This window comes from Pezoporus occidentalis, unplaced genomic scaffold (genome assembly GCF_034315485.1).
Source record: "Pezoporus occidentalis ecotype Australia unplaced genomic scaffold, CSIRO_AGI_Poc_V1 ctg100, whole genome shotgun sequence".
NCBI lineage: Eukaryota > Metazoa > Chordata > Aves > Psittaciformes > Psittacidae > Pezoporus > Pezoporus occidentalis.
Window position 1 is genome coordinate 1,349,875 of NW_026912780.1, and position 72,089 is coordinate 1,421,963.

At 40.5% G+C, this 72,089-nt stretch overlaps 1 long non-coding RNA gene across 1 annotated transcript; it reads left to right on the forward strand.

The window, feature by feature from the left end:
• The first annotated feature begins 11,622 nt into the window (after nt 1-11,622).
• On the forward strand, nt 11,623-23,213 carry LOC134160206 (uncharacterized). Its single transcript, XR_009963480.1, has 3 exons — nt 11,623-11,771; nt 21,763-21,806; nt 22,796-23,213. It is a non-coding gene; the product is annotated as an uncharacterized LOC134160206 (long non-coding RNA).
• Nucleotides 23,214-72,089: the final 48,876 nt, after the last annotated feature.

Below are 72,089 nucleotides of genomic sequence, written 5' to 3' on the forward strand. Positions count from 1 at the left end.
GCCTGGGATTGCTCTGACCCAGTTGCAGGACCTTGCACTTGTCATGGTTAAACTTCATGAGGTTGGCATCAGCCCACCTCACAAGTGCGTCAAGGTCCCTCTGGATGGCATTCATTCCCTCCAGGGTATCAACCGAACCACACAGGTTGGTGTCATCGGCAAACTTGCTGAGGGCGCACTCAATCCCACTGTCCATGTCACCAACAAAGATGCTGAACAAGATTGGTCCCGACACCGAATGAATGTTGCAGTGATGTTCAGATCTTTTTATCCTCAGCCATTAGGCCTTTGAAATATACTGGAAGGTGAGAAGTAGGCAAAATAAAACCGAAGTTCCTGTGTTTTCTTCCAACCTCCCTGTTTTCATACTTTTCACTCAAAAAGGTAATCCTCATTTTCACTCTCTGGTCTTTCTTTCACAGATACAGTTTGGAGGGGCGGGGGGGCGGGGGGGCAGAATATAAATAAAAAATCCCAGCTTGGTAAAGTTCTGCTTAAACCCATGTAGCTGCCTTAGCTAATGATCTTAGTCTGTGATGCATTAAATCCTGAGAACATAAAAGTTGTGTTATATACTGCTATGTTTTTTCTAGATGTTATAGGAAGGCAAAACTCAGCTCACATCAATTTATGTCCCACTTAGAAGGGCTAAATATTTTCAGCATCACCTTTCTTGGTGATCTCTGCCAGATGGGCTCTAACAGAGCCAACAGTGCTTTCAAACGACTGCTGTCTGTGCCACACTCCCATAGGCAGGAGCTCATCTAACTCAAATGGAGATGTCTAAGAATTAGATTTCTAAATCACAGTTAATGACTCTCTGCTCCTTTTATAATCAGCAGAGAGAAAAAGGAACTTTTGCAGAGAAACGCGTCTGACTTAAACGCATATTTTGAAGTGAGATTAGTAACAGGTTGTTTTACAGGTGGCTATTTCTGTCCAGTGAAAGCTGATGGACCACAGTGTTCCTCCAATGATGTGCAGCAGGGGCTGGTGTAGGTCTTCTTTACCTTACCTCTCTTTCACTGCTGCAAAACTAAATTAGGACTTAAATAAAGATACACAAATTTTCTGTACAAGACAGAAGCTTGGTAGGGTGCATTTGATTCAGCATAATTATAACACTATCTAACCTTAAGCAGGCTTTCAAGAAACTTTAAAAGTAGTTTGGTTTTTGATTTTTGTTGTAGTTGTTAAGCACTACCACAAAAGGAAAAACATGGTATTATATGCAAATTATTGATGTGCAACTATCCAGGGAAGACAAAAACTCTTCTTACATATATATTGGTCTTTCCCACTATGTTTTTTGTTTTATTTTGTTGATACGTGCTGTTATCTTACTGGTATTTAAATGTGTTTGTTTGCGAAATGTCCTTGGCGGATATGAGTAGGCAGAGGTCTACTGGCTTTAGCGTTGCATTGGCAGGCCAGTATTTGTCCATTTGTTTCTACCTGGCTTAGCAACAAATTCTGTAAATTTTTAGAAAGAAAACAGTACTGTAGTATAAGGATAGGTCAAAATGAAATGTTAACAGTCTGTTGCAAGGAGAAATGGGACCACTTTGCTGTTTAACCACATGCCTCATTACAAAACATATCTTTACAGACTTTGTGCTAGTAATTAAAAACGTCTGTTTCAGCATTTGATGCGTTTTAGGCAAAGTTTCAAGTCATGCAGTCTTCAGCAGAAATGAATGTCCCCCACAATTAAAACACTCTTTGGATTCTGAGGAAAAGTGGAGAACATTTAATTAGACATGCCTTCATATTGTCTTGTGAATAAAAGAAAACAACCCTCTAATACTGGAAGATACTGCTTTAGAATTCGATGTGATTGATGTATCTCCTATATATTCATGCTAGACAGCTATGTAGGAACTACTAAGCACTAAACACCAGGAACAGACCATGGGCACAGATTTGTCATAAGAGTGCGTGGATATGCTTCTGAGACAAATGTGTTAATAATTTAGAGCTTCCAGCCTGTTGGAGCTTGGCTCCTGAGGTCTTTCCTGAGGATGGAATCCCATCTCTGGGAGATGTTTGTGTTATCTCAAGTTGCTTCTTGTCTCCTTACTTATATGTTTTGATTTTTTTTTTTCCCCTATTCTTTTCTCTTTGATTTCCAAGCAGCTTTGTTTCACACAACAACTGACATTTCTATTTTTCAAAGCCTATTTTGAAGGCATGGCTGGGCCTGCCACATCTCAGAGTAAGGAGACTGCTAATATTTTAGCAATGGATAGCTACACGCAAGTTGCAAACAAGGCAGTGCTTCCCAAACTGTGGTCAATAGACCACAGGAGGAAAAAGATGCAGTGTGCAGATTATAGCTAGTGATCCTATAGACCATATGATTTAAATCTTTCTGTATAGCTTGAAACAAAGCATGATGAGGATTGGGGAGGAATCTCAGGGCTGAAAAAGTTCAAAGAAAAGGAAAAGAGAATTAGTTATGAACTAGAATATTCATTTGCAGTGCATCACTAATGTCTTCCTCAAAATTAATTCTGTGCACTCTGTGCCTCTGTGGTACTTCCTGGGTAAACAATGTTATTTTAATCAGTATATGTGCAATAAACCATTGCTAACAGGAGCTTATATCTAAGTTGACTAGTATAGAATTAACACAACTGCAAACTTATTTGAAAGGAACACTGTGTGTATGCACATTCAACTGTGTAATTAAGGGTTTGATACCTTACATATGCATCTTTGAACTTTTATCTTGATTTGTGGGCCTGTTACTACCAGACTCTCTTCAGATTAAAGTATTTCAAAATTAGATGAAACTACGTTCCTCATGTTACCTTGCTTCCAGTATAATGATGATACCTTTTTGTTGAAGCCACAGACAATATACAACTCCTTGCTCAAATAGGAAGTGCTTTTCTGCTTAACTGTGCACTTTAGACATATTAATATTCCTTGCACGTTTGATCCTGTTTGGAAGTAAATAAAAAGTTTAAACTGCACTGGACATTTCCTCTTGGAAAAGTCAAAGCAAGTTCAGTTTATATATAAAAAATTTACATTTAATATTGTACATTACCATATTTTGACTTAGCTGAAATGGAAATTCTGCCCCATTATTGCAGGTCTGGATCATGACAGGATTTTTTCTAATATTTCATAATAATGCTAACCTGAGTTTTATATGTCTATACCAAGAATGTTCCATCAGATTACCTATCACTCAACTGAAGTATGCTTTCCCAGGGCATATTCCTATCAGCCTTCTTGCAGTCGAATTTGCATTTCCTAGAGGCCCAGTGAAGAGGCACAGTTTAATTTGAAGATATCCATAAGCTCCATAAGGAGTTCTCTTGAAAGCCATATTCTCTCTGAAAAGTCCTTTCCCCTTCAGAAGCTGTTTGAGTTAAATAATATTTAAAAGATGTTTTTAAACCTTATGTGGCATTTGCAGCCATGGCTGGAAGACGCTGCTCAGGTATTCAGTGTAGCTCCAGCAGCTGCTTGATATTCATCAGTTGTGAAACTGCAACTTCTGACTCAGAGAGGCAGGATGGGGTTAAACTTTGGGCTGAGAATACAAGATGAGTCCTTACTCTGAGAGTAAGGCATGATCTGAAGACAGAATCCAATCTCTTCCTGCTCTCAAGGAGCCGGGGGGGGGGGGGGGAATATTTACCTAGACAACAAACTATCCGTAGCCAAAGAAGCTTCTGCCTCCTCGCTTCTTTGCTTCTTGTTCCCTGCTTGAGGTACCAAGGATTATTCCACCATCTTTTGAATTGGACTCACGTTTAGTATCTGCCTGTGCAGCTCCATGATGTGCAGGCAATCCTGTGGATGTTGTCTATGGCTGCAAGCCAGCCTCAAATCCTTTAGCAGTTGCAATGGTCCACAGTGAAGTTGTTGCTTCATTGATGATTGCACCCTATTGTTATGGTGAAGCAATGCTGGAATTTCCCTTGTTAGAACTACATCCACTAAAATGTATCTATTTGCCTCCTGAAGCAACAAGAGCGAAATAAAAAATAGCATAATACAAGAGTTTTGTAGTAGATAATGAGTATTTTAATAACAACGGGAGGCAGAATGAAAGAGCCTAATTACAGTATGTGCAGGAAATGCATATTTTAACATGTTGTAGGAAGATGTGTGGGCAGGGAGCTATTTCAGCTGAGCCTTTGCATTGTGATGTTTCCCCAGTCAGAGGTCTCATGTTAGCTACTGAACAACCGAAATCAAACACAGGAAATAATCAAGGACACTTAAAAGCTTAAAAGTAGAAAATAATACCTTGGCTACATATGATCCCAGACTATAGCTCATTTACTGAACTGGTTTGATGTATCTGGGGCAAACATGGTTTGAACACAGTCAAGTCTAGCAGTTATATTTCTTTTTGGATTCATAGGTTAGGCCAAAGAAAGAGGAAAGTGTGAGAGTGGACCTTTTGGGCTGAATTTTGCCTTCATGTGTCTCATCTTCATAGCTCTCAACTATTTCAAAGAAAACTGGCACTCCTCTTTCAAAGAAAAGTCAACAAGCAAGCCATGGCACTTCATCAGCCACCCAAAACCATTTCATAGTTGCAATGAAGTTACAGGTAGGCGCAAGAAGTTACAAGATAGGCGCAATGAAGTTACAAGATAGGCGCAAGAACTGACCAAGGACAAGAATTAGGTGCATGGGTAACATGTTCTGGAAAATTGGATGAGTAACTAATGTTTGTCCAGGCAGACCTCACTGGTGTAAACAGTACTTGCTCAGGATATGTGTACAGGCATCACTGCCCTCAGTGGCACTTCAGGGATCAGACTTCCGCAGTGAAAGTGCTTTTAGCTGCTTCTTGGCAAGAACCCTGCAAAGCCAACAAGCTAGGGTGCAGGGATCAACAAGGGAGGCGAAGTATATGCATGGCCATTAAAAACTGTCTACAACTGGCTTCCCACACGGAGTCTTCTGTGCAAGGACATCTCAGGAGAAGCTGGAGAACTGGATTTGTCATGCTAGCAGGTGATACAGTAAACCTCTCTGAGACTGGAATCTCACATCAGATAGAGAACCGACCTCTCTTGTTTTCCTGTACACATGGAGAAAAGATGAATTGTTGGTGCTGTGAAACTGTTTCACAGCTCTTAGCTTTCTGTCTTTACAGTTATAAAATTTCACAATATAACTAGATTCCTGAGGTCACGATGCAAAAATAAAAGCCACTTAAACAGAAGTAGACAAGAACTAAGCAAGACAGCCACTGAAACAGAATCTTGTTTCTTAAAGTATTTGGCTTTAAAAAAAGAAAACCCAAAACAGGGATTGACTTTGATTTATGCTGTACTACTTCATGTATGTATAACTTCTTTGTTTACGTATTCATGGGTTTTTTCCCTAGAAAAATCAGCATCAAAGTCATGCCCCAAGGACATGTAGAAAATTTAAAACCAACGCAGACAAGAATAAACAATATCCATGTGTATCTGTCAGTCACTTGCAGGATGCTCAGGAGATGGTGTCTGTAAATATTCTCTCAGAAGAGTAGGATTTATCCAAAAAGTAGCTAAAGAATATTGTCCATAAGTGCATGTAGCAAATGGGTATGCTCTAGCCCTTCCTGGTGTGAGCTTGGCTGTTCTTGGGAACTGATGCTCTTGCCTCTGAGGCATTCCTCTGAAAATGCTCCTGGGAAAGAAGAAACAGCAGCTACAATGAGTCCATTTCGGCTGGAGCTAATGCGTTGATCTGTCCTGGCATTTCTGGAGGAAGGGCAGCCTTTGGAAGCCCTCACTGCAATGGGGCCCTGCCACTGGCACGGAGGAGCCCAAGGCCTGGCACCCCTCCAAGGCTGTGTTATTCAAAATCAGTGCTAATGCTTTTTTCCAGGTAGTGCTTTCACGTGAGTCAGGACAGGGGAGATAATTTCATGCTTATGTCTTTGGATCAAAATATCACCTTAACACAGGTCTGCACAAAACTGTGCCTTACCAAAATGCTGAGCGTGCAATAGCCCAATAAGGTTATTTGCACAGATCAAAGTCTCTGCATCAGACCCATAGAATTTATTTTGGATGACTGTATGAGAAGTTTACTGAAAAAGTCTCTTGTATCTGTACATAATGGAGTTCAACCTACATTTACTGCGATTTTTAGTCTTGAAACATTTAACTGTCTTCAGAGGTAATTATTCTTAAGTAAGTAATAAATAATCTGCAACTCACTGACCAAGAAATGAGTGCTGTTTTGTAGGGAAATTCTTAAAGAGCTCCTGTAGTTACAAAGAAGAGGTTGTATTGCCCTAAAAGAGAGGTAGCATACAGGTATGGCCTGTAAATTTGCCATGTAAAACCACACTCAGTCACTTTTCAAATACAGATCAGACTGTTACTGTTCTGCTATTGTTAGGCTTAATTCTGCACTTCACTAGGTCAGCTTTATGACACTGTAAATGCACTGAATTAATAGTGGTATAGTGGTGGTACCTCAGCATGACATCAGAATAAAGGAGTAGAGAGTCACAGGGATTTAAGACTGGTTTTACCAGATTAGACCAAAAGTCCACCCATAACATAGTCCCATCTGTGACAGTTTCCAGTAGCAGGATATAACACATAGGGAAGTGATAAAATATCTCAAACCTCAACATTTTATTTGATACAATCATTTCCCAAAATTATTTCCTAAGACAGCCTTATAGGTTATTAACTTCTAATGCTTCCAAATTCAAGTGAGATGTGACAAAGTAGTTCTAGGCATACCAGTGATACACATGGTACTGGGAGGTGGTCCATAGGCCTTTCATGCAGGCCCCAAAGAGCTGACAGCTCTTACATATGATTGCCAACAACAAGTGCTGCAGGATGCATTTAGTTCAGGGACTTCACAGGCTCTCTTAAGGTCTCCAATGAGATAGACACACTTCTGGACACTTGTGACACGTGTAGACACTCATCTATTCACATGCCAAATCAGGTCCCAAGAATCTACAAAGTGCTCCAGAGTCCTTCAATTTCACTCTCAGCATCCACATAGGCACGTTTCAGAGGCTGGTGGCTATACCAAAGTACAGCAGAAGATGCTCATCTGTGGCTTCACATACATTCTATTCCACCAAGCTGGTTGCTGACTTCTCTAGAGCAAAAGCAGCAGCTGGATCCCCAGCCTAGGGGTTACCCCAGCAGAGTCATAATCTGTATTTCAAATAACTCTCTGTGGAACATTGAAAGTTTTATAGACACTTAGGGTCTATCAACTTTATGACTTCCAGCTGAAAGTCCCATATGAAAGGTATCTTTTCTCTCCAGACAGCTTTCTGTTGAGTCCTTGATATTAAATAATTGATAACCAAATAAGGATGGACAGGATCCTAAAACAAGCCTGCACATCAGTTTATTGCAAGTACTCTATTTGATCAAGTGCGGAAAGAGGCACCAGCAAGAGTGTGAGGAAAGCAGACAATGAGGCTACAATGCAAATTTCCAGAGCAGAGTGTCATAAATCATTCAGTTTTATCAGATGTCTACAAGAAGAAACACTTGGATAGCTGACTTGGACATGGGTGTCTGCAAAGCTGCTTTGTACCATGAGTAATAGTAATGCATATCAAGTACTACTTCTGCTATACAAGTGCATGCTTGCTTGCTCTGGAAAGGTGACTAAAACCACCAAACATTTTTTCCCTATGACCTAAGCTGGACAAGGGAACAGGTTTTTGGATTTGGAAGAGTGATGAGTTTTCTACACACTTTTTTCCTTCCCCCAGTGCAAAAGGAAGACAAACCTCATCAGATCAAAGAAGCAAGCTTCATAGTGGATGTGATATCAAGAGAAAAAATCTTGCATCCCATGCAAAGAACAGAAGCAATTCTGTGTTAGTGTTAAATCTAGTGATAGAAAAACTTTGGCTCACTAGAGAAATTAAGAACAGAGTCCAGTGATTGAAGGGAGTAAGTATTCCACCTTTACCTCCAAAGCCCAAGAGACAAGTAACACTTGGCTGCACATAAAGGAGCCTGTTGTAGAAGAAATGAAGAGTGAGAAATGAAGAGTGAGAAAATGAAGAGTGAGAAAATTGTGGTCTTCTTAAAGACTGCAGTGGTCTTCTTAGATGTGCAGCTAAACAGACTTCAGCATTTAACATCTCAATTTGCATCATTATTGAAATCATATAAAAAAAGACAAGCCTGGAGAAAAATACTGTGACAAAACATTGGTGATGGGGAAATGAGAACTGAAGAATGTGTGATAACCTCTTTCAGCAGTACACCATTAAAGGAGCAAATTCATGCTTCCCTGGCCAAAAGATGTCAGTGGAATAGGCAGAAAGAGGTATGCCTAAGTTTCCTAAGAGATATCCCATGTTATCAGAGATAGAGCACCCCAAGAACTCAGCCAGATCATGCGTGATACAAGAGGAAAAGAATGAGAGCAGTCAAGACCGAGACAAGATTATTATACATCTTGTAACCAATACTACAGTGACTTCTTATAAAAAAAAAACAAAACTTACTTTTCCCCACAATTGTGAAAAAATGAAAGACAAAATACATGCAGCCAATTGTATATCTAAGTGCTGGTTATAAATAAAAAAATCCCAAAAATATGTAAATCCTATAGTATGAATGATTGGTGTGGTTAAACTGTTTAACTCCCTTGACAAATATAACTTAACCTATCAGCACTTTCAGTTCCCACTTCTGTAATCCTCGCAGAAGTCCAGATTCACAGAGTCTAAATTCCATTTTTGTTTTATTGGCTGGTTTTCAGCCTTTGAAGCTGCTTGGATAAGTAGGAAGGAGAGCTTATGTGGGATGGTAGGGCATGTGAATCTGAAGCTCTTACTTTTTTTAGTCTAAAAACTCAGTGAACATCTTGGAATTTTTGGCCTAATATAGTGTTAAAATATGAAAGTGATGCTTCAGGCTTTGCCTACCTTTACTTGATTGACTGTTTAGAAATTGAACTAATAAAATGTGTAGAATAAATATTACTGACACAGTACAACCCAATATTATCAGTACAGTATATTTATGTTAGTTAAGCCATTTGAAAACCTGCCACACATTCACCAAAATCATCTGCCATGCTGCATCTTGACTGCTTAAATTATAGCCCTTGACACAACAAATATTGTGGGAGCTATCAGAAGAGTTTTTGATATATTTAATAACCTGTGGGCTCAGGCTACACTTGTTCTTGATGAGTGGACCTGGTAGCAGGGACTGGGTCTGTTCCAAGCCTGAGGCTGGTCAGGGGTACAGGCAGAGGTAGGTGATGGGAAGTCTCCAGGCACAAGCCCCGGGGGCTGAGGCTACAAATGTGGTTCCTGCAGAGGAGAATGAGTGGCAGCATCCCTGCACAGTCACATGCTGCAGAGAAACGTCAGCCCTCTGCATGCCAGAAGGAGGTCCTACAGTCCATGATACTTGTTTTCAGTGTACATAGTACAGAACAGATTATTTGGGTCTTGACTTTAACCTTGCTTTGCAGAGCCAGCCGAGTTTGGCTGCCGGCTTTCCCCTCTGTCCCGCTAGGAAAGGCAGGACCTTTATAAGACAAGTCAGCCCCTCTCAGATCTCTGTTTCCTGCACTGACACAGAGCCTTGGTTTCTGTGATGAGAACTTGCAGGCTTCAGGACAGGTTGTATTAGCACTTTTACAGAATTGGCACTTTATAACCATACAATGCATGGGGCCTTGTTTTGTTTCTCCAGTGTTTCATTTATTCATGCTTGAAGAACAACACACAGGTATCTGACAGTGTATAGGATGTAAGATCTGTATACGCATGTCAGTAGGTACATTTGAGAATAAGATTTGTTAATAGTATTTTTAACAGAATGTTCTGGAGAAGACTTTTTTTAACTCTGTGCATTTGTTTAAGGATTTCAGATATTTTTTTTCAACATGTATTTTTGTTCTAAGTGCACCCTGCATGAGGTTTTACCTGGTCTAACTGTACAAGCGCTAGGGAAACGTTTTATTCCTGGTCACTCTCTAAAGGAGATGCATGGCTGTTAAGCTCCACATCCTCTTCCAGCCCCATCAGGAAGATAGGGTGTTGTTTTCCCTAGCACTAACAAGCCCTGCCTCCCACTGCTAACACTGATTTGTCTGGAAGAGAAGAGAGGGCACTCCCTGTGATAACCTGGTGTTAGGCCCTCTGTTCAACAGCTGTGCTAAATGAACCTATACTTGATTACGTATTAAAACCCATCAGTCTTGCACAGGGTTTCCAAACCCTCCACAACCTCCTCAGCAGGCATAATGGCAATCACCGTGTTTAAAGGTCATAGTTAGGAGCTTAATTTAAAGCTCTTATAATAATGCAATTTAATTCTGGAAAATGCCATCATATAGCTCTCTGAGGACTCCTGTCAGACAGAAGACACTGCTTGCACACAGCTTCGATTTATTTTTTCCTTTGAATAATATCTATGTTAACTTTTTAACTTACCAATGTTTCCACATCCTAGGTGGTAGGCAGACTTTCATAGCAGCAGTAAATTTCAAATTTAAAGCATCAGTTGCATTTTAATTTCTACAGTGGAAAAAAAGTTGGGTTTTTGGTTTTTTTTTTCAAAAGCAGATAATGCACATGCTGTGTAGCTAAAAATTTAAAGCAGTTTATCACAACGTTTTGTCTTGCTTTAAAAAGTACTTTCATGTCAAATGAAGCATAAACCCTGTTCTGGGTTTGCATGGCAAGGTTTTGGTAGTGGAGGGTCTACAGGGGTGGCTCCTGTGAGAATATGCCAAAAGCTTCCTGTATGTCCAACAAAGCCAATGCAGCCAGCTACAAGATGGACTCATTACTGGCCAAGGCCAAGCGCATCAGTGACATGGTAGCACCTCTGGTATAACATAATTAAGAAGAGGGAGAAAAACCTCTTTCAACAACCTGCAGCAGGAGAGAGGAGTGAGAATCTGTGAGAGAACCAGTCCTGCAGACACCCAGGTCAGTGCAGGAGGTGCTCCAGGCACCAGAGTAGAGATTCCCCTGCAGCCCATGGTGAGGCAGCTGTGCCCCTGCAGCCCATGGAGGTCCATGGTGAAGCAAATCTCCACCTGCAGCACATGGAGTACCCTACACCAGAGCAGAGAGATGCCCAAAGGAAGCTGTTACCCCACGGGGGACCCACACTGGAGCAGCCTGTTCCTGAAGGATGCATCCCATGGAAGGGACCCACACTGGAGCATTTTATGAAGAGCTCACATTGGAGGAGTTCATGGAGGACTGTCTGCTGCGGGAGGAACCCCATGCTGGAGCAGGGGAAGAGTGTGAGGAGTCCTCCCCTAAGAAGGAAGGAGCAGCAGAGACAACGTGTGGTGAACTGACCAAGGCACCAAATCCCCATCCCCATGTGCTTCTACAGGAGGAAGAACTAGAGAATTTGGGAGTGAAGTTGAGCTTGGGAACAAAGGGTTGGGGGAGAGTGGTTTAAGATTTGTTTTTATATTGCTGGGTGATCTCTCCTTCTCTGTCTCTCAACCCACAGGCCTTTCGTTCTATTTCCTCCCCCCTGTGCAACTGAGGGCAGTGACAGAGTGGCTTTGATGGGCACCTGGCACCCAGCCAGGATCCACCCACCACAAACCCCTAATAAATAGATTTGCAACACGTGGTTTGTTTTGATAATAGTGGCAGCAGCTAAATAAAGCTGAAGAGGTAGTTTAGCGGTGTAAGCACCACGTTTGAAACACCTAGACTCTCTGGAACCGATGGCTTAAATCTCAGCAGGGTTGACTCAGCCCTTCAGCTCCTCAGGCAGACACCGAGTTTCATGTGTCTACCATGCAGAAAGGTGAGATTTGTGAACAAAAGCCCTTGGTATTATGCACAAGACTTGCATCACTTGTTCTGTTTTTAGTGCCACTGGTGTTAACTGCTTTTCTCCTTACGGGTACGAGGCTTTCTCGGTGCTGGCGGCTGCTGGGCTCTGCTCTACAGCAGTCTGCAGGCTGGCAGGGAGGTACAAAGACAGCTTCAGTCATCATGCAAGACTGGAAACTCTGGACAACAAAACCCAAAACTGATCCTTGACCCAAACTTACCCTACATAAAACCAGATTATTAAGTGGGGCACAGTGATGTACATCCTTGGTGGGGCTCCCAGAGCCAGGGGAGTGCAGGACCAATGATGCTGCATCACTGTCTCAGTGCATCTGCATGGCTTCTGCACACTTGTTGCCCATCCAGGGGACTGTCTCCTTCTCCCACAGCAATCACAGACCTGGCTGTATACATCTGAGCAGAGCTGAAAGTAGGCTAAGAAACTACTGTGAAACACTGGATGCATCAAAGCCCAGTGTGTAGGGTTAATCAGAGCTACTCCTCATGCCTTTGAGATGCTAACAGGTACCTATGGCTCATGCTGTCATTTGTCCTAAATCAGAATGCTGTCACAGGTGATGGAAAGCTCAGGTACAAATTTCTCAAAGCTTTGAGGGAAAACTAGTAGAGTTTGGTGAGGCATATACCATTTTATCATGTGGAGGGCTTGAATTTTTCCAGAAAGAATTTACTTCTGTATTCCATGACATGGAAAAGGGAACAAAAACATCAGTAAATACATTCACAGCTAATTAATCACAGTGAGAAACGTAGGGTATAAAAATGCCGAATTTCTAAAAAGATTGTTCTAGCTCTGATGTGACATGCCATTAAATCTGTTTTCATTGCATTAATATACTCTGGAGCAAGAGCCAGGTGGCTTTTCATGGGCCTTCAGAAACCTGCCCATTGCAGCAGAGCGACGTGGCAAGTTACAGCACAGCATGGGGGAGAAACGAACAAGCAGCTCTGGTGCAGAACTGCCGGGCCACCCGACAGCTTCAGCAGAGTTATTTGAAGGTAGATCATTGCATAAAGTTTGGAGTAGACAAATTGCTCTGGAGGGCTTCGGAGGACTGTGGTGGGCCTGATTCAATACCCTGCAATGGCTCTCTGTTGTGTCCTGTAGTGTTATCCTATTGGCTTAAAAACAGTGTATCAGAGCAGAGTCAGATTCCGTATTATGCTCATCAAAAAGTAAATAGCGTTAAAGATACCCTTATTTTATTGTGATAGAACCTACATGGACAATTCAACTATTTCCTTTTTCTTCATACAATATTTATTATACTGACCCAACGTCCAGTGAAATCTGCATGTCTTCCCATTGACTCCGTGGACTTTGGATCATACCCCTAAAGCCTAGAGAAGTACATGAATAATAACAGAGAACCACGCACATCAAAAACCATCTTTCAAGTAAGTATGTGTTCCCATTTAAATCCCTGAACTCAAATTACAGGGTTTTTAAAGAGCAGTTTTCTTAAAAGCCAGGAACAAGGTATTTATATTAGCTACACTGAAATGAAAAGGGGAACTTACAGAAGAAAGCTACACTGTTCATCTGCTATTTAAAATCAAAATTACTGCTATATTAAAAGTTAATATCTGTGTTAAACTGATTTAAGTAAAAAATACATCTCTCAGCATTAAAAAGACATCTTTAAATAGAAGGTATAATGATCATAACAAAAAACAAAAAAGAAAAAAAAACAAAAAAGAAGGAAATGGAGAGCTTTCTTTAGCTGTGCTCAACTGAGAAGGTGTGGTACAGAGAATAGGAAATCATTTGGTTCTCACTGATTATAGCTCTTTGTATCAAAATACTCGAGGCTGAAATTAGTGCAATCCACAAGAGCAGGTGTTTTGAATTTTAATCTAAGATATAATTAGAGTCTGTAAAAAACACTGTGATGCAGTAATTGAAAGGGCTAATCATGGGATGCTTTATTTTTAAAAAAATATTTAAAAATAGATCTACCAGACATAAAAAAATTCATATTCCACAAATCTTTATTTTGACTACATATAAAGCTGCAATCCATTATGGCTTTGATTTGAAAGATTTAAACAATTCAGTTGTATCTTTAAAAGTGATATGTAATTATCAAGTTCTTTATCTTGCATTTCATGTTGTTTATATAAACATTGTTAAAATCTTTAATGCTTGCACAATCACTCTGTGGGAATAATAGACAAGGACAAACATTTGTTTAACACCACATGGATTATAAAATTATATATGGATTGAGCTAATACTTTTCCTTTTATGTTTGCTTATTGTTTGTAAATGATATTTCTTTAAACTTCAGCTATCTGACCTCTTATTCTAGCGCTTCTAGTGAGACAGTGTCAAAATCAGAAGCTCTTTCTGTTCGTAAATATCACGATACAGCGATATGGCTTTACCTTGTCACTGTTTTAGAGTCAAGGCTGCTAACCGAAGGAACTGATGCTGGTTAAAAAGTCATTTGATGGCTACCATCTTCATAGCTGTTACATCTGATTTTGAGCTAGAATGGCAATGCAATCAAGCAAGACAGGAATGAATCAATTAGATAGTGATCACAGTGAAATGAGTGAGTGCTTAACTTTTCAGTGCACAAACTGAGACTGTCTTAAAGAATTTGCATCGAGTTGATCATGCTTGTCCTGAAAATTTCTGCAAGCTGGTGCACTGCAATTCAAATTAAGCCAGCTGAAATAAGGCATCTGAAAGGACTAGTTACTAAAAAAATGCCAGCTGATATAACTGTGATGCACTGTTCTCTCTTTACCCTGGAAGCCAAGAAAATTAATGTGGAGCACAACTCCCTGTGGGCCTAGCACTGTTTGAACTGAATGCCATAACACTTTATATTGATGCTACTTTCTCCTACTGAAATGCATAAATGAAGATGAGGCCCGCTGTCAACTAATAAGGAGCAAAATCCATATCTGATAATATATCTCTATTAACATTTAATTAGTATTATGAAAATTATCAAACCAAAGTACTTCAGAAAGCCTGTCTTTTGTGTAATCATGCTTGTTCAGCTCAGATGTTAACCATGAGGTTTGTAATACATTAAACAGTTATCTCCCAGACAGTCTGAATGCCAGAGAAATGTGTATTTTATTAGCACAGTGAAATGTTTCACTTTACCTGCAGTTCAGGTGACAACTTGCCTTCAGGTCTTCAGGACTGAGATAATGCCAGCATTCCTCAGATCCATTGCCAGCATGTCTTGTGGTGGAGCAGGGTCAGAGGGCCCATGGGCCTGGTAATTAATGCAATGTCAATCCTGCCACGGGGACTCTGCCAGCAACCTTACAATGGAACCAGACAGCTCAATCTCAGCAAGACTTTCCTTCCAGTGCAACGTGCTGGAAGGGTTTCTTCTCTGTTCAAAGAGAAAAACCTTTCATTCCAAAGGTGTTTTGAACTCATTCGAAAGTGCAGATGTTGTTTATATGCTATGTTATAGGGGAAAATACTTTTTTCATGTTTTCTAAACTTATTGAAGGGGGGAAAATCAACCCTGGGCAAGGTTCAAGTTTGCTAGGTGCCAAATTCTTCAAACTTTGTAATTTAAATCATCATCCCACGTACGTATTGGAAAGCCAGATGCTTTGTATCCTTTTTATCTCCTGTTCTATCTGTCAGGCACAAAGATTTCTGCCTGTCGGAAAGTAAGTGCTGCTTCTCAGCATGGCATTGCAGAGAAAGAGGCAAAGAGAGATGTTTTCATTAGGCTCCCATTCCCTTGTTCTCACAGCTTTCTTGTTTTTCGAGCAAAACTTGTGATAGGAATGCTTTCTATTTTTACTCTTGAAGACTTGTTTCTGCTATCACAGCTAGTAGTTACCTATGAGAAATGTGTTAAATGAAATCTCGGTTACTTCAATCGACTTCTTAATCTGATTAATTGATGAGCAAAGAAGATTTCACACAGATACACGTGTGTGTATATACTCCACAGCATTTTATTCTGATTTCTTAGTATCCTGTCAACACTAGTCACTGACTCAGACGTGAAGCATCTGCTGTAACTGTGATCTTCCAGACCTCCATGTACATAACCTTACAGCTTAACTTTGAACAAACGGCAATGCCAAAAAATGACTATTTCGGTATCAATATAAAATTATACCTAGTTGATTGGAATGGCCTGCCAAATCTTGATTTTCAAAAGAGAAGTACTAATAAGTGCAAAATGAAAAATGAAATCTTACTACAGGTTTTAATTACACAGATACATATTACCTTCTGCACAGAAGCCATGCTTCAAAGGAGCAACACAACACAAAGTGCTTAATGAATGCGTTTTCAGCCTTGCATTTAAGCATCAAGGCTCCATGAAGAGTTCTGTCCCTTTACATTAGCTAAACCCTGGTCTGAGTAGTAAATTGCTGATTTCCTCAGAGTATTTTCTAATGCTTGGAAAATGATTCCTAGGCAATTTATAAACAAACTTTAACCCCTACCTGTGTTGGTATTATTTGCGCCATTTCATAGATGAAGTATTAAAATGTAATATTTTCCGAAGTTCCAGATAATTTTGGGTGCTGAGCAGAAAATCTCTGATTTTTTGGAGCACATGTCTACTCAAGGCACAGCTCCCACTGACTGCAGTGGCAGCTGCAGTCTGAGAATAATTCTGGTTAGAAAGCACCATCTGATCCGCCCCCTTGCTCAAGTTTGAAGTTTTACTCAACTTTGAAATCAGATCAGGTCTTCCAGGGTCATATCTAGTCAAATCTGAAGTATCTCCAAGGATGGAGATTTCAAAACCATATGAGTACTTAATACTTCTGCAAATGAGGACCTGGAAACCCAAAACCAAAGCACCCAGAAAAAGCAATTCTCCAAGTTTCTGCTACACAGGTAGCATGGATAACTCTGAAAAGACAATTCCATGTCTTTTTGGGTGTTGAAAATCGTGGTCGTCTCATGCTGCTTGTAGGTGATGTACGATGAAATCTCCTTTTGGCTCATTTCTTTATGCGCAGCTCACCTGGCATCTCAGCAGCTCAATTTCTCATAAGCAGAAGACAGCACATATCTACATTTAGTCCTGTGCCCTGAAGAAAATGAGTCTCTTCCAGCACTTCAGGGCTTTTAGCGAGGCTTTGGTGTCTTTGAACACTTGAAGGCTGTACAGCCTTGTACTTATCCCCTGTAATGGAGAATATGAGCTGTCTCTGGGTGACCGAGGACAATTGAGTTGCTGCCATCTAACAGTAGGCTGCAGTTCTGAACTCTTTCATAAACCCTTCTTCCTACAGGAGCAACGCCATTCACACCTGAGGGACACTGCCAGAGAATATTTTAAGAGCTCCCATAGCCTTGAAATAAGTTATGACCTTGCATAGATACGTTCCCTACGTTCCTTCATGCGTTCTTGGGTTCTGGCTGGCATTGGGAAGGAAGAAACACCTGGGGAAGAAGAGGAAGGACAGCACAGACTGTGATAAGCTAACTCATAAGTGTCTATGTGTTTTCAAAGTGAGTTTAATTGCAATGTATGAATGAGCAGCATTTTAAGTGATTAGCCTTTCTTTTCTGTGATCAATACATGGAAAAGAAAATGTGCTAGCCATGACTGCATGGACTGGCTGGGGAGTTGCATGATGGCTGGGAATTATGCCCTTGGACTGGTTTCTCAGGAACTGCCTTGTCTGAGGGAGGACCTGCTTCATCCCACTGTAAGGTGCTTAGGCACGAGGCTGCAAGGTGGAGCTGTATGCTCCATTGAGAGCTTCTAAGTGCACAGCCTTTTATGGCAGCACTTCTTCAGCCACAGGACAGTGCTATGGCTTCCCTCTCTCTCTGTGATGCTCTGAGTTGGGTGCTGCTGGGTTTGCCAGGGCAGGCAGGGGGCCAGCTGCAGTGATTGATGTCCCAGGAGGAGTGTGCTCATTAGGATCACTGCACTCAGGGAGGAGAATTTGGCAGGTCTGAGACAAGAGTGGGGAGTTAACAGGGCCACCTGTGTACCCTGCCCTGGCAAAAGGCTCCAGTTCTGGGGACCTCCTAGGGTGTTTTGCAAAGTGGAGGGTGAAGGAGCACTGGCTGTGCTGGCACATGTGATGGTAGCTCCTCAGGTGCCAGGGTGCTCCCAAGGCCTCGTGCTGGTGGGTGCCAGCACAAGTGAAACCACACTGGCAACCATCTCACCCTAAGCACTGTAGGCATCATGCGGCAGTCCTGTGTCTGCCTCTGCACTACCACGAGGTTGGATTTCCACTCTTAAGTTAGGGGGGAGCTTGGGGTACGCAAGGAGTGGGAAAATACTGACCCTAACCATCCTAAAGATAGCCTAAGCAAAGAATGAAAAGGTCAGTCAGTTGAAAAAGTTACTGCCATTGAGTCGCAAAAGAGAGTCAAGAGCGGTATGTATAAAGTAACAGATCAGCAAAGATTTTGGTTTTGATATGTAAAAACTATCTAAAGTTTTTGATTATTTTTAATATATCATTTAAAAACAATCCCAAACCTTGAGCTTTCTATTGGAGAAAAGCAGACCTAATACAGAAGGGTGTGCTACAGGCAGCAGTCCAAGAGCACGCAAGAGATTTGTAAAAGTAATGCTTCAGGAAGCTTGGTCCAAAAGCATGTTCCAGCAAACGATTGCACTGAAATTAATCACAAAGGAAAGCTACAGGATCCAGCTAGCACTTCAGCATAAACTGGCATTGCTTTTTTGGAATGACTAGAGCTGTGCTGATTTATACCAGCTGATGGTCTGGTCCACAAACTTTTTCTTATTCCAACTTTAATTATTTCCCGGAGTGTAAGGGTGTCTATGACTATCTCTGTTCATTTAAGATTTCCAGATGCTAGTCTGGAAGTATGCTTACAGCAAGCATTAAATTGGTCAGTTTGGATGGAGCACAGGCTTCCTGATATCCTCTTTGGATACTTTTATTTGAACATACAAGTGTACCGGTTGATTCTGACACTATTTCTGGTTTTGTTTTTTCTCTTTGGTAAAGCAGTTCTCAGTGAACATCAATGAAAAGGGCCTGTTCTCACAATCCACAAGGGCAGGCTTCATTAATGGTAGTTATATTTGTATGTTCGAATATATTTGTACATGAAGGTGGTTCCTTATATTTAGATTTGCAGTCCTAAGGAAAAATAGCTCCCTGTTTATGAGCTACCAAGACCTTTGATTTCAAACAATTTAAAGTGGCATTTCTCAAGTCCTCTCTTTATGGATACACCCTCTGAGTCTTTTTCACTGCACCTGTACAAACAGCAACAAAGAGAAAACATGTGAGTGTGAAAAAGGCCTTCAGCTTCTCCCACCTACTTAATGAAACTTCCTTGCTTTTTTTGCAAGCCAATGAAAGACAATAAATTGCGTAAGATGCTTTTCCAATGGCAGCAGGAGTGATAGGAGTGTCCTCATTTGATGCTTTAGGGGATAAGACTTCTAAATGGTGCCATAAAAAGCCTTTCTGGGATGTGAAAGCTTGCAGAGAATGAGGCAGTTCAGCAAGCTCTGTAGCTTAAAACCAAAGTGTGCTGTGATTGTCCTGTGTCTGATTTGGTTTGTCATGACAAAGAGTCTGCTTAAATTTTTGTAGCTCAACTAGTTTCAGCAGAGCAACACAGATTTATACCAGCTCAGGTTCTGGATAGAAATCTCTGCATTTCCATTAGAGTCAGAAATACTACCAAGAACTGTGCTACTGTCAGAGTTTTAATATCCCAGATAGCTTACAGTCTTTTTCACCACATAAACTTTAAACCAGATACAGATCATTCTACTAGATGCAGTTTGGATTGCTACTTTGGACACTAGAGAAGAACTGGTTGCACCAGCTCAGGAGACCTGTACTTCATTAATTTTAAATTAAATGTAAAGATAAAAACAGGTAGTTCTAGTTGAAAGTGAAACTATCATTTTCAGTTTCAAAAATGCAGCTCGCTGGACTGGGAAACTCACGGACTCGAGTGTGAAAGAGAGCTTGAGTTTCTGAATGACAAAGGTACAACGTTTCTCTGGGCCTCTACTGAAATCTGGAGAAGGGATATAGACCTAGCTGGATGATTACCCAGCTCAGAAATAACCTAGTCAGAACAAACAGCCATCTTATGTAGAATGGAAAAAGAGAGTAATGTTCAGCTAACGCGATTAAGTCTTAGAGGGCAGGATGTGTATGGATAAAATGAGAATTGCCAAAAGACAAACTAAGTTGGATTTTTCAAACAAAGCTAAATCAAATAGAGATATTTTAGCCACACAAACAAAAAGATGATTTATAGGTGCTGTGCAGTGAAGATGGTGAAATTAAGGGTGATACAGATATGGCCCCAAGATGAATACTTTGGCTCAGTTTTCAACAGGGATGATGATGTTAAACAAGGCTGTGTTGCTAATGGGAATTTGAGAATGGAAATAGAATTAACCACATCTAAGGTGGACGCCAAACTCTAAAGAGATTAATGTGACTGAGTCAGCTTGCTGCGGAGGCACATCCTAGAAGAACTATGAAAGGTCTGGTTAAAGAAACTGCAATTCTGCTAACAAAGATTTTTAATGTGTTTATCAGAGATGATAGCTTTTCCTTCAAAAGGCAAGTGTTGGATCTAACTTAAGGCAAAAAGAGGAGAAGTCTAGGCAACCACAAGTCTCGCTTCAAGAATATGTGATATTTCAAAATATACATAGGATTAAAAACAGGTAAGGACATGAAGATGGAAAAGAAATTAAATTTCACTCACTTTAGCAAGAGTAGATCATGTCTGAAGACCTGACAAATTACTTTTATTAGTAAGAGAATGAGATGCAACTCAGTTACCAGGAAAGCTTTTGACATGGTGCTGCGTAGGAAATTGCTTGTTAAGCTGGAGAAAATTTGGATTAGCAGAAGAATTGTGAGGTGGAAAAAAATGAAAGATCATGTTGAAAGGAGAAATACCAAACTGAAAGGAAGTTACTAGTGGAGTTCTTCCAAGATGTGTCTAGGGACTGATCTTATTTAACATTTTTAACAACTTTGGCAGAAAAAGTAGTGCTGTGCTCATGAAATTTTCTGATAATGCAATATGTAGTGTGAATGTGGAGGAGGACAGTATACAGGAAGAACTGGATAAGCGTCGGGACTGGGATAATAGAAATAGGATGAATTTGAATAACCCAAAAGGTGAGGTCAGGCACTTTAGGACTCATAATTTTTCCCCAAGCAGGAAGCTTTGAAAAAAGACCTGGGAGTGGACTATTTGATCACCGGATGGAACGATATGTGATGTGTCTGTGGAGAATACAAATGTAGTCCTTGAATGTATCAGGTGGGGAACCTTCTGCAAAGATAAGTACTGGTGACGTTTTGTGACACAAATTACCTGGAAATTAGGAGGTTTCTAACCAGAAGAACCATACATTTCTGCAACAGCCATCCATCAACCCCAATATGCTGATAATGAAGAACCTTATCAGTTTATGGAAACTGGTACAGTGAGGCAGTTGGGGGAGACTGGAGGCAGCAGTCCAGGAGAACACTTCTGGATCGGGCTTCCTTGAGCTCAGACACTAATCTTGGTAGAATTGCCTGAAGGCTAGATTAAGCTTGAATTCTACTTTTGATGGAAAAATAAACCCAAATTTGTTAGAAATATCAGTAGCTGTTAATCACTTGACTAGCTTACAGCCTCCAAATACATATTTGTCTCTGCAGAGGCAAATGATCCCCACTAATAACGTATCCCCTATCATCACCTGTAACAAATCCTGTTAGTGTCTTGATTTTCAGCAACTTCAACAGAGCATCTGGCTGCAGTTAGTAAATGTTATTGTTAAATCACATTTTTTCTCTTTATAGGTAATTTTCACCAGATATCCCCCAAAACATTCTGGATAATTCTATGGAATCTTAATCCCTAAGATTTTCATGTAGTACTGTCAAAATAGATGACATATTTTCAGTAGCTGGGCTTTCAAACTGCTTACCACCATTTTTGCTCTATGTAGGGGCCTCTGCAGCTCCAACCCACAGATGGTTGAAGGCCAGCAGGGTAAGTCTATGCCCCATCATCTATCCCAGAGGATCAGGAGAGTCTCGCTTGCTATGATTTTTATTTCTGCTAAACTGATTTCTCCGCATTTCATAATCAAGACAAAAGAGCCCTCATTTGAGAAGTACACTCTATTTAGCTGTGATGAAGTGCTCAGGTGTAGGTTTCTACTGTGTTCCGCTTAGTGTACATAGGACTGCTCCATGAACCTATTAACTTATTATTTAGACACTGGATGGGCACATTTCCAGTAGATGACTGGATGCTCACATTTTTTATTTGCTAAAGATTTCTTTGACCTTAGTGAAAACCGAAAGAGAGGAAATAGCATTCAAGGAGGCAGAACTTAAAATGAAAAACACATGAAAAAGGAACTCCCTGAGGAACGGAGGAATGGAGCACTGGCTGAACTTGGGGGTGTTTGCTGTTTGGCAGCCTTGCCAGGACATATGCAGAACAATATCTGAAGTTTAAATTCTCCATACGCAAAGGAAAGGAAAAAAAACCCAAACAAACTAAAAAGTTTAACCATGGGGGTTGCATCCCTGAGATGCAAAAAGAAAACCTTTTCTTTTAATAACAATCTAAAAAATGTGGGTTATTTGGTGAATTCATTAGCAGAAGCTGGGTCCACATATGTCTTTCATTTTAAGACACCAAATTAAATCACAATTGATTTCTATGGTCACCTTATTTTTTTATGAGAGTGAGAGTTTGCTTAGTGAAAAGCATGCATTTATGACTAATTTAAAGTATAGAAGATTTGTTACAGTGGCCCACACCTGCCACAACCATTGATTTATGTATGTACTGACTTGCTATGTTTGCCTATGGGTAGCTTAAAATTACAGACCTGGTGCACATAGACTGCACAATTACAATACCAAAAAATATCATCAGAAAACATTAGAATTTTCTACATGCCACAGTCCAAAAAACTTTACAGTGAGGGAGCTTTCAGCTCCAGCTCACATTGCATTTTTGTACAGGCACATACAAATTCTCTGTATTCTCTGGAATATAAGGCTTATTTAAGAAGAGAAAAAGAAATATTTTGCTGAGGGAACAGTGAATATGGTTCTGATTTGCTGCTAACATAGGCTCATCCTTCTGAGTCTTAAACCAATTTCAAGTCAGGAAAGAGAGGTGGTGGAAAAACCTTTTTAGAATCTCTGGCAGAGAGCCCAGAACACAGCTCATCACATCGCAGCAGTATGATGGTGACAAGGTTGTCTGCCACTGACTCATGCCCCACAAAGGACTGTCTGCAGAAGACAGTTTGGGAACTGCTGCTCTCAGTCATAAATATTGTCTGTCTATGGTCTTGAAATAAAAAAAAATTCCCTTTGTGTGAATAATTTTACACAGTTTTAATGATTTTAATTATTTTCTGTAAATAGTCTTAAATTTGACTTCCTGCAGGAGAAGCAGTTAAGTGTTGCCTCCAGTGGTCTTATCAGGCTCTAGAAGTGTTCCACCTTAGCTGTTTTCTGTCCTGTGGAGAGGCAGACCTGTGGATCTCATACTGATGATAATGTGTAAGGCAGGCAGCAGAGATGGGACAGAGCCAGGAATGGAGATTGGACACAGGATGTGCAGCCTGACACTGCTGGCAACATCAGGCCCTAACTGGAGCGCTGTAACCATTAATGCCCATGATAAATCCTTACATGATGCAACAGAAACCAATCCTGCCTCGTTTCTTCAGTGTAGTGGGGAAGAATACAGGTGATCCACCCCTATTTCCTGCCCCAGCCTCCCTGCACCCTCCAGACTGTGGATCCCACAGAGACCAAGGAACAAATTAGCCCATTTAGTGGGCAACTGGTGCCTGTCTAGAGACCCACCAACATCAAGCAAAGACAGAAAGTCACTGCTAACACCATCTCCCTGAACTGCTGGTTTTGGATTGGTCAACTTATTACTACACACTGGTCATCCTGGAGAAGAAGGGTATAACATAAAACATTGCATGAAAGTAAAAATTCAAAGCAAAATAGAAAACCCAATCTTTTTTCTATAAAATATGTGGCTTACTGTTGTAAAGATTGCCATTTTTTCTCAAAAATGAACGACCAAGCTTAATAGGACTAAACAGACTTCCAGAACATCACTGATTGATGTGGGGGTGCTATTCTGACTTGTATAAGTGCCGTGATCTGCCTTTTCTGTTTCTCCCATTCTCCTCTCCATTGCCTTCACCCTGCTTCATGGACACACAAGGCTCTTGAGACAGGTTTCCTTTCCTTTTTCTGCAATAGCAAACTCCTATTTTCTTACTCTTCCATCATCTTTCTACATGCAGGTCATAGAGGAAGAATCCTCAAGGTCTCTGGCAGTTTATTTAGTTCAGTCCTAATGGGAAAAGTACCTGGGAATCCTTTTCCCAGGTTTAGATAATTCCCTGTACATCATCTGCAGTTTTCTTGTTGCTATGACACGTGTACAGAATTCAGATTTTTTTAGACAGTTGCATCATGTTATTTGATACATACATAACATCTGTAATGTAATTCATAAAACAAGCTGTGGCACCTCACATACCTCTGTATTTACTGAACCTCAAAATACAAAGACTTGTCTTTAATGCCTTGTTTACTTTTGTTTGCATAAATCTTAAGAAAAACCTCACAAGATTTTAGATATCAATACAACACTTACTTATACATGAGTAAACATAAAGCAACACCCTCTACATCTTTATCCAAGGTAAAATCTCAGATGTATCTAAATAAATGAAAAGCAAACAATTTTTTACCGTAACTAGAAGTTTCAAACTAAGCAATATTGGGTATCTTGTTTGAGTGAGTGAGTCTGGAAGCCAGTTAGAACTTTCATTTGGATTTTTTCTTTTGTATCTCTTCAAAATGTTCTTATTATTGAATATCGTATGTCTTGCTGTGTTTCTAAATTCATGCACATTTCCTGCTAAGAACATATGGAAAAGAGTAGATGGTTCAGAGTGAAATCTGGATGACATAATAAACCGTGAGAGAGAAGCTTGAAGGATTAATGCAGATCCAAAGACTGAAACAATGTCTACTGTTAAGAACACACCACCATTTTTTGTATAGTACAGACTTTTATGAGGTAGAAATAGGAAAATGTAAAGGCTGTTACAGAATGTTAGGATTTTGTATAGGGATATTCTAGTTATAGTGGCAATTTAAAAATGACAATTCTTTAACCATTTCCTTGCCTTAGTCAATTTTAAGAGCGGGCAGAGCCTGTGTAAATATGTACTGTCATCTTGGTCCGTTATGTTCTCTTTTTCTAGAGTCCATTTTCTTCTCAACCAAAGGAAAACTACCAGTGTTCCACCTCACTAAGGTAGGTGAAAAATGCAATGTACACAGATCTGTTGCTGAGAGCAGTATCAAGCAGGCTGGTGAACAGTGCAGCCATAATCACGGCATACTAATCAATTACTAAAGAGAGGTGGTGTTGATTCTTACATTAATGCCCAGAAATACACTTTTGGCCAGACCCGCAACTAGTAGAACATTTTTCATTTAAATGTCTGATTTCCATAGAGATGTAGAGATTAACCCTAACTTAAGGGGCCACAGCTCTTCTCACTGTGCGTCTATGCAGAGAGGGCAGACACAGGCTCACCGCTCAGCCTTCCTCAGGCAGACACAGTCACTATGGATGCCACGCTGTCACCTGGGGCTATTGCCAGGCTCACTTCCAGAAACGTGTAGCACGGAACTGTACAGCTGGTACAGGTGGTAGTTAACACCCACCCTTCACCTGACACACTGGTCACTGCCATGTCTGTTTTCTGTGATGATGTAGGCAAATCACAATGGATTCCCCTCAGCAAACTAAGAATATTTCCAAGCTATTCTGCAAGATATATACCAGTCACCATTGTCTCCTTAGATGGTGTATGGAAAGCAGGCAATCTGTGGGAGCAGTTTTAGGCTCCTCTCTTCCTGTGAAGTGGCTCACCATCAGGAGGTGCCTGTTTCTCTCAACAGCTATCAAGGAAGCATAAGGCTAGAAGCCTTGTCCTGATCCAGGCATTACATCTAACTTTCAAGCTCCTCAACCAGAAGAGATGAATCTTACTGAAAGTTTTCCTAAAAGAGTAATATGTATTGAAATTAATTAAAATATGCACTAAAAAAAAACCAAACAATAAAACAAAACAAAGAACAGAAAAAAAGGTTTTTGAACAGAGTACTTCTAAGTTTCCTTACTGATATGGTTCTCCTTGTTGTGAAGGCACCTTATGGCTGCATTGTTCTGGCAGAGGCTGATGGCATCCAGTAAGGATCTAGAGGCTGATTGCTCCTGAGAAGCAAGTCAGTTAGTGCAAGCCCTGCTAGGAAATGTGAGGAGGATTTTCTAAGACAAGCTCCTTCCTCAGCTGGAGACAGAGTAGGGCTTGGAGAAGACATGATGTGACTTATTCCCAAGAAGAGCTGAGGAAGCTGTCTAAGAGGATTCTGTGGGAAAGGCCCAAGGGAGATCAGGAAGGCACAGAAGACGTAAGCATTTGTCTGGATCATGGTCTGTCAGGAGCTTGAGGATTAAGGGTTGTGCAGAGTAAGCAGGAGAAGTAAAACGCCTGAGCTATATGAGACAATCTGCAATCAGTCCTTCTGTGTGAGGACTAGGAGAGCATGGCAGCACCCCATCCCTTCCTTAGCCCATCTAAAGAAAAGCCCAGGGCTATGTGAGCAAAGGTCTACCTAGTTTAGAGAGGGAGAAGTCATGCTGGTCCTGATGTCACCATTTCATTTTGAATGGAACAACCTATGTGAAAGAAGGCTTTTTCTCTATGTTGAAAAGGCTAGACCACATGTGACGATTGCAGGTGAAATTGAGATGTGATCTGAAGGAGGAGAGAGGAGCATGGGTAAGGAGAAAAGCTGAGGCCTTATATTGAAAGGGAGCTTGCACCAAACAGAAATAACTCTACAAGCAAATTCAAATCTGCTCTTGAATGAGTGGACATCCACTCAGCTTTCTCTATGTTACGTGTTTTAATGCATGTAATCACATCACTAGGAAAAAAGACAAGACTGATGTGGCTATTTCGTGTTGTTTCTCAGGGAGTTAGTGGTGTTTAACAGCTCCTCACTGTAGGAATAGTAGTTCAACATCTCCTGTAAACCTGAGAGACTGAGACTTTTAAAGTGTTTAACTATTCACTTTTAAAAATGAGAACTAACCATGCATCTCCTTGTAATAAATGGCTTTCTTTCTGTGCACATTCTAGGCTAAGGATAATAAGGCTTCTTACAAGTGAAGGCACTACAGACAGAACTTGAAGCTGTTACGAATAACATACTGGAAAATTTCCCCAGGCAGCTGATCTAATTTTGATTGTCAAAAAAATCTGTGTTCAGCATGAAACTGCCTGTAATTGTAGCCTTAGTGATCTTTTTCACAAGTTATTAAAATGAGTTTTTAGTCACATCGTGATGAAGTTGGCAATAAAGACATTGGAGAGAAGGGAAAAAAAAGATCATTCTTATGTGGCTGTCTTCTTAGATTTCCCCAGTCAAATTCTAACACAGCAGCAATAAAAATACCATATTATTTCCTGCTGGTCGGCAAAAGGAAGCTGTCCTGCAGAATCTGCTTCCTGACCATCAGAAAACACTGGCATGGAAACACATCTAAGTTTGCACAAGAGAGGATTGATTAGTATAAATCTCTGCAGTTCAGCAGTATTGCCCAAATCCTTTACTGAGTGTTGAGGTGTATTTCATAGAGTTGAAGTATAGAAAGAAAATATTAAAAGGTTGTGTGTCTAATTGCCAGTCTATTTTCCTGAATACAATTATCCATTATTTTAACTTCCATTCCTTGTGCCAGAGCTATGTCAGCATGGAGTCAGCCCTCACTGCAGCAAGACGTCTGTTTCCTTAAGTGGTCATTTTGCCTGAGGAGGGTCTAAAGGATTGTATCCCTGAAATTGTTTATCTGTGCTGATTACACTAGAGAAACAAAAAATAGCCATAAAATCAGGAGTTAATCTTAGCCAGGAAATAAGTTATATTGAGTCACTAAACCTGGCAAAGGTGGTTGTTTAACAGAAGCTACTCTGAGCCAGTTCCTGCATATACTCCACTGAAGCATAGCCATGGCATTTAATTTAGGTGCAAATGCCAAATTAAACATCTAATTGACTTTTCTTTCACACTAACTTATTCTAACTTTGGCTATACATTGCTATAGGTACTGCTACAGATAAAATTAAACCAAGTATGAAGATGGGACAGTGCTAGTTTCAGTGGGAAAAGGGCATCATTTCAATGCTATTCATTCTGCTGCAATAAAAACCAATAAAATAAAAAAATCCCCATTGAGATCTTGCAGAATTCTTGTTTCTTTTCTACATCGCGGGGTGGATAATCATACAATATTTGGTTAACTGTCATTGTGGTGAAAATGCTTTTGGGAACATGATTTTCTATCACACAACAGACTTTCAAATCTGTTTTAACATTTTATTCTTGGATGTGTAAACAAATTCTGAGAAGCAGGCCTACTAAACCTTTCATTCCTCTGTCACCCTACTAATGCATCACAGAGAAGTTATTCTCAGCTTTCACTGAAGCCATTGTATTTCTAATCCACTTCAGTCTAGGAAAATAACACCCTGCTTTAATTAAGAGAGCAATGAATGTAAACTGACTTCAGAGAAGAGCTAAACTCTTCTCCCCCTCTGAAAATTCATACGCTGAGTGATGTGCAGCAGAAGTCCTTTATACCTGAACATGTTAGCACTGACTTATGAGAGGATGAGAGTCTGATGTTACGGATGCCAACTCCATTCACTGTGATTTACGCCCATGACCCTGAGAGGAGAATCTGGTCCCCAGTTTCTCCACTGCTTCTCAGCTGTTGTCAAAGAGAATACATTTTGCTAATCGAACATCTCAGTTGCATGAAAAAGGAGGCTTTCTGAAAAATGTGTTCACAGGGTTCAGTCTGTTTCTATGATATCTATTTGCTTTCCCTCAAGATCTCACAGTTTTACAGTACCTGAAATATCGTTGGGGCATAAGAAAGGGTTTGCACATTTCTCAATTCTCTAAGCCTCTTTTCTGCAATGGAGTAGCTGCACATTTTGTGAGGCAAGAAACTGAAGAAGAGGACTCCTCATAAGGAAATCTTAAGCAGACTTTGGACAGGCAGGATGCAAGCAGAGCATGGCTAGGCCTCTGAAGTTGCTTTCCCTAGTCTTAAAAAATAAACACACAGAAGTGAAGTGGTCTGATAACTGTTTCATGTTTCTCCTGTGAGATGCTTCCAGGAGATCATGGTTTCTTCTAGCCCATGAATTTGGTCCAGAAACATTTTGAGCAGCAAAGGCTATAAAGTGAAGCTGGCACAGACCGTGACAGGTCACTTATTAGGTATCAGAGTGCAACAAGAGGCACTCTGTGGAAGGGGGAGTGGGTGTTCCTTGGCGTATTTACAGATACCACTCTCAGGTGTGGCTCCCTCATCAGAGATGGATGCTGTCTGAGGAGGCAATTCAGGAAGGAAGCCTGGAAGCATGTGGGTGTGAGTCCTGCCCCAGGGAAAAAAAGGGGAATTGTTTATTCCAGCAGTAGGAAAAGAGCTGGCTCTCCATTAGGGTTAGGCCATTTATTTCCAACAAATAGATTATTCACTGAAAAACACAATTTTTGTTGGCCTGAAATTATGCCTGAATTCAGCCCACATCTGCAGAGCTGTTTAAGCTGTTTGGTTTTTTCTGTCTCCAGAGGTCCATGTGTATAAATTTATTTCCTCAGGGCTAGGTGTGAGTCTGTGGATGGGGATGGCCTCCTCAGTCACCCAGCAAGCTGAATCTTCATTGAAGCTGTGCAAAACTCAGCTTCAGCTTTATATTTCCTCTGAGGAGATATGAACATATCAGTCCCACCAACTCAGTAATTGATCCTACCACCATGCTCTAGGGCAGGGATTTCTACAGAGCTTACCACTCATAGCGCACAGGTTGCTTCAAAGTGACAGAAGCAGAACCTGGTCCAATAACACATCCCCAGAGAAAGGGGTCTTGGGGTATGTATACAAACCAAATCTCTGGAAGTAGTGAGGAAGGGGCTCTCAGCAAATCTCTCCTCTTGCTACAGGCTCCATTCACAATTACAGGTTGAGCAAGGATGGTTGCAGTGCCTATGGCCTTTGGGTATTCACCGAAGAGTCAAGGCATTTATAGTGCAGGCCTTGTGCTGGTGGCTTTTTAGGGTGTTCCGTACAAAATAAAATGGTGACAACAGGACCAGCATGAGAGTTCCACTGTGGTTTGGGAGCTGGGTGCCCTGCTGGGGCAGTTTGTCCCATCCTGATATGGGGAGGATGCAATGAGCTGGGAAGTGAGGCAGAAGGACACTGCTGTCTCTCCTCCATTATGGTGCTACAGACATTTTCAGTCTTGTCCACGGGTTTTCCCTTTCAGAGAAGTATTGTTAAGTTCTGTCTTACTTACTTACTTATGTCAGATTTTGCTGACATAACCAATACTGGTGTCACCAGAGGGATGCAAGCACGAGTCCCCTCAGTTTAAGAGAGTAAAAGTTTCAAATACAATCTTCTGACCTTTAAAGTGTACTACAAAGACTGTCTATTTCCTAAGGCTTTTTAGGAAGAATTGAGGGAATGAGTGGGACAGGATATGTTTTACTGCTTTGAATTACTAGCTGGCTAAGTTAATTCAATTTTCTTTTGCGTGAGCTCTGTTGCATTGTACTTGTATTTTAAACAACTAGTAATGTGCTGAAAGCTATGGATAGTCATTGTCCTTTGTATTTTAGTTGTACTTAATAAAATGAGAACAATGGGAGCAAAAAAACGAGCCTCAGAGGTGAGCCATAAATAAGCATTATTTTGTTTCCAACAGACATGTTTTAGTTTCCCAGCTATAACAGGAGACATAAGCAAGGCACTTAAACATCTTCTGAACAACTGAGAAGCAAATAGCTCTGAGTTTGTTACTGTCTGAAATAAAGACCTTATTTTTTTTCCTAAGCACCTAACAAAAAACAATCTTTACTGTTCATGTGATGTTTATTTTGTTAATAGGCTAGACAAAAGAGATAATTACAAATTAGCAGGGTCTCCAATGGAAAATATTGGTATGTGACAGCTGGTCAGCTGAACTCAGAGTTGTGCTTTGAGCCAGCCATATGAGCAAGACATATCATACTATATTTGACAATAACAGGAAAACAGAGAAAAACCTCAGTGAATCTTCAAAGGAGAACTTGGGTTTTAAATTTTACATTGAGCCAAAGAGCATCCTGTGATTGGTATAATGTGATTGGATGCAATGCTTGTGGTAAAACAGCACCAATAATTTCCTTTAAGCTTTGAGTTTGGAGCCTAATAGGTTGTGGGGGTGGGTTTTAAGTGTTTTCTGAAGGAGAAAATACTGACACTTCCACCTGTCAATACTACAGTTTTGCTGACAAATTTCATGTGTTCCCATCTGTCATTCCTATCTCCAAGCAGCTTAGATTCATTATGGGATGCTCCATCTCCCTCAGATGTACCGTTAACCACAGCCAGCTTGCCCTGACCTCTGTAAAAACCCTGTCGAGTCTGACAACAGCCTGAAGTCCTGGCATCTTATTCTGTGTTTGTTGTACTTCTTTTTCTCAGTAATTTTTTTGCCCAAACAATCTACTTTGTTGAGTCCCATCCAAGCTTGTATGATTTACAGAAATAGTTTTCCTGTATTGGTTTGGAGGATCCTTACACATACTTATTGCTTGCTTGATCAGCTATGAAGAAGGGCCTCTAGAAATCCATGTCTAGCACCTCTGAGAGACTTCTTTGCACCTCTGTAATGATTTCTGGAGCAAAGTCTCACATTATTTGTGGTCTGAAATTATTTGTGAATAACATATGAGGACAACCAACCTATTGTGTGGCAGGAAGTATGCAGTCTGCATAAATGCCCTCAAGTTTTCTGTTCTTTCTTTTCATCAGGAGCACCTGTATATTGCTAAACAGCACATAAATCTTAGGATATTTGCATTTTACCCACAAAGTCTTCTAATGAGTCTATGCTTTATTTTTATAAACATTTTATAAGCTGCCTGGAGGCTTATATGTGCTGGCAGGCATAATTTTTGGTTGAAATCATCTCGCATTTCATTAAAAAAAAGTTCTCCGTTGATATTCTAAGAATGAATTTTTGTCTTTGTTACATGGCTCATCAAACAAATGGTTCCAATTCTTCAGATTTAATGTTAGACACATGTCCCGTTAGACAGATGTTGCCACACTTTTTGGAATTCTACGTGTTAGAGGATATATTTTTGCAGGCTGTACTGCACATCAGACAAAAACTTTGTCCAAAAAGATGTAAAAGAACACTTCTGAAGCCTTAGTATTCCAAAACCAGAGATGCTGTTGCACACTCTTGGCCAAAGTTAAATGAGAAGGCAAGCAGCACACTGGAGCGGTTGGGATTTAAGTTCCTCATTATGAGCTCAGGACTGCAAGTTGATTAGCACTCTGGCCCCAATCCAGAAAAGCACTTAGACTGAGAAAGTCTATAGGAGTTGGGTGTTTAATTCCTTCAAACCTATTTTGAAAATCTTAGCCTTGAGCATTTATTGCCGTAGGTGTATTCACATGTCTAAATTAAGCAGGTCGCTGGCAGGAAGCTGGAAAGTTTATCACCACCTAGCTTCAAGTTCCATTCATCAGGTTCCTCTTGCTCTTGGGAGTGATGGCAGTGCTGGACACTGCTGACATTCTCCTTAAAGGCAGAAGACCTTTTCAGGCTCAGCAAGGTGGCAGGAACTGATGACAAACTGAGCACTAAATGACATTGTGAGAGAGGCTGAGAAGCTAGAACGCCAGGCAGGTGAAGAGACCGAACAAGGGCTGCCCAGAGACAGGACTCACCCTCAGAACTATACATAGCCCCTGCATGTCCTGATGTGGTCTTGACAAATATACTTGACCTTCTCAAGCTCACCCACACTCTCCAAGACAAGGATGTAAATTTCTTTCTCTCTATTTTTTCCTTTTTGTCTTCAATCTCATTTCTTTCGTGTTTCCTCACATGGATGGAGCTCATCAACTCTGATGACTTCTAAACTACAACCTATTGCTCCCACATGCCATAGGATTACCAGTCCTCAAAGAAATGGGACTTTTGCAGCTCTTAACATTTCTTCGCAGTGGTTTGCTTGACAGGTAGAGATAAAGACAGGATTGGTTAAGATTACATCTGATCACAGGCTATAGTTCTGCACATGCAAGTGGGTCTTTTCCTACATGTAAGTGTAGATGCACCCTGAGTGCACGGGCAAGTTTTCCTCTTTGTGTAGTGCAATGCATGCAGTGCAGTGGGTCCTTTTAATAGTGTCATACTTTTCAACTGGAAATAAATTTCTAGAGGGTACATCTAGAGAAGGTAGCTCTGGTATCGCTAGGTGATATTGTGCTCCACTGAAGCTAATATATTCCTCTTCTCCCTAGGACTAATTAACTCAGATATAATTCTGAGCTAGCAGATATATGTAGCTTCCAACGCTCAAGTTAACTCTTTCACTTGTTTCTCCAGTATCTCTACATAGTGCTGAATTACACCAGCGAGACATATTCTGAGATCCTGAGCCATCCTTTTAAAATAAATTCAAAGCAAGGAAACTACGGAATGTAAAGGGTATGAACTGCTGCACATAGCTGTTGAATTTTGTCTAGATAATTTGCCCCATACCTAACTCAACTTTCATAAACTAGCATCTACTTTTGAATTAGTCTCTTTGTGGCTTATAAAATCTGTTCCAAGCTGCAAGATCTGTCTTTGTGAAACTGAAAATTAAATAAAAATACCCACAGGAAACTTGCAGGTTTTTGCTAACATCTTAATTAAATCCCACAGGTTGAGGAAAATTAATTGAAGAATTTTACCACTTTCCCCACTAACTTTTCCTACTCCAGGGATTCAAATAAATGGAGTTTACAAATTCATCCACTGTTCTGCTTTAAAACTTCATGAAACTTTGCTTTTTAGTAGGAAGTTAATTAGGAATAGTTCTTATTATACCTTTAATGTGGGTAAGACTCCTGAGGCACTGTAAACATTAATTAAGCCCCATAGTACCCTCTGAAGTAGATAGATAGTACTTATCCACAGTTATACTGAAAATAAAGCCTCTCTCCTCACTTGAACGCATAATAAACTCTATCCCAATATCAGCAGACCTACTTTAAATAGTAAGTAGTGAATATGTTGAAAAAAAAAGAGGGAAAAGAGCACTACAAAGTATTTTCCTATGTTCCCATTTTTGAAGGCCATGGAATTAGGATATTTGGTTCAGTGCTATTTGCAACCTACTGTTACTTACATCTTCACTGTTCAAATATTTGTTACCTGTTACAGGACATTTTATGTGTCTATATAAAATGTAGGCATACTTCCAAAAGGGAGTTTGTATCGTTTTCAGTGCGCCTGCCAAAACTTATTTTGGATGGTCTAGACGTTTTTGGTCAATAGGTTACAAGCTGAATGGCAGAATGTTTCTGAGAATTAAATGTGTTTGGACCATTCAGGGATTCTTTGAAGACCTTGGTACAACTTTACCCACATGTCTCTGCTAATAAACTTCAGTGGAAACAGGCATGAAAAAGCTTGATAAATCTGCATCACAAGAATATTGTACTGGAATACTGGTACAGCAATGCTGTAGTAACATGATGCAACAGACAAATCACAGTGGCTGTGAGATTTTCATATGGTTCTGGTGTATGGAAGTCATTAACATCAGTTGCAGCTTCTAGGGCTGTTGCTTGTGAGCATTAGGGAACAACGAATAGTGCAGTTGGTGCCTTTAAGCATTGTAAATGTAAAAGCATTATCAACTCCAGTGCTTCATTCCACTGATAAGGAAAACAGATCCAGAAATGAGTAATCACTTTGAACTCCCACTTTTCCTGTCCTAAAAGTTGCTTCCCTTAAATTTCTTTGATTTTTGGCATTTCTTTGTCAGTGCCCCACAAACCATTTGTTAAAATATCTGTATGCTTCAGGTAAGTGCTTTTGCTCCTCACTAATAGTTTTTATGTTCCTTTAGGATTTTTGCAGCTTCAAACACCAACCTGACTGGGCTGATCCAAATCCCATCAGCATAAAAGGAAAGACTCCTTTTGCCTTCAGTGGGTTCTCAGCCCATCTTCTATTTTGCACACAGTAATTGCATTTATGTTTACAGGCTGCATCTAAATTGGCAAATCAAATGGGATTTGTATCCACACAAGAAAACTCTCTTGCCTGTCTTTCCCTCTCCTAAAGGTGGTATTCACATGCCACCACCTGGGTGCAATCCCTGGCTGGTGTTACTCACGTTTCTGGCACAACTGGGGCCAAAACCAGCCAGGGCCCCTTCTCCTGAAATCACTGCACTGCTGTGCCATGGCCTCTGCCTAGAGTCTGCTCAGTTTAGTAATGAGATGTGCTCTGCATGGGGAGTGACTATAGACACAATGAGCACATCATCTGTCTGATACTGAAATCTAGGTGTGAGTGAGGAAGAGGAGGAGCTCAGCAAGGTCACCTACGGGACCAGTTTCAGAGCTGGGTCTGGGTCGATCTCAGGAGCTCCACTCACTGCTCTTGCTGTAAAGCTCATAGGTTTATTAATGCATACTTTATCTGACAGACTGGGGGTTTAAGAACACTTGCACATAACACTGCAAATAATTTCACCAAAACCAAGCCAGCCAATGAAGGCATTCAGTATCAGATTAGGACTTTTTTTTTCTGCTGAAAGTGATAGGAATCAAGCTGCCAAACTTTGGACTCAAACCTCCCACCCCCTGGCTATGTTCCACCAGTTATTTCACTGATTTGCTTCATACTACAGTGCAGCAATAATAAAGCTATACATGTGGGCATGTTAGTAAAAGAAATTAAGTGTAGCCAAGTTAAAAGTGGGAAACAGCTTGTATAGGATGATTTCAGTTTCTTTTGACATATCAGTAATCAAAAATATAAGTATGTGCCTGCCTTCAAGTATTTATTGCAATAGATAACACTTGCTTATACAAATTATAAATTTCAATCAAACACTATAGCTTTGGCCAAGATTCTCTGAAGATTATGGGGCTATAAGAATAACCATAAACTGGATCAGATCAAGGGTCCAGCAGCCTGTATCCAAGCCTTTTAAAAAGAAAATGATTAAGAAAAAGCTTAAAAACAGGATGAGTGAGCATACAACAAAACTACACTGGCTCAGTCTTAAGCTTCAGTGATTTGTAGTGCAGGTGCTTCCTAAGCCAGCAGTAGTTTCTTTCTATTAGTGCAAGATGGATTTTTCATCCATGAATTCATCCAATTTCTTTGTGAACTTATGTAAGTCGATATCCCGTGCAACGGCCTGTGGTCGTAAGTGCACAAGGACTATCGCTTTTTGTTCAGTTTGAATCTACCACTTAGCTTCACTTAGTCCTTTAGTTTTGTTTGACACCCTGTAGATATTGCACTGGAGAGGACAGTGAATTTTTTTCCCTGTTAACCTCCTGCATCTTACCACTGTTTTTGAGGAGCTTCTGGAAAGACAACATGGGCATTGTCCTGTTTTAATTGCCGGGCTCTGCTGTAGGGCTGCAGACATGTTACTGCCTCCTTGGAGAGGGCAGGTGAGAGCTGGCATTGCCCACCCCACAGGGCCCTCTCCGTGACCCACCACTGGGTGTGGGGGGACAAGGACACCCATCCACTAGTGCTATGTGGCAACTATCAGCAACTGCAGTTAATGGAACCTGCCTCCTGGACCAGGCATTACTACTGCTGCTAGTGCCTCAGTTCAGAAACCCAAACTCTTGTCTCGATACACCATTCACCAGACTGTTGTGCTTCCAAAGCGGGATGCTCTTAATCATCACTGCTGGACAAAATCTGGCATAATTGCTAAGGCCCACCACCCTCAAAGCTCTTTCTGTGAAGGTTCCACCAGCAAAGGATAAGCAGTGTTTGGCACAGTGTCCTTGCCATGATCTCTGATACAGCTGCAGGAGGTTTTGCGCTCTGACTAGGAAAAGGTAACTGCTGTACTTTTTTCACCCACATCAGCATTCTTCCCTTTCTGTGTGCGTACTGCTTAGCCACAGAAAATGACAAAAAATTACCATTGTGAGAGGATTTAATGAAAGTAACACCACCAACAGTCTTTTATCTATGCTGCCTGAAAGTTAATCCATATATGCAAGAATCTGATGCTTCAGCTTACTGGGAGAGACAGACACATAATAGAATCTCTTGAGCGTTATCACTTCGCAATAACAGAGCTTTGTCATCTTTTGTCTGACTCTGGCCTATACAAGTCTTTTGGTGAGGTTAAAATTCCTAGCAGAAGCTACAGGAATCTACCTCAAAGCTGTTGTAGAAAAAAAAATAGTTTAGATACAGATAAAAAAATTCTAAACAGGCTTTGAGGTCTCAGGGAGTTGTGCTCATTAATTATTTGAAAGTGATGCTCTGCACAGGCTGAAAAATCAAGAATCTGGGTAAGGATGGAGTTTTGCACTAAATAATGCATATATATGCAGAATGGTTGGCTCTTTGTCTCCCCTTTCACTGTAAACCTCATATTTATGAATCTGGCCAGTTGTAGTTCACCCCAAATTTCTGTTCCCTGCTTTTCATTTTGAATCTTGGCCCTACCAAATCCGTACACCCAAAGTGAAACCTGGTGAAATTTCAAATAGTCTGCCTTTTCAGAAAGACGCAATGCAAAAGTCAGTGAGTCATTGAAGGAAGTCCTTAGGCAAAAGGAAAACACCTTGTTGAGCATGGAGGCAGACAGGGACACAGTGAAAGTGCTTATTCTAGCTCCTGCTGCATCTCTGAAGATGTAGTGAGGAAAGACATGGCCTTTGCTGTGTGGTCTGAAAGCACGAAGCAAACAAATTCCTGCCATTTTCTGAAATCTCTGTAAAGAAAGAGGACCAGTTAGTCTGTAGTGGAAGATAAGAGACTGGAGGGAGAACGGCTGGCCCAAAGCTTTCCATTTTCTTGTCCAGAAATATCTGTAAAATGTGAGTTAAACATTCATTAGAATGGGTCTTCTGATATGCTTAGATACATGCCAGAGATACATTGCCTTCCTGAGAAAGGAAAAATTGAGCAGATTAGAAGAAGAGAATATCTGTGGTTCATAACTCAGCAGTACTGGAGATTTCTTTCATAAAGCCTACATTTTGGCAGTGCCAAAAAGAAATATAGGAAGCCTTAACCAGAGGGTTTTGTGTCAAAGAAGATGAACCTACAGATTTTTAAGCTCTAGATAAGCAACTCCAGTTGGTTCGAAAGTAGCACAGTGTTGGCTGAAAAAACATGTGAGATTTTCAATTCATCTGACCTGAGTTTCAAGTTTGCAGTGAGATCATCTCCCAGGCAAATGGGGAGGATCTGAAGACCTGAAGCTCTGGTGCTGGTGGGCTGGTATGACCTTTTCCACCATGACGCATGACACTCGCCAGAAAAACGTACTCACTAATTTGTGCTCTTGCTCAGAGCTCCTCTTTGAAGCACTGTCATTTACCAAAATTGATGGTCCTGGTCTGCAGGAATTTACTCATCCCTGTGCACGTTACTCTAGTAGTTAATCACTCTGGCAGCTAAAGTTCAGAGTCTGATTTCTAGGCTGAATTTTGTCAACATTCAGCTTCTAGGCATTGGATCTTATTATAGCTTTCTGTCCTGCTAGGTTGAAGGCCTATCAGATTCTGCTGGATATATTCCTAAAATTAATTAAATTAATTAGTTAAAAAAGTATTTAGCTCATACCTAGTTTCAGTCTTCAAGCCCTTCCATGAAGACTGCAGGATTCTGGCAGTACCAATTTGCTCCTGTCTCACCTGCCCTTTGTAGAGTCTTGCCAGCAGGGTCTGCCTCTTATACTGAGAAGTGCAACCTTGGAGGTTAGGTTTTTCATAGCTACTTTTACATAAAGTTAATTTTTCTAGAACTCTTCTGTAACGCAGATGATGATGCTGTTGCCACCTCCTCGCTGTCCCACACGGATCTTAATGGTTCAAGACATTCTGATTTCAGGTTAGCAGATACATCAAAAATACAGGAGCTTACTAAGCTGCCTAAATCAAACAGTCCCCAGTATGTATTTTATATTAGCTGAGACAAAACTAATTGTCTTTTCTGCATATCTGCACTCTTGCACTCACATAAGCTGTGCCCACAGTGCTCTTTGTGGGAGGCAGTTTCTAACTGAGCGTGTATCAAGCTATCTTTGATGCTATCTATGCCACACTGGCTGCAGCATTGTTTAATGACTATTAAACCATTTACCTCAATGTCCAAAGAATAGCAATAAAAAATCAGGTACCCAAAGCAGATACCATGAAATAGCTGCAGAAAATCTGATCTGAAAAATGATAAGGGACACCTCAGAGCAGAAACACTGAGGAGGGAGGTAACAAAGATACTGAGCAGTTATAAAACTTCTTTAGATACCAATCCTTAAAGCAAATACTCTCTGGGAACCAGACTTGTGTCTGGAACATCTGGCCGATGTCCAGCTCTATATGTACAGGAGATATGGCCATTGATTCCAGTCATATATTATACCTCATGCTTTATCTTTAAGAAGTGGAACAGTGTTTGTTTAACTCCACGTGTGGGGGAAATTCTTATCATGCATTATGAAAAATTATAAAGCTTTTTTAGTAACTCTTGTAAGAAAGACACAAAATAAATCAGATATTAATGCTAAGCTTAGCAATATAGAACAGGGTCAGCAATACAAAACTGGATCACCTAGTTCTTCATTGCTTTCTTTTGATTAGTACCACAGCACATGCTACTTGAGGGCAGGTACAGTCGCTGCCCTTACCCACCTCAGATCTTATCTGTATCAGCTTGGTTTCTCCTTCACCTTTCAGCACTGATCACTGACCTGATTTTCCTCTAGTGGGACCTACAGCAACAGTGCATTATAATCCTCCAGCCATGCAGGATCTGACATGGAATTAATGGGAAACAAAGGGTCTTTTGGATCCCTAATACTTATTGGAGGCCTGCTCTCTTTCTAGGAAAGAATTTCCCACTTCCCCCTTTAAAAAAGACACAGGTCATCTTTTTCATATCTTTCTTTTCTCTTTACTTAAATGTTGGTGATGGAGAAACAGCCTATTCTTACCAAAATAAGTAAAGCCCCAAACTTGATCTTAAATACCAGCTTTTGTGACTCTGTCATGAGTTTGATCTTGGGCAGAGCTTGTAATGTTTCAAAATTAAGTAACTGATGATACATATTTTGATCTTGAATTTTTAAAAGGAATTGAAGCATCTGTCTTGAAAGGCTCTTTTGGCAAGGACAATTAATTTTTCAGGTATTAACAATAAGTGCAGATGGCACTTCTCCAACATGAATAAAATTTCTGAACAACTTTTATTGCCATTCATCTTGAACATTCTTCAGAAAGACTTGGCCTTCCTCTGTAACCCAGCTCTTTAGATATATATCTTTAAGTGTTAAGAGAAGACACAGGATACATTTCTGGGGATGTAGAACAAGAGATTTATTTTCTGATTGTTTAGTGAAAGACATTGATGGGCTTGTTAATTCTTATTTCAGTAGCTCCTATGCGCAGTATACAGAACAAAACAGAGCACAAGATATTAGAGGCCACCTAGTATTTTAACTCTTACAGATTTCCTATGTTCTCTTTGTTTGCTTCAGCTCCCCTACAGTGTTTCTTATCTTATTGAAGTTGCTTCTGTCCTTACAAACCTCAGTTAATAATGCAGTGGTCAACATTAACGTGTATATAATTACCATTTGCAAGTGTTTAAAGTTGCCATGGTACCATAGCATAGTTACTACCATGGTAACTGTCATCAGAGAGAAGGCAAAATTTTATATACCTTAATGGTGACTGCTATAATTGGTGTTATTATAATGCTTTCCATTTGTAGGTGTTTACAGACATGAACTGGTTAATCTTTACAACGTATTTTTGAGATCAGTATCAGAGTCTCATGTGGCTCAGTCCAACATAATATATTTGGGGGATAGGGAGAGTTGGAAGAAAAATAGTATGCAAATGAAGATGTATTTAAAAGGTGATTGTTTAGGACATTAATAAAGAGCACTGTAAGCTGCAAAGCTAAAAATCATCAGTCTCTCAGCTCTTAAGGTCTTATACCCTTTTGGGTAGGAACATGATCATTGCAGCATGCCTGTCTCTACAGAGAAATTATTTTGACTAAATACCCTTACAGAGACTAGGGCAATGTGCCTCCAGTCGTTTTCCCCACAGGCCATGCCTAAATAGGCTGACATTCTCCTGAAAACTTTTGCTGATTCAGCCATAAATTTCTTTCAGTAGCAACTGAATGCGCAAGGGCTAAATAAAGAGAAATAAAACAGGTATACTGACATAAACAATAGCTGTGATACAAATACAGATATAGGGAAAGCTGTATATTTAGGAACGGATGGAACTTACTCAGATGAAACTAATTTATAAAGTGGCTGACTTGAAATATGCAGCAATATTCAAAACGAAGTTTCTGTAGCAAAAGGGAGATAGGAAAATAATCTAACCGAATAATGCTGAAATTTTGTGCTCTCTATGGTGGGAATAACAAGTATCATCACTAATTTTTTCCAGTTGCATCCCAATAGAAGTCAGAATGTCTTTTCAGTTATTTTAACACTTCTTGAAAAGCAAACAGCATAGGGAAAAAAAATCCCACAAGCTTTTCTTCCTGAATATGGACTTTAAAGAGGCCTCCTTGAAAGAGGAATTTATTAATGCTGTGAGTGCTCTAGACTGACACCACCATCAGGAGAAAGTTCTCTGCTGAGGTGCTCAGCACAGTTTTTGATCACAGCCTTTGCTTGCCAGGGCTGGTTTCCTATGGAGGAGGAGGAGCAGAATACCAGCGCAAGAGAGAGGCTGCATTTTAGTCACAAAGGTCAGGACAGATGTGGGGTGTTCAGTGCTCCAAACCCAGTTCTGGAATGTTTTCCTGTTTTTCATAGACTACCGCTGCACAGCCTCCACTCCAGCCCATTCTGACATAGGTCTGCCTCTCCCACCCAGCCCAGCTCCCGCACGAGGGCTTGACCTGCCAGCCTGTATCCTCAGGCACAGACCCTTTGTGACTAGCAGCTGCAAGGTTTTACCAGGGACGTAGTCATGGGTTACCCCTAATGTTCTTCACATCTTCCAAGCTTATCTGCTACTGCCCAGTGTGTGTGATAGAGAGACACAGTTCCAAACAACCATCTCTTGGGCAGTGGTGAGCTCCCAAGGGCTTTTCCCTAGGCACTGTGCCTGCCTGCTTGTTGCCTTGGACAGCCTGAGGACTGGGTGATTCATTGCATCCGTGCTCTGGCATTGGGAGCATTTGCCAGGAGAGGGGCATGCGTGTTTCCTCTCCCAAGGCAGAGCCCAGGGTCCACTGCCTGGATGCAATCCCCAGCCTGCAGCAGGAGTCATGCTGCAGCATCTCACTATGGCATGCTCATCAAGGTCCTTTGAAGAAAGTCATGCAGACTGTCTTTTGGAAGCCAGAGATACCTGGAATTTGCTGCTGGTTCCTCACATCCTCAGGTGAAGATAAAACTTGGAAGGACTGGATCTCCTTTGAAGAGTTCATGAGTTCTTCTGAATTCAGGAGAAATGGAAGAAGCTGAACGTGGTAGGAATATGTTTTCTGAAGTGCCATCTTCGTGCAAAGCAAATGTAGATGCAATGAATCAGCCCTTTCCTTCTTGCCTCCATTAGCTCTGACACAACATGCCTACAGTATCGGTGAGGTAGAGTGTGTTCCACCCTCTGATTTACTCTGTATAAACACTTTGACTTGGCTGCCTGAGACCTGTTACTCATTGCCACTGATCACACGAGAAACAAAACTGGTCTGTAAGTGTTCACAGGATGGAGTCATTAAAGTGAGAATGAACTCATGATTTACATGAACTTACGTTCTTCCTGAGAAACTGACATGGATAGATTAAGTGTTACAATTCACTGTAGATCTGCCATGTTAGTTTGGTGTGTATCTACAGCATCTGTCAAGCTGCTACAGTTTTATTGAGCTGGATTACTTTTTTCTCCCTTGACTTGAGGATTAAAGAGAAAAGGTTTGGATTATGTGATGATTAATCACAGGTTAGATGTTTGCAGTTCAAATGCGTAGATAAGATTTTAAAAGTTGTATCTTCCATCCCAGTGCAGTATTTCAATACGAAGAAGATTTATTTTTTTAATGTCATTATTTCCACCTGTCCCAGGTTAAAAATGGAGACCTTAATTTTTCTTTTTAAAGCTCATAATAGTGCTGTTGTAATTACAATATGCCAATATGGTGTACATTTGGTCATAACCAAGGTTGCATAGGTAACCTTGGTTACATAGAAGGTACCTGGAGTGTTTTCTGGACTTGGAAAGAATGTGTCCCAAATCATGTAGCTAACTAAAAGACACTGGAGAAGATAATCAGTTTTTTTTAACATCCTCTTTTATTGAAATGCTCCTGGTACTGCTATGTTTTAATTTCAGGGGGAGCGTAGCTGTTGCATGACTTTTGGTGATCCCTGCTTGGGAAGTGTAATTACATACCTGATATGGATCTGTTCAAACAAGGTAATTCATAGTCTACTTTAGATCCTGTAAAGCTGCCAAATATAGAGATGTCTAAAATTACCCTTTCCTTTTTCTGATCAAGAACATAATAATGTGCAGGTTATTTTGTATACAGACTATTGTCTTCTTCCTTCTGAAGAACCGGATGATGTATTATAAGAAAATCTTACTTGACAATCATAGTGGTTTATGCATCAGGTTTTAGAAACCTGTGAAGCTTTCTTCCTTAGCACTGAAAACATTGGAAAAATAAGGCTCATGATAGGTTTGTTTTGGATACAAATAAATGTTAAAAGTCCTCTAAGATTGCCTTAAAAATATACCTTTAATCTCTTCTGCTGATAAGAACTTTTCATTCTTATTTGAGTATTGGCCAAATTGTGATTTTCTTACACAGTGACAAATGGTTTTTTTTGCCAGCACTGGGCCTGTTATTATCTACAGGATTACTCATGGTATAAAGCTTTTTACTTACTCATCTTTGTCTTCTTTCTTCTTTTTCCCCCTGCCTTTACTTTGGGAACACACACATCTGGCTGGGGACGTTTCACCAGGTGGATAGCCTAAAACTTGGATGATTAGTGTGGCATTTGTCAGATTTTGGTTTTGATCCATTTGTTATTTAAAACTAGGAAATGCTTTCATATTCCTTAAGCGGGGAGTGGGAACAATTAAAAATTGGTCTTAAACGAATAAACCTCAGTTCCACTTAGAATATTACAAAATTAAAAAGGTTGAATTTTAACTATTAGTTTGTTATGACAGGTGAGTCTGTAACTGTAAAACAAATGAGAGTCCTCTGCGTTGGATTTACACAGCTGATTGTCAGTGCAGTGTCTGCTCTGAAGGCAGAGCCTGAACTGAGATTTCTGTCCACAGGGACCCAGTGGTATCTGCCAAAGAGGAGTCCCTGCTGTTGCATTGCTCTCAACAGTCTCCGCTCACCTTTAATCTATAGCACGGTTTAGCATTGGGTCAGTTACAGAAGCACCCTGACTGATGATGTTTTCTTTTGTTGCACTACAAAATCCCATCAGAATGATTTCAGGTGTCTATTTCAGGCCTCATGGGCCAAGGGATCAGAGTACTTCCCTCCTCCACTTCCTTCCCACAGTGTGAACTTCATTTTAGCTCCCTGCTTTTTAGTCCAGCTCTTCCAGTAACGAATTCTCTGGGTGATGGCAATGGAGCAGGATTCAGGTAAGACTTCCAAGTTTGCTGCTGTGGTTTAGCAGGCTGCCACCGGGACTATTTGACGTCTGAGTCATGTTTCGGTGTCCCATATGTTCTCCATCTCCTGGCTCCAGCAGCTATGTAAACACCATGCAGTTATTCCTGAGAAAGGTCTGGCAGATTGAAAACTCAGAAGATGATGAGGCAAGGATTCCTTGCTCTCCAGCAGGCTCAGCCAGCCCCCTGAAGGCTGCATGCTTGCAGCTCTGCCTTGAATTTGGGGCAGACGTGTTGCCTTGTCAATCAGCTGAGGCAGTTGATTGTGTTCTTGTTACAGGACATCTGCTGAACATTAAATAATGGAATTTATTCTTGTTTCAAGCACTCCTACTGTTCTGAGAAGGAGCTAGTTGATGTACGCCAGCATCCCAGAGAAAACTATCAGTGTCAGATCTTGAGGGCACAGTTTGCTGTTTTGTTAAACAGGACAATGCACAGTGCAAGCTGACCCTCAGGCATGGCAGGAAGGTGTTCCTCAGTGCCACTGCAGTTGTCTCAGTGAGCTGTGGGGTCTTCACTGGTTGTGAGTGTGCACCCTGGCCTCTTGTAGCATGGCTGCCTTGGATGTTTCCTCACCTCGCTTTCCTTTCCTCCCTTTCACCTCTGGTCTTTTCTTCTCCATTGACTGACAAGCAGATGGAGAAACCCCCAGTATGGATACAGGGTAGGGGATGAAGGGATTGAGAGCAGCCCTGCAGAGAAGGACTTAGAAGTATTGGTGGCTGAAAAAGGGAACATGACCTGATAATGGGAACTTGCAGCCCAAAAAGCCAACTGTATCTGTGACCAGCAGGTCAAAGCAGGTGATTCAAACCTCCTGTTCTGCTCTGGTGAAACTGTGCGCAGCTCTGCAGTTCTCAGTACAGGAAAGACATGGACTTGTTGGAGAGTGTCTAGAGGAGGGCCACAAAAATGATCATATGGATGGAGCACCTCTCCTGCGAGGGCAAACTGAGAGAGTTGGGGTTGTTCAGTCTGGAAGACTCTGGTGAGACCTGATAGCAGCCTTCCAGTACTTAAAGAGGGCTTATGAGAAAGATGGGAGACAGGCATTTTAGTAGGGTCTGTAGCAATAGAACAAGAGGCAATGGTTTTAAACTAAAAGAGGAGAGATTCAGGCTCAATATAAGGAATTAGTTTTTTATGATGAGGGTGGTGAAACATTGGAGCAGGTTGCCAAGAGGGGTGGCAGATTCCCCATCCCTGCAAGCATTCAAATCCAGGCTGGATGTGGTTCTGAGCAACCTGATCTAGTTGAAGATGTCCCTGCTCATTGCAGGGGGAACTGGATTAGATGACCCATAAAAAGTCACTCCAACCCAAGCTATTCTACGATTCTATTCCCAAAGAGACCAGTGCCTGTTGGTGTCTGTTATGTAACTGTGTTTCACATTGGCCACAGACAATTTGGAGTTCCACACAAGACATTAAGAGGAAGAGTCAGGGCTTATTATTTATATGTTTTTAACTTATCATCTGCTTTTAAAATTGGCAGAGGGAGAAGGAGGGATCTCTGTAGAGGACAGCTGAGACTGCCGAAGTCAAATCTTGATGTGAAATTACCCCCCCAGAAGAACACTAGGGAGACAGTTTAATTTGGCTAAATTGGCTAAGTACATTTGAGGAACAGGAGTACCATGCTGCTTTCACTGCTTCTCTATGTACAGAAACCTTTACAGTTTGTTTAGGAACAAAAGGGCACACTTAGGGGACCATATGTACTGGGAGCAGTGCCATCTTGGGGGACCTTTGAGTTCTAACAACGTGCTATGTATAGGGAACCTTCCAAGATGCCATATGGACAACATACCTGCCAGAGAGGCATGGGCACCACACTATGCTTGCAAAGATGACCTGGGAATTAGGCATTCCTGGCCTCTGCATAACCTTTCCATCACCATGGAGCTGCATCTTCCGAATGTAGATAAATACTGACATGGTCTCAGAAGAACGGTAGTTTCAAATGATTTTCCAACACTACATTAATAAGCAACTTGCAATCCAGTTAAACAAACTGTCAGTAGTGCCAGCCAAATAATTTACATGGCAACAGCATGTAACAGATTTTAACACAACAAAATTCTTTCCCCAAGATCAACAATGTAATTTACAGGCAGATCTAACTGCTTTTATAGAAGCATATGATGTGTATCAGACCATCCAAGTCACTTTCTGATGCTATTGTGGTTTTATATTTTTTTAATGAAGGAAATACAACACTTTTTATTCCGTTGACATTCTGCCCCTTCTCCCATTAAAAAAAAACGCTGCCATCAACAAACAGTGGTAAAGCATTCCCAAGTCTAAAATGAAGATACAACACAAAAAATTTTACAGGATGAAACACATAATTATAAAACTATATAAAAAGAGAATACATAGTGCTTGTAATTTTTTTTGTTTGCTTGTAAATGTTATACTAAATTAATAGCTTGTCTTGATCTACATGGAGGAATTATCTCTAAATACATCTCCTATGGTTATCAACTGTCTCAGCTGGTTAAGGACAATGTCTTTAAGCCTTTCTCAAACTAAATTCCAACTGAGTTCAAAAGCATCTGTTCTAAAATTTGGTTGTATGCTCTTCAGAAGTTATATACAAACCGCCTAACTTAGATAAGATAGGCTCCTTAATTTCCTAAGTCCTACCTAGTGGGGAGACATTTAGCTCTTATAGAGTGTAGAAGCTTAACAGTTATGTATTGCGTACAACCTGATCCTCTCTGTTGGTAAAAGGAGAAGCCTAGGAGACAAGTAAATTAGGTGCTTAAAATTCAGTACAGCTAATAGCCTTGCAATGTGTTCACCCCTTGTAAAACACCTTGCACAGCCAAAGGCCACATTCTGCAGCTTCCAACAGCAGGAAGGCTGCAGAACTTCAGCTTGTACTTCAGTGTCTGTGATCAGCGGCTCAGTGGAATTCAGAGCCAGTAACAGCTCCTGGCTGTGCAGGGGATGAAAAGCCTGTATTGCATGACCCAGGGTGTGCATGCTGCATGTAACATGGTAATAAGCCCACCAAGCCCCTCCAATAAAACTGTATGTGTTTGAATTAGCATTGCTTTCAAATATATCTGTCTCCTGAAGTCAAGTTTGAGAGTTCACAGTTCATGACCATAATGTGTTGTTCTCTGGTCTCAAAGCAAGTATCTCTGTTGTGAGATATGCTGAGAGATGAATACGAAACATTACGTCCTAGAAACAGCAACTGAAGAAACATGATCAAAGTCATAGAAATCATTCCAGGAGGTCTGAGTTGAACATCTGATAAAGTATATAAAAAGTATGTTTTTTTCCAGGAAACACAACAGAAGAATTTAGGTCAGATTACTGAACTGGAAATCAAAGGTCCCAGTGAGTCCTTAGACTTGGAGAGTCTTCTTGAGACAGATAAAAACAAGAACAAATGCATTAATCTTCAAACTAGGTTACTCTGTGCATGAACGCAGCGCCAGCTTAAGAGGAATTGCTGTATGGACATCTGAATGCACACCATGGTGGCCTGTCCTCATGGGAGGTAGCTGAAAGAGCTCCTCAGGCCCGCAGTAAATAAGCACTCAACAGTCCCACATCTGCAGGTAGAGCTAAAAATGACTCATACCACGTCTGATGTTATGTGGAGGGATATGGTTTTGGCTTGGACTCACCTGAACTCTGTGGGTTCCAAGTGAACAAATGCAAACAAATTTCATGAAAGCCTCTATTATTGGTGTGTGGCTTTGACATTTTCTGGAGCCCTGAGATCCAACTTGGAATTGTTAATTGACATCTTAGTTGCCAAAAAATTTCAAAGCAGCATGCTGAGTGGATCAAAAATCACCCACTAAAAGGACATTGGTGTCAAGAGGAACAGCTAACTTTAACAGAAAGCAGCAAATTAATAGAAGGTACCCTAATGGCAAAAAAAGAAGAAAATGTCCCAAAAGGTGTTAGAAAAAGCCTGGTTCATAGGAGAAGAGAGGACAGTGAGAAAGGCTTCAGACAACACGGAAGAGAAGGTTTCCTTCAAGTCACCAAAAAAAAAGGTTGCCTTTTTCCCCTTTCAGGCAAAATCGTGGGCAGCAGCTGACAATATGAAATCTGCCTGGGAACCCGAGCCAGGAAACTGGGAGACAGCCAAGAAATTCTAAAATGCTGTCTTTTAATAAAGTTGAAGAAGTTTAAGTCAGGGGAACTTTAATTTTACTTGCAGAAAATTTATAAACAACAGAGGCTCAACTGTCATATTCACTGTACGTTGTTACTCAGCTCCAGCCTGGAACTGTGCAGTGAGCAGAAACCACAGCACAAAGAAACTAAATACTTGATTTCCAAGCGTGTCCAGCCTAGCGCAGTTTGTGCTACTTTAAAAGTCCTCGCACACACCACAAAGCCCAGCTAACCAGTGTCAACAGGAATTTCTCAGAGGACCCTAGGCAAAAGGGGTCTGGGGGTTCACTGAGGACACAAACCCAAAGAGTTCTGCTAAGCAGTGATGATCTAAACGAGTTTCTACTGCTAGATGTGGGTGTAACTCCATTCACTGCCGCTATTTCACCATCTTGTGGCTGCGGATGCACATTATGCAGAGATGTATCTGGTGTCGGCAGGGAGATAAAAATGAGATAATGCTACATGGCACCAGAAGGAGCTTTTGCCAGCATGGCAGTGTTTATCATGAAGGGCTGGGAGGTTCTGTTTGGTAAATACAAATGTATTGCTTATCTAAGCTAGTAAAAACCTAAAGGCAGGCATTATCATACTGGCAAATGCATGTCAAACAGCATCAAGATAACTTGTTGAGAGACTGGTGAATGCAGCACATACATAAACAGTTTGCCCTGATAAGCTGCACCTGTACTAAGAGGGATTCCAATCAAGTGTTTTCTAATTTGCATCTTGGCCAAAATGTGGTTTCCAGAATGATGAGCTTGTTAAATGACAGAGAAAATGACTATACCGCTGAGGATTTTTGCCTCTTAGAAGCATGGGTGACCTCCTATTACAGATTTGCTCCCTGCCTGTAACTCAAACTGGTTTTAAATGTTTTCTTGATATTTATTACACTTATCACATCTAGATATTTGCCTGTGAGGGTGCAGCAATCCCAGGGGTTTCTGTGCTGATCCACGTCTGAGCAGCTCCAGCTCCAAAAGTAGAAGTGATGCTGGGAGGAGGCACTCTGCAGCAACAGGTTCCACTCACTCCCACTGCTCACTCATGAACTCGTACAAGGGCCTCTCACCTTTCACCCATCTTTCTCCTTCAACATCTGGGTTATCTGTTTGAAATGGTCTTTCTCTGCGGGGAGTTTAGTGGTGTTACTGAAAAGTGGGAATGAAAATGTGTTACAGACAGCATTGGTCAAGTGTGGCAATAAACAAGGTTCGGTTTTGCTCAACCTTAGATTTCCCCCTTGGTTTTAACTGTTCCCCTTTCCATTTTTCTACTAAAATAATCTTTTCAGAGAACTGGATTATCCACGCAGTTGAATTAAAAGGACTAGAATCTGGCTTTCAGTTCATTGCTTAGTCTTGAATGTATTTCACTGTCTGCTGGAAAAAATATTCTTTCAAACAGTAATTATTTTCAGACTGTCTTACTGAAAGAGCACCCATAGTTAATCTTATTATAATTCATAAGATGCTTTCTCCATATCTTTTTTGCTTATAATAAAAAAAAAAGCTCACTTTTGAACAAAGCCAGGTTCTGTCAAGCGGAGCTTTGGATCTTGCCTGCATTTTTTTTGAGGGTAGATTGTAATAACTAAAATTACCTAAATTGTCTGAATGAAACCCTTCAAATTTGTCAGGATTTAAAGAGCTAACAAAGCAGTGATCACTGGATAGGGAAATAAAAGGCTTAAATTTGCTTTAGATTATAGATAGGAGTATATTTATTAGCTTGCGTAAAATGGCTTTAGTAAGGGAAGTCAAGGAAGTTGATTCTTTGGGGTTTTGATCCTGTAGCATGCAATTCTCTGTGATCAGGATCAGCCACTTAATGAGACGGAGCATTCCAAGACAAAGCTAGAGTAATTGAAAAAATGCCTTGGGCAGAGCACATCCATATTTGTTTTTAATGGTAAAAAGTTTTAATGGCCAACATGAATTAGCAGTTACTGAAGAAATAGTTTTACTTTACAGTGGAGTTCATCATTTCATCCTTAACAGCTTATAATTCTGATTTAACAGTTCTATACAATTAATCCCTTGACCCTACAAATGCTTCTTCAGCTTTCTTGTCCAGTTTATTGTCTTTGGCCTTTAGACACCTTTGAGACAAACACTGACAATCTGAAGGTGTTGAGGGTTGGCTTTCCCATTTATTTTCATACAGAGCTAAAATCCAGCTGTGGAATCATCGCAGCAGATAGGAGCTTATAGGTCAGAATGCAGATGCATGTTTGTGTGTGTATGAGTGTATAAATACCTCCTTGTGAAAACAATAAAGGGGGGACGGAACTTTCAAAACAGAACACAGACACAAAAATGTAGTCTCATATAAAAAGCACAGTAAATTCTTCTAGGAAGTTACAGAGTGTACACCAGACAGCTAGCCAAAACCAGGGGAAAAAAAAACAAACACCCCACGTTTCATCAACCTATATTAAAAAAAAAATACAAATTCATGCAGAAATGAATCCAGAAAATATACAAAAAAAACCCAACCAGACAGTAAATCCCAGTCCAACTCCAGATTTTAATATTGCTCATACAGCAAAGGATCCAGCACATAAGTTATAGAAGAAAACCATTGTTACTTGATAGCTAAATTCTTATACGTGTTAATAAAATTTCCAAGTTGAGTTTACTTCATGAGATTCAAACCAGACCTTTAGTATTATGTAAATTTTAGGAATACTTCTCTAAAATGGCTGAATTCTTTTTTTGTTACTAGTTATCTGATAAAAAAGTAAGGTTTATAAATATGAGCGGTTTACTGGGGTTTGGGATGGAAATAACACGAAATGCTTAGAAAAGCAAGCTTTCTTTTTCAAAAATGACACTGAAGAGTTTCTTTTTTACCTGAAAAATTTCATGCAGCACTATGACATATATTGTAGCAACAAAGGGAAGAAAATCACAATTTATACTTGTCAGGAGTGAACAGCAAGAGAGCTGAAAGTAAAACTTCTGTCTTGTTAATGCAGACCATGGTTTCATCACTTCCTTCATTATGTGATTGCTATCACCTGGTGCTTCGGAACAGCCTTTACTCATTAGTCAACAAATAATTATTAGCTACTCAGAATTCTAGTGGTATCCTGTAAACTTTCACGGTATTCAAAAGAAAGTCACTTTCAAGCAATTAAAGCTTACAAAATGCACTATGTTCTGTTAATATACCCATTGGGGTGCAGAGAATTCTTGTGGTTTTTTGCAGACGAACATTGAAGCGTTATAGACTTAGTAGAACATTTTTTTGCACAAACTACCATCACCATGGGGGTGAGTGGGATGTTCATGCAGTTATTCATGATTTCCAAACTTGCAGGTTCAAAAATTGCCACCTGAATGAGGTGAGATTGAAAATCTGGCGCATAAGCAGTGGAACAAAATTCTGGGCAGAATCTTGCTAGATTTGGCAGCTCATTGGCCTCACATAGATCCAGTATTAGATTTCTTGAATCATTTCATCTTCTTGAAGGTCACATTTTAGGCATGTACTGGCGCAGTCTTCAACGCATGCACTTACATTATCAGTAACATATTAGCTACTGCATATAAAGGAACAGACACCATTACCAATTCCCTCTGCAAACATTACAGAAAGAAATACACTGATTTTGTGCAGAAGTTTGGGTGTGCAAAGAGAAGATAGGGTTTGTTTTTCAAACCTGGGCTCTGTAAAGCTTGTACCCTAGCTTCAGCTCTGAAAGAGTTCCCTGAAAAATAGGGAGGGAAGCAGATAAAATCCACATTCCTCATCTCATCCTAATTTAAGGAAAGTAGACAGAGTAGCAGCTGGAAATGTAAGCTGGACCTGTTGTTTATATACCCAGCATTCTCTGACCAGAGGTATTGGCTGATCCAGCAAATGATCATGCATAGTTTCTTTCCAGATTGACTGGGTTTTTTTGTGCTTCAGCAGCAAGTTTCTCTTTTGCTCCATATTTGCCTCTGTCAAAAGACAACACTGAGTTACAAAGGCAGGTATTGTGTCTCCCTTCTTCTTGACATTACCTGCTGGGTTTCACAAACTCTGTTTACTTCAAATAACGTTCTTCACATTCTTGTGTGGGCAATAAGGGCCTTGGGAAGAGGAAGATACTTTCACTATTGTTGTTTTTTCTTTCGTGGTTATGTTAAAATTACAGGGTCTCATCTCAGAAGTTTAAAGAATTTCCTATATCTGAGGTTATTCGGTCAAACAGAAATTTATGATTGAACTTCTCTGGATCTTCCCAGGTTCTACATGAATTTAATCCTGAATCTCATACATGCTTAGAGAGATGTAAGATCATTAAAAATCACTAAGGATCAGTAAGAATCCTTAAGATCAGTAAGAATGCTTAGAAGTGTAAGATCAGAAAGGGAATTGTTGCCTTCAGACCAATGCCTTGGACCATGTAACTGTGCTTTGTTGTTCAAGTAAACTTCATTCAAAAAGAATCTAGCTAATAGATTTTCAGGAGTCTGTTTTGGGAACAACCTTACCCCCTTAAAGGACTAAGGGAGTTGTAAGTAGTAAATATATACATGTGTTTTCCCATAGTATCAACCCAAGAGTGTTTTGAGAGGAAACCGGTTTAGTTATCCCAGTGGAGCACTGTGGAGCAGTGGAGCACAGTGGAGCACTGCTATGATTTTCTCACCTATGCCCACTGACAAAAGATACTGAAAACACTGGGTACAGAAGAAAAGTTTATGTTTAAACTCAGCCTAAGTTGAGTGACTCTGTGGAAGCTATGCACATGCTTGACAGCCTTACTGAACCAGAGCCTAGTAAGTATCATAATTAATGGTGACATGTAACTATTTCAGATCATCGGCTTTATGGACTATAAGAAGCATAAAGTATATATATAAGCACCTTGAAACAAGATCTATTTTTGTTGCTTACATGCCAGTGTTTTAATCTCCTTAGACAGTTATAATGCATCTGGATATAGGGATAGATATACCCGTAACACATAGATTTTTAAATCCAGCAGGATGGCAACACACACAGGGACCAATGCTGCCCCTTTTGTAGGAAGCAATTTTCATGTTGTAAGCAGCTAAGATGAAAGCAACACGCAAGTCATTTAGGTAGTGCCACAGACAGCCTCAGGTTAACTACAAAGGGCAGCTCGGCATGTCACCCACAATCTCCTGAATTCCTTCAGCTGCCTGTCTGCAGCTGGAGAGGCTTTGTAAATTACGGATTAAAATAGAGGGAGACAGAGCACTCTCTAATGCTCAAAAAACCACTGTAATAATGCTGGAGTGAAAAAAAAAAAAGAAAAGAAGAAAAATGAAGAAAAAATTAATGATTTTGAACAAAATTGTCTCTGGACAATTATCTCATGCGGTTTGTTGGTTGTATGTCACTTAAGATATCTCTACTCCCTCCCCTTTAAATAATGTCTTCTGGTACAATAGAAATAGTGCCATTTATTTCATGGAGCCAGTACAAAACACAAATCCAAGTCATTATAGTTTGAATCTCATTCAAGATAGTCTTACATGCTGAATTCGCTTAATGTGAGAAATATGATGCCAGCTTTAGCATAGTTCAGCTATATTCCCATTCAGTACAGCATATGCTAACCATACATCAAACTTTCTATGGGGCTTTGTGCTAAATACTTACAAATGTACGATTCTTTAGCTACACATATTTACTGCTACTATTTTAGCAGGAAATGAATTGAAATTTCCTTAAGAAAAAGTAGGTTTTGTCAAGCAACTTATAGCGAAGCTTTCCAGTTGCTCCTGCAAGATACTTCTCTCCTGCTGTTGTCACTGTGAATTTAGGCTGAAATTGTGTGGGTTGAGCTCCAACCGCATATTCAGTCAGGCTTATTGCGCCACAGAGCAGTGAGTCATGACTGGGGCTGATAAAGGCAGATGCTGTGCTTTCCTGTCTGTACTGAGGTTAGTTTACATTTTAATTACATTTTGACAGCAAAGTTGGCCTTTCATTAGCGTTACAAGGCTGCAGCATCACCCAAAGGTGGAACCAGTGCACAGTTTCCATCACATGTGGATTTTCTTTGATACTGTCCTGGCAACACCATGAAGGAATTGCTTTCTGCATTCAGGTCGTAAAGGAGCAACCCCGTTGGGCTTCATGGGGCTCGTCTTCTGACAGCCGACTGGTACTTCCTTCTTTCCATTAAAGCATAATGGGATGAAAAATGCAATCTAAATGTCTGCACAGGTTATTCATACGCAGACCATGCTGTGGGTAGATGCTGGAGTAGTCACTTGCTTCAGCTGCTAAGGGGTTTTAGGTCATCAGGTGCAAGAACTGGTAGAAACCTGCTGATATATCACCAGGAAAAGAAGTGCAGCAGAGCTGGTGGGGTGGGGTGAATTACTTGATGTTACAGACAAGTAGCAGTACTTCTTCCTCTAGGTCCACAGAGAAAGGAAGTACAGTGCCCAGACCCCTGTCCCTCCCTAGACTACTACTGCAATGTGCCTTCATGTCATTTTTTCTTGGAGTTGCTTTAACCTTAAATGATCACAGAAGTCCAACTCCACCCGATCATCCTCACAGATGGCTGCAAAGAGCAGTAAGAGTAGCATAAGATTGTTTTCAGAGAGAAGAATGGTTGGCCATATATATATATCCCAGCTTTACAAATCCCAACCAGCTTAATTAGTAAAACCCACTCAAAAATCTTGTTCTGTTTTCCACATGTTCAGTATAAATATCTGCACCCTTATACATTTATAGGATTTTCTTGCTGAATAATGCTGGTTTTAATCTTCCAATAAAATTAATCAATATATAAACCGTAGACATTTTTGGTAAGGCTCAGGGGTTCAGATGTAGATACATGACACACAAAATTATTTTCCTTTACATTATACTACAAACTACATTGATTAGATTGAATTTAAGTAATTTAACTCAAGTAATTGAGTTAAAAATCCATTCTGTAAAAAACCCATTCAATGCATCACTCATTTTGCTCTCATGAAATAATCTGCCATCTGTTGGATGCGTTATTAATGACTTTGGATTTGGGGTGTGATTTTTAACAATCGGTTACAGCAAGTAAAATCACAGCAGAAATTCCCCGACGCAACCTAAACTACAAGCTAGACAATGGAAATCCGCATCTAACATTTGTGAAGTTGGACATGGGCCTGCTATTGTCTGGCTGTCTGCACAAAGTTTGTGCTAGGCATGATTCAAAGCCTGTTTGTTACCAAATGGACTATTTGCAAAGCTGATTCTTTTTAAAGTATCCCTTAAAATTTAAATAAGGAGTGTGGCTGAATTGGAAATAACACTGCATTTCCATGAAAGGTTTGTAACAGTGCGAATTACAGCCTTTTTCAAAGTGCAGTGGTTGCCAATTAAAATAAAGATTTGTATGCTCAAAAACACCAAATGCTTTTCATTCTGAGAATGAACTGATACATTAAATGGGAGAGAAATCACACATCACACAACCAACCTCTGCTCTTCTGAAATCCTGCAAACTAGTTAATGCAGAAGAGCTGAAACAGTCTAAAGTGAAAAATGCAGCAGGCCAGTGTAGTGAAGGCTATACCATGGACGCTTAGCTTCTCCCATGTAGGACATTAAATGGCTGAGTGAGAGGGAGCAGTATGTTGGAAAGAACAAATCTTACATTCATGATGATATATATGTAATTGAAAAATATTTGGAATACCTCTAAGGAAAATAGGAGCTGCATGCTTTTCTTCAGTTGTCAAAAGAGAAAAAGTTGAACAGTAGCCCCCCCAAAATGGAGGAAGATTAATTACTGAAGAGGGAGTGCATAATACTGAAGGGGGAAAGCATCTGCGAGAAAAATCTGTACAATCGCAGAAATAAACCCCACATAATTAGCATCTCCCTTTACTTGGACTTGACACTTGAGACAACATCAAACTCAAAATTAACATGAGAAATCAGTCAATCTTGTTGCCTAAGAAGAAAAAATGTGCAAACGAATGACCAGTTGAGTATCGGGGAAAACAGGGAAGATTTTCATCTGTTATTTATGCAAGAGTTATGAACCGATGCAGATGAAAGCTTCAGCGATACTTTATTCTCTAAAGAAACCAGCAAACAGCACACTCTTTTCTGTACCCACTGTCCAAGTACACAAAACATGGCTAACCCTACAAAAATGGGAAGAGAGCCTCCTTCAAAATAGCGTGTTGACATAAGGAAAACGATGGAAACAAATGCTGCCGAGAAGTAAGCAGAAGGAACATCTGAAATGAATCATTTGAAAGCTGAGCATATGTAGGTGGATCTGGCCAAATTAGACTTTGCTAAAGGAAAAAAGAAAAAATAACCCTTTGGGAAAATAAAGGAGAAAGCAGAATGAGATAATTGTTAGGAAAGATAGTACTGTAATACTTATGGGGAATGGGAATACTTCGGCTTACAAAGCAAAATGCAGAATTTACGTAGGCAGAATAAAATCTTCATCTGGGCAAAAAATCTACTAACTCTTTATCTCGATTTAATTGCAATTCTATTCGATTTTTTTTAAAGCATATCCCAGCTTAGACATTCTGTTTACAGTATGTTTCGGCTTATGAAAAGATTTACAAATACACATTATATGCCATAAAGGAAATTCAAAACGTATTGTACTGTATACAGGAATCATTTAGTCACCTGTGCTTGACTAGGTAATTGCTTATGCTGCGCTATCACAGCTCCCAATTGCATATCGCAAGTGACCACCACAACAGCTGGAACCCCCAGTGCTTTCAGCACCAGCACAGCAGTACTGTACTTGACTTGAGAGAAAAAGATTTCCTTTCTGCAATAATTTACAAGAAAACTGACCTTATTTTGGTTTCTAAAAATGCTTCTTGAGTTATTCTGAGGAAAAAGTATTGGCGGACTATATACAGACATGGATATATCAGTACGTAGATTTTTTTTCTGTGCAAAATTTACTCATAAGGTATCAGCTAATATGAAATTTATTAGAAGGCCAGACACAGGATTTTGTAACGTTTTCATTCAGTGTAACCGAACTGTATCCTTTTTTCATGAAGCTTTACATAGAGATTAAGCCAACTTCAAATGAACTGTGCTGAATAATTTACTGAGTTGAAGTAGCAAATCAGTGCAAATGACACATATGCAGATCTCCCTAAGAATTCAGTTTGAATCACTGCATCTGGTTTCCAGAATAGTATACTCTGAAAAGCAATAAGGTTCTCCTTATACTGTTTCTCGTAAGTTCTCTGAAGTTTGTTTAGTAAATTCCTTTCATATTGGGCCTAAAGGTTTATGATGTCTGTAATGCCTCCAGGAAAGCCAAGATTGTATTAATCAGTGTAATTTCAAAGAGGTTCTGCTTATATCAGGTATTTGAAAACTTTCCAAAAAGTTGAATAACAAGTTAAAAATGAAAAGTATATTACTATATTTATCTGTTTAAATATTGATAGGAAAGTGTCTGCCTTCTGACCTGTTAATAAAAAGTACTCTGGAACGTATAAAAAAGACATGCAATTTAAAAGAGTTATCTAATAACATAATTACTTTTTATTCCCACATGTTGTGATATACAGGCAGCATATGACACCAAACCAACCCCCTGAAATGAATGGAATTAGCTCTCATTTTCCAGACATGAAGCGTCTGCTGCAGCCCTGATCTTTTCTACATCTTAAAATGTAGAGTTTTTATCTAATGGACTCTTGAACTCTGCTATCTGTCAAGAAGAAACGTGGTCCTTTGAGTTTTCTTTCATTCTAGAATAAGAGCTCTAGATGTTATCTAGCAAGAATCATATCCCTATCCACCCCTTGCAAATCTGGATAGCAGATTTCAGGAAGGTGTCTGGTGCCAATTTCGTTATTACAATGTGAATTACAACCATCTGAACCATCTGCACCTGTAATAAATCCTAAATATCAGATTTTTTTCTTTTTTTGGGGATTTTTCTTCCACCTGCATCATCTCACAAGTTTAAAGTGCATGAGTTTTGCCGAGGTCTTCTGTGAAATGAAGAAGTTAATCCCACTCATGCACTAACTCTCACTTCACAATACCCAGGACTTGTCACATAGCCTAATTATTTTATAAAGTGTGAATTGCACTTTTGCAGCATGTGATAGTTGTAAGACTTCCCAGATTTTCCAGGTCTGAAGTCTTTGATCCAATAAAAAATATTGCTCCTCTTGGTGATTTCCAGTGAGATTTTTGGAGACCTCCGCCTCATAACAGGGGTAGGATTTTTCAAAGCTGCAATGAGACCTTTCTCAGCACTGTTTGAAATGGTTGATTCAGCATATTTCAAAGCCAGGCTGGCTCCACTAGGAATGGATATTTACTCTTCTCCAAAATCTGGACAAATGCAGCTTTTTTTTTCCACAGGGAATCGTTCAGATGATCACAGCTCATTGTCTTGAATAGCTGTTATGGTCATTAACTTGCTTCTAAACATCTGCATCACAGCTTTGGTAGATCACAGGAGACAGTGACTACCTAAGTTTGCTGGAGCAAGCATACATTCAGATGCACATGATACCAAAGCTTAGGTATTTATTTTCCCCTGAAAAGTCGGTTATGTCTGCAAACTTCATGCAGAATCACTAGCACTGCACAGCCATGTGGAAGCATTTTTGAAAGGAGAGGACTGTCTTAGGGAATGATTGAGCAGTAGATAGCAATCAGGACAAAGTCAGCTCCATGGTGCAATACCTTGCTCAGAAAGAGAGATGACAAATAATCAAAATTTATATATGATCAGGTAAGTTAATGGTGTGTCCTGGACTATCAAATATTTCCAAAGAAATTTCTTTGTTTCCAAAACTCCAAGCTTACCCTTTTTAAGAAAAAGTGTTTCTTATTTCTTGAAGAGGCAACACTGCTTTTCTCTGTCCCAGATGGAGCATTAAGACATGCAAGACAGTCTTGGACTGCTTTGAAAAGTACTCTTTAACTTGAAAAGTGTGTCTAAAAACTTTAAGCTCCCCTAAAAATGAAGCAAGACTATAAGTTATATCTATCCAAGGAAATCATAGCTTGCCAACCAACTTTGCTTGCAAACAGGCCTCACCACAGACATTGAGTTTTCCTCATTCAGTATTGTTATTTCTCTTACATATTCATATGTTTCTTTTGCTATTTAATCATGGCAATATCTCTACATACAGTACATGGCAGAACCACCCTGTTGTGATGGCTACTGTAAAATTATACTGTCACAAATCCTAATCCAAAGTGGTTTTGATTTAAAAACTACCGTAGGAAAAGTCATTTAAGCAATAAATGTAAGCTTCATGCATTGCACACATCTGCATCTGTGGATTGACAGAGTTTCAATGGTGCCTTATGGTTGCAAGGAAAGACATGAAGGACACTACAGAAGTCAAAAATATGGAGAAACAAAGAAGGGAATTAAGTACTGGAGAATGGGAAGCAGAGTGGACAGAGTGAATGAGGCTGAGCAGCCGAAAGCTGAGGAGAAAAAACATCCAACAACCATGTTCAGTGCACAAGTGTTATAAAAATACAGAGGTTTTTCATGCCCAGAGGCACTAAATGGAGTAGTAATGCAATGCTACATTTGCAATGTAAATGGAAGGATCTTTCAGGTAACTCGGACTGACAAAATGTGCAACAAGTAGAAGCATGTCTGTTTATCTTCCACACTGTCGTCTCCACATTGATGGCATCCTTTAGCTCTCAGTGGAAATGCAACCATGCATCTAATGCTCTGTGTCCTGCATTCTCATGGTTTGTCTATATCTCGGTAGGAAGCTCACCTCAACTTCTTGCATTTCTTGCAGTTCTGCTTTTGGAACATTGTGCTGTTAATGTTTCATCCAGAAGATTTTTTTTCAGAATCTCTCACATACTTTCAGCAAATGCTTGTGTACATTGGCTGGCTTCCTGGAATAGTTTTAAACGTGTTCCTTCTGAAGGGCATCTCCTTACCACTGAAAATGTGGCTTATAACAATAAAACTGCAATCTCAACTCTTACTTTCCTAAAGTATCAAACGTTTATCTCACTTTATTGATATCTAAATCCCAAAAGGGCAATTCCAGAAGGCCCAGCTAGCCCTAGAACTGTTTAAGAGATCATTAATGTAGTTAGTATTGGTTGCTCAGATCTGCAGCCTTACTTTCCAATTAAAATGTGTGTTTCAAATTTGCTCTTCCTGGTTAAACATAACTGAACTACAGTTATTGCATGACAACAACCTGGAATACTTCCAGCTTTCACTCATCCGTTGGAAGACTAATTATACTGTATTAGAAGATATATTTAAGCAATGCAAAATGGGCTGCTATGAAGTCTGACATCAAGCTATGTGGTTTGGTTGACAAACTGGAGGGAAGGGGTGCCATTCAGTGGGACCTTGACACGCATGAGAGGTGGGCTGATGCCAGCCTCATGAAGTTCAACAAAGCCAACTGCAAGGTCCTGCAACTGGGTTGGAGCAATCCCAGGCACAGCTATAGGTTGGGCAGAGAAGAGATTCAGAGAAGCCCTGGGGAGAAGGACTTGGGGGTGTTGGTTGATGAGAAAATGAACATGAGCCGGCTTCAGTGTGCGCTTGCAGCCCAGAAAGCCAACCGTATCCTGGGCTGCATCAAAAGGAGCATGACCAGCAGGTCAAAGGAGGTGATCCTGCCCCTCTACTCTGCTCTCCTGAGACCTCACCTGGAGTATTGTGTGCAGTTCTGGTGTCCTCAACATAAAAAGGACATGGAACTGTTGGAACAAGTCCAAAGGAGGGCCACAAAGATCAGGGGACTGGAGCACCTCCTGTATGAAGACAGGCTGAGAAAGTTGGGGCTGTTCAGCCTGGAGAAGAGAAGGCTGCGTGGAGACCTCATAGCAGCCTTCCAGTATCTGAAGGGGGCCTATAGGGATGCTGGGGAGGGACTACTCATTAGGGACTGTAATGCTAGGAGAAGGGGTAATGGGCTCAAACTTAAACAGGGGAAGTTTAGATTGGATATAAGGAAGAAGTTCTTTACCGTGAGGGTGGTGAGGCACTGGAATGGGTTGCCCAAGGAAGTTGGGCTGAAGTGAATGCTCCATCCCTGGCAGTGCTCAAGGCCAGGTTGGACAGAGTCTTGACTGACATGGTTTAGTGTGAGGCATCCCTGCCTGTGACAGGGGGTTTGGAACTAGATGATCTTAAGGTCCTTTCCAACCCTAACCGTTCTATGATTCCATGTATCAGAGTTTGCATTTCATATGAAGTGCTTGATCTGTCAAAATCAAATGTATTAACAAAATGGCCTGCTGTCCGATGATTCATTCCCTCTCAAATGAACCCATTAAATTGCCAGCATGGAGGTTAGTTAAGCAAACACCCCTTCTGGCGACAGCCAGACTCCCCCTGATATCTCTGCTCTTACTCATTAAATGCTTTGTTCATTCACAGCTTTTTGGACACAGTTATCTAAATCACATGAAGTCAGTTGCCAGTGGGTTGGCAGCTTGTCCACCCCCTTATGGAGGTCTGCCAGGGGAGCCTGGAGAGCAGCCCTTGCCAGAGGCTGTGCAGTATTAACCGCTGGAGGCTTCTGGGGCTGAGGCATGGAACAAGAGAAATCTCCTGCAGGCAAAGAGTAGGTTGTCCATGAGATATTCTGTGGGTGGAAGGCAGCTGAATCATGACCTGCACTGTGATTATGCCTGCTTTCAGAGCTGCCTGTAAACAGGACTTGAGATATAATGTAAAGAGCCCTACATGATCTCTGATGCAGATGCATACAAGTAGACAACCAGAATCTCATTGCACCCAGGACTTTGGAGCATTCTCAAAATGATCAGAGTTACTGCTATGTACTGTCCAGCTCACGCTCCCATTTCCTGCTTTATTGAGGAGCATCTGGGAAAGTGGCCAGGAACAAGCTGACTTCTCCAAAAGAGACATTGAAGGAGCTCACTCCGGCTGCCAGCTTCCACAAGGGCTCCTGAGACGCAGACAGGAAGAGGGATGAAGGTTGCATACCTTGTTGCAGCCCTCTCCCACATAACACCTTTGTTAAAGGTGTTATATGGGACCCATCACATTCCTGGGTCAGGCTAGTGCCTCCAGGGAAAAGTCTGTAGGAGTCCTCAAGCTAAACCATGCAGCAGAGGTCTTTTAAAATACAAATTACATGAAAATAAAGGGCTGAATCTCAGAAATCGCAAACCCAAGTAGAAAGCATGGAGCTGTTGAGATTTAAGCCTCTCCTCCAAATCTATGATTCTATGATTCCAAATCTATGAATCTATGATTCTAAATCCTTTCCATGATAGCTCAGTTCTTTGGGAAACTGTGTTTCAGCAGACTCCCACACCGCTCTTGCTCCATTTCCCCAGTGGCAGTGAGCATGAGTCTCCCCTGAGCCTTCGGTTCAGGCTGAACAAACCCAACTTTCTCAGGCCGTCTTAATAGGAGAGGTGCTCCAGCCCTCTGATCACCTTGGTGGCCCTCCTCTGGACTCCTCTGACAGGTCCATGCCCTAACTATCTCAACTGTCACCATTTCATAGTCACTGCAACAAAGGCTGCCCTCCAGTTCCACATTCCCCACCAGCCCCTCCTTATTGTTGAGAACAAGGTCCAGCATAGCACCTCACCCCATTGGCTCCTCCATGACTCGGAGAAGGAAGTCATCATCAACGCATTCCAGGAATGCTCATGCTAGACATCCACGGTTACTGACAGCAAGGTCTAGTAATGCAGCCCAGGAAGGGCGCACATGTGGATCTCACTAGCGGGAAGAGGTGAGTTTCCTGCAAGCTTAATCAAAGGAGGAGAAATCACATGATGTGATACTTACTATATTTGTGCTCTGTGAAACGAGAAAACACATATGCTTTGTACTCAGCTTGGAGAATGATGTGTGTGAGTAGAAACAACTGTGCTGCAGCTCCTTGGTGTCTGCTCACCAGGACTCTGCTCAGCACAAGATGATAACAAGCTAATAGGTATTTCCTGCTTAACAGTTACAAGAATAAAAAGCAGAGCAGCACATGCCAGACATCAGCAATATGTGTCCAGCTCCCAGCCAGGGAAATACACCCTAGCAACAGATCATAAACCAAACACAGGAGCAGCAACACTGGTGACCAAAGAGAGACAAAAGCTTGTGTAAGTAAGCTCTGCATACTCATGTAGCAGTCAGCCTTCAAGATGGCAAGTACCTCCTCTGCAGCTATCAAACCAACTGACTGAAAAACAAGCACAGGAAAAGACCTTCCGGGTTTTTTAGGGAGAAGGACTGTTATGAAATAGTCCAAGTCCAAATGACCACAGATGTGAGAAAACAGCTGCACTAAGAAAAACAAACAGCTTCCTCTCAGCCCCAAACCAACTGGCCCAGCACATGCTGTAATTGCCTCCCAGTTCTACCATCATGATTTATTTTTTGTATTTTCACTGCATCAAAGAAGTGATTTAAGAGGTAACACTTGTTGGAGCGATTGCTGCCAGAAAATGTACTGACCAAGTCCTCTCTCTTGGACTAATGTTAACGCATGCTGCAGCAGAACCTAAAGCAGTGGTTTATGAGAGGTATGAGTCGCCTTCCTTATGGCTGCTGAGTGGAAATGTTTGGGATGTTAAATGTCCTTGACTTGTCACTGCTTAAATTCTGCAAAACAGCAGGGAGAAGATGGCTTGTAGGGAAGGAGGAGCAATCATTGCTCTGACACTTCCAGGTAGGGAGAAGGAAAAGTTCCTTTCTGGGTCTGTGAATAACTTTAATTGAAAAAACTTGAACATTTTATTTCAAGAGGCTAAAAATGAATATTCTGATATTTCATTCTGAAATAGTGTGTTTCATTTTGAAAGAAACATATATCTTTAGGAAAAGAAAAATGTGAGAAGCACATCAGTAGGAAAGCCAAGCAGTATTACAAAATGTTTCACTTCAGTCTGGGAAAAAAAATTACTACCCATCTTTTCATTAACATGCCTGAACTGATGGTGATTATTCCTTTTACTTGGGAAGAGCAGAAAAAGTCCTGAACGTTTGTCACGTTAAGCTCAGTTGGAAAAATCCTTTCAACCATTTCCTTCTAATTTACCTAAAAGTCCACTCTTCTCCTGATTTTAATGGAGACCTGAACAACTGAGTGTAGTGATGTAGCATCCAATGTGCACACATTTGGAAGAGAAATCCTGGTTTTCCTCATGTTTTAGTTTTTTTTTCACCTGACCTTTGCCAGCAGAAAAAAAACAGCGGACCTTACAGCCTCCCCAGTGCAGTGCAAGAGCATGCCTGCTCCCTGGCCAAGCCCAGCAACATAATTCAGCTATCCACTTTGTCTCCATCCCTCTTATCCCACAAGAGGCTGGTGTCAGAGCTGGGCAGCTCCATGCAGAGGACCTGTGACAGGGGAGCAGGCCAAGATGGGCTCAGCCCCCAGCTTCATTTCCAGGAGGAGATGGAGCAGGAGGTCACAGCAAGGGTGAGCAGCAGGAGTGGGGCAGCGAGATCACAGAGCCACCTTAACATGCCAGAGCTGCATCATCCACCCTGTGTCAGGGCTCCTGGGCAGGACTGTGTTTGGAAAGGGAGCTCAGTGCACTACCACTATCTTTCCTCCTCGCTCCACAGCTAAATTTGCACTGTTAGTAAGGATGATGAAGAAGAAAGTAAGAAAAACAGCAAAATAAGCAAGTAAGAGCAATCAAAACCGAGCTGATGCTCTCCCATCAGCCAGGAGGATCCCTGACCTATGCTCTGCACTCTCATGTCCAGCTCCTCCTCTTGTGCTGTTTGGTCAGAAACAAAGCCAGTGGAGAGGTCCCCAGTGGGATGGTGCAAGGACACTACTGAAGTTACCAAAACAGGACTTTGGAGACCAGAACCCGCCATTGGCTCACTCATAAGCTTGTGAGTGGCTGCAGGCAATTTCCCAAGTCTCACTTCATTAAAGTCATTCCCCAAGAGCTGAACTTAATTACTTCAGTGGGATTCACGTATGTTCTTAAGTATTTTACTGAATCAGGACCTTAATTGCTCTGTGCCTTTGCTCCAGATCTGCAAGATAGGTTTAATGTTGGCTTTCTCCCACTCTGACTAGATTTACGTTCTCCCAGTCAAAGCCTGTCTCATGGTCCCTGTCTGCTCAGCACTTTGTCTGATAAGTCTGAGGTTTCACTCCAGCTATTTTTGGACCCTGTCGCTTTTCACACTTACAGAAGCCACGCTCGAAAACCTCCAAACCTGGTGGCCTTTGTGCAGCTTTTCTGTCTCTAACAGTGTCAAAATAAGTTGCTTGTTGATATGGGAGCAAAGCAGCAAGCAGTATGTTTTACTTTAACTCCATCACAAATAGAATAATTACATGGCACTTTGAGACAATTTGCTAAAGATGCTCACACATTTCAAGAGGGTAAAATTACTTTATCCAAAGCAATTACAAAATAGCTAATTAGTGAAACTGTGAGTTCTTACAAATGTGTTATGTGGAGTTGTTGCTTCTAATGTCAGACAACAAGCCTCCAGTTTATGAGTTATTTTCAGGTAACGAAGGAACTCTTCCAATGCAATAAATACATTCTTTTCAGCTGAGACTTTCTTAGCCAAGAAGTGCATAGATCCTCAAATTAATGTCAGTGTTCGTGCCACATGCCTTCCCTACAGCTTCATCACACCGTAACTTTGTCTTTATCAGGTGAATAGCAAGATAATTACTAGAGCAGCTGAGCAGCAGCTCCATGTGAGGAAGGGCAGCCAGGACATTAACACGCTTGTCATAAAACAGACTTTGGATACTTCACAAGTAAATGCACTTTCTGCTATGTTCTCCCCAGAGGAATTTCACTGCTTACTCCAGGACCAGTGGCCACAGAAAGCAGCTTTGAAAGAGCATTCTAAGGCTGATATAAGGATTAATCACCAATTAATTCTTTCCATCATCTCCCTGCAAGCCAACAAAAGACCTGTGGGGGAAAAAAGCAGTTATCTTGACCCAGCTGGTTGTTAGCTGGTTTGCCATGTAAGGCAGTGGGATCTGTGCAAACAACAGCGACTGCATTTCAGTGATTCACGTTTAGATTGCACTAGTTGATAAAAAATGAGCAGATTATGGGCAAATATGTCTTTAGCAAAACCAGTTTAAAATTTTATGGGGAGAATGGTCATGTGTGAAGAAAAATGCAGTTTCTGAGTTGTTGGTATCTTCCTTTTATTTTCAAACAAAGAGTATCCATTATGTATGAAGTAATTGTTGCAGGCTGTGACATTAGTATTAAACAGAAGTGATGGACAAGAGTGACATAGCTTTACAGAGTTAATAAAATACAAACCAGAGATAAAGCGAGTCCCTGGGTTTCTTTGCTGGAGAGCTGTTAAAGTAATTGCTGGCAGAACATTATACCTCACTGTAAATCTAGGGATATTTTGCAATAAATAACCTTTATAAAAAATCCAGACTGTGAATTTACCATAGAATTTTAAACCATCTGTGCATTGTCATTCTAACACTGAGATCTCACTTATTTGTGTATTTTACCTATACGACCTGGTGTAAGTGGGAATAAGAAGGAAACACTAAAGTCTCCATAAAAATCAGAGATAACAGATAAGCATTTCATTCTCTGTAGGTATAATTTTTCTTTCATTCTATTTTGAAACCACATCCACATTGAGGTTCCTCTTCATCTGTGTCATAAAAGTTAGAATTTATTTTTATAAAGATGCAATAGCTTGGATATTTTGTACATTAAACTTCACAAAGTGGAAAATGAACAACTCTATTCCTTCTGCCCATATGACTAAAGAAAAAATTATGCAATATACAGGTGTTTTCTTTAGGTATAACTTCTGTTTTACAAGTTCACTTGAGTTTTTGATTGATCCTTCTCTTAGAAACGAATGAAACTGTAGCAAATCTGTTTGAAAACCAAATGCTTTCATTTGGCTGTCTGTTACTCTACACAGGTTTTTGATAGCACTGTGTTAATGGCATAGCCAAAATGCAAGAGTGTTATGCAAATCTAATACACAGATACGTAAGAAACTCAGAAACTCATATTCTTAATAACTGAAGACTCTAAACGTGACCTCCCCATTTCCAAATATCCAAGTTATAAGTAGTTGATAGATCTGACGTGAATTCTCTGTATGAAAACAGAAATGAGCTAAACCCATGGATTGCTAAGTATTGTGCATTAGCTCTTACCACTGATCTCTCACTTTGCTGGTTCAGCTGCAGCTCCAAGTAGTAATATAGTAATGTTGCCTCCCTTAAAACATTCAGTTACCTCAGATAGACTCTGGATGTGCTTACAGTTTTTATATCTTAGACCAGAAGGGAATGATTTTTGCAAACTGCCTACTGGTTTCATAAAGAACTCAGTCCTTATTTTTAGGTGTATCAAAGCCTTTTGTTAGTATTTCGTTAATCAATTCATTTAAGAACCCTCTGTCACAATACCTAAATAGCTGCATATTTCCAGATACACCACTAACCCCTCTTTTAATATCTTTTGCAAAGAGCTGACCTTCACACCTGTTGGAATTACAGCTGCATTAAGTAGCATGGTTCATTCATATTGACAGCCATAGAAAGTTCTCCAAGCAAGACAGGTTGGCTGGTGGACATCAACAGCAAACTATGGTCTGGAGGATTTTCCTCCCCATTTTCTTACTGTCTTGTCAGTTTTTTAACTAGCTGTTGATACGAAGCAGTAAATCTACTCAAGTGCTGACAGTGATAATCCAGACAATTGCTGCTCTCTGACTGAGGTGGAACAGGTTTTCTTTGGTCTGTTTATTTGCCAAACATAATCTAACACTTACCCCTTTCTGTATGTGAGAAATTTACTATGTGCTCCCCTCTGGCAGATGTCTGAGACAATGTCATCCTACACGAAAGCTGTATATTTGGAGATACAGCAGGGTCCAGACTTGGTAATCACCGTTAATCTATGTGTCAGCCTATGTTTTATGTGCCTGCTCCAGCATAATAGATACTCTCTCACCCAGATGGGAGGCCCAGGAGGCATTGTGTGTCTAGTAGTTGCCTTAACCCTGCAACATCACTAAATTATAGACATACTATACCTGCTAGGTCTTTCCTGTCAGTCCTGGGAAAGATACAGCATGTGCTGGGCTCATTAGGCTGGTGTTCATGCTGCCCTCTCCATAGTTAATGCTATCTCCAACCCCTTTTCAGGCAGCCCCAGCATGAGAAGGGTAGCTAGTAGCTGGAAGAAGCATGTCCCTCCGCCTTAGCCCTGGGAAGCCGATGAAGACCTTGTGTGTTCCCTCCTCTACACCTGTATAAAAGCTGGAATTGATAAAACCTTCAGACTGAATGGTTTATGTTCAATAGATACATCATATATATTATTACAAGGGTATATGATCATGCAAGTACAACAAACTGAATACAATGAGAAAACTTAAAAATTACTTTAAGATTCTGGCTATTTTGTGCTCATTGAAGATAAGTAAAATTGTCCTCTGCCATTTCTAAAGTGGTACATCCATTCTTGAGCTGTTGTGGTCATTATAGACTCTGATTTGTCAGAATTAAGTTTCTTACATCATCACCTTATTTGAGTACATTGCCAAGCCTGAACATCTTTGTGTCCTGCTGCTGCTCCATCCTGTTTCTGTTTCCCACCGCTCACCAAAATGTGCTACCATGGGATGCAAACAGCTGAAAATATTTGAGCAATAGTCCCCAAACTGCAGATGCCTGTGACAAGATAATTAACTGCAATGACAGCTGAACTCCGAGGAAAGGCACAAAAGTAAAGATGGCAGTCCTTGACTTCTGTGTGAAATAAGAAACATTTGCTGCTTTCATTGCTGAGGATTAGAAAACCCTCAAATATTTTGAAAAGAAAGGCTGTTATTTCTTGGAGGGTAATGTTGCCTCCTCATTCTAGGAGATAGTGGTGGGGAAATCTCATGGAAAGAGATACTGCCATCCAGCCAGTAACACCTCATTGCCAGTTATTTAGGTGCTTTTAAATCTAAAACCAGGATTTCCCCACATGCCTTGCTGGCTGCTAACCACTTCTTTGGTGCTAGCAAAAGGTGTAAAAGCCTGAGTTTTACCAGCAAAACCCAGAGTCTGAATTTCCTGCCCTTGCACACAAAGGAATTGCCTGAAGGTGTGACAGCATTGAGAAGCCAGGTGGGTGGCCACTCCAGCCTAACACCTATTTGAAGTATAGCATGCTCATTCCTCCCTGTACTGGGCAACTCAGCACCCCCTGAACTGTTCTTCCAGGATGGAAGACTGCTCCCCTTCCCTGCTATACGATACCCTGTATTTGAAGGTTTAGAGAATTCACCTGAAGCACTGGATTTATTACTTTGTAATAAAGGCATAAGTACTAATTGGTACAATCATTAGTATCCAGATCTCTTGCACTTCAGATAAGAGCTGTCCTCCCAGCTACAGATTCATACCGGCTTCGACCCAATATAATTTGAGTAAATGTATAATTAATCCATGCAAATGAAAGAGGGACTGCAACCTGCACAGCTACAGCCCAGCAGTTAGGAGGTAGCAAAGAAGGGCGCTGTAGAATCTGGAAGGAAAAGGGAGGTTTGAATGAGAGTTCTGCTAAGGAAAGGATTGAAATCTAAATGTTTGGAACAGGAGCTGGTGAGAAAGATGTGCTTTATAAGAAGGGCTTGACAGGAGGTCTAACCCTGGGAGAGGCTGAGCATCTGAAAACTGCTTGCTGGTGGAAGGTCCAACAAAACTGAACAGTCAGCAGCAGGGTTTAACTCATAAGTAGCAAAATGTGCCTGGTACTGTGACATTTGTTATCACAGACAGGTAATCTGTCCTTAAACTGCCTTTTTTCTCTGTTTTCTTCTACTGCTTTATTTCCTCTCTCTCTGGGATTTGATAAAGAAATTAAGAGAGTTAGAGCAATATTCTCTATAGTCCTCTTTCCTTTCTAGTTTAAAACAAGAACAACTTTATTTTACTTTCTTTCTAGTTCAGAATAGCAGCCTCAGGCTCTGTTACTTTGCAGGCAGCTCTACAGTGGTCTAAATATCTACTGAAAGATACAATTATTTTTTAATTATTTAGAGCTTGAACTTTATTTTAATAAAGAATATGGTTTGGCTCCTGGTTTTCACATAAATCAACTGTTATAAATTCCAAGTTTAGTTTTATTGGGTGTTTTTATTCTTGCAAATACCACAGTAGAAGCAGCTCAGATATCAGAAACTGCATTCTGTTTCATCACCTTACAAATGCCAACAGCGCATATGGATGTTCCATAAGCTGCTATCACTAAGGCATTCATCTGTAATGGGTTGCCTTATAAACACAAGTTGTGTGTATGTTACTTTCTGAAGTCAGGTGAAGTTCTTTCATTTCACTTCAGATGCGATTTACTGTAAATAACTCTGACGTTGCTAAGAGACAGATTTCACAACAAGTCCCAACCACAACAGTGTTAATATTAAAGGTCTTCAATAAAAATGCTCGTAGTGTGCAGAACACACTGTAACATCCTCTGAAAAGGCCAAGTAACTTTTTTTCTTTGAGGGAAGCTGACTTGCTAACACTGGCAGGTCAGAGGGCAGTGGATCTGACATGTCCCATAGCATACCTGTTACGTACACTTGAGTGATCCCTGCATTCACTGTAGCTGTTTCTGCATATGTCTAGCAGCACAGGCTGCAGAAGCCCAGTAAATTGGTGCATTCGAGAGATCTATGGAAGCGTATCTTTTTTACACATAAAAATTGCTTTGATGTTTTCACTGCCTTCAAAGCCAAGATTAATCTCACTACTAATCCAGGGGCTGATTTGCAGAAACAAGGTTGTTGAACATGAAGTACGGGAATTGGACACTGAAAATACAGTGTTTTGGAATGAGAAAAATGCCATTAAAACTTCAAGCTCTGGGCATTAAATGTCCTTTTTGGTGAAAAAAATATCTAAACACAATACTCCCTCATTTTATCCCTTCCTCCTTTTCCAACACATGAGCAACCTTGTCTGGCCTGGTTGGGAATAAGGAGTCAGCTTTGCCTGAATTAGCATTAACAGTGTAGATACTGTTCAGGCAGATAACAAGTAAGCTTCCTAAAGTTAAACTATATAATAAGACTCATGTTAAGTAAGAGACACACTCTAATGGGAAAGAGAAGAAGAAGATGGATAAGCTTTCTAGGTGTCTGTGGGAGAGTCTTGGAGTGATATGTGCTTTATCTAACACTATTATAATATATATTCAGTCTTTTTCATGTATCCATTGAAGTATAATGGAACAATTTACCTTAGCAGCTATTAAATCAACATGGGCATGGTTCCAAAAGACATTCATTTTAATTAATCCAAAGGTGGTAATTTGTTC